The following is a 72,089-nucleotide window of genomic DNA, read 5'->3' as shown; positions in this document are numbered from 1 at the left end:
AACTCTGTTTTGTCATTTTCTCACGAACTATCTAACTTACAAAGCTGAAACTTTGCAAACATCTTCCCATGGTCTGTATCTAATAGTGCTGTGAATATCACTGCATTCCGTTGTCAAGTTTGGTTTCCATGGCAACCTGACGAAGAAAATCTTAAATCCAAGATGGCGGCCAAACGGCTGGAAATATCGATTTTGACGGCTGGATCGAAAATGATCGGTATCTCATGACGGTGTCACATGCAAAATAGGGTAGCTATTGGAGCAATTTTGGCGGAGATATATGCTGTTTTGTGCCGTTTTTATCACTTTTGGCATTTTCACGGCCTTTAATCCAATATGGACGCCAAATGACGCAACTTTTGACAAACAGCTAAGAACATGAAATGTTCAGCGTCTCATGCTTGTGCATTGTGGTTATTTGTAGCACTTTCTATCAAGAACTTTAGCAGCTACGTAGTTTGCAAAGTAAAAATATGAGAAGCTAGCAAAATCCAATATGGCCGCCACATCACGTGACTTTTGACATAAGAGCAAGAACAGATCTTGTTCAGCAACCAAAGCAAGACTCAACAGAAGTTGTTCAAATGCCTTACCTGATAAGTTTCCAATGCCAGAGCTAGCTAAAGATGTCCTCTCAAAAGTTTAAAAATAACTTTGAGCCGGAAGTTGGAGTCAATATGGCGGCCATTGAAGACATATCTGAGGATTTTTTCTTTGAAGTTGTTAGTATGGTACTTGGAGCCAAAGTGTGGAGAGTTTGGAAGCTTTTGAGCTGGTAGTTTGAGCTGAGGAGATTTTGGGAGTCAAGTACTGAGAAATTTGGTAAAAAACAGTGCCAAAACACTTAATCCAATATGGAGGCCAAACGAAGCAATTTGGCTACATTGGATGTGTAGAGATTTTGTTGGGCTTCTGATTCTGGATCTGTTCAGGAATTTTGGAAGTCTTTGGAGCTTTCGTGGCGGAGTTATGAGCTGTTGAAATTGGGATTTTTAGAGTTGTTTTGAGTTATCTGCCCTTAGTCTTGGAGTCTAGAGTCTTGAGATTTTTGTGGTATCTGCTTCAGGACCTGAGCTATCTTTGTGGAAATTTTGAAGAGATTCTGAGCAGTAGTTTTGGAGGTAGGATTGGAACAAAAAACGCCGGAATAATAATAATAATAATAATAATAAAGAATAATAATAATAATAAATATAGCTGCAAGCAGCGATGTCGGGCTCCCGCTTGGTAAGAATTGTGGAAGCGGATCCTGTTCTATTCATAGATGTACTTTTGTAAAATTGCACTTTGGTTATACAGAGTACTAAAAACCATTGAAACTGAGTTCTTAATAAAACTAATTGATTACCATTAATGCATTTTCTCCTGTTGTTATATAAAAGCATTCGGATAGGCGGAAGGATATGTGCTATACTGTGTACGAGTATAAGATGATCTGGATTATCAATAGGATATTTCACCGGTCCGTTTTGACCAAGAAAAAAATTCCCATTTTGACTCTGGGTCTGTTTAGGATGGAAGATACCAGCATGCAGGGGTGTTGGTGACTTGTTATTGTAATTGGCAGGACATGGAACTTGACATTTGACACGTGCTAAGGGATGAGATGGCTTGGGACATTATCTAACAGTAACAACACATGTCGGTGACCTCTTGTCATCTTCTTGTTGAAGCAATTCAAGCAATCAGCAAAGAAAACCCCAAGTCTTCCAAGCTTTTGTTATCAAAGTTTCAAAGAAAATTAGCTGTAAACGCAATAGAGATCATAACACTTAAGTAAGTAAAGAAAGGGACTGGTTTCTAAACGATAATGATATTGGTAATTAATATTAAGATATTAAGTTGGCATTATATCAGGGATGTCTCAAAAACAAAATGGAATTTTCAATAATGAACAGTTTCGCATTATAAAAAGGTAATTTGATAGTGCGGAAATCCGTTCTAAGAAACTTTGATACCAATGATACAAGGTCATGGTCATTCATAATTGGCGCCCTATGAAGCTTCAGAAGTGTGGACCTTCTAAAACAGGTCATTTTTCCTGTTTACTTACAAGTCACTACCGGTATCAGGAAGGATATGTGCATTACTGTGTATCATTATAATATAGCCTTTATTAACTATGTGACATGTAACTTGTCCGTTTTGACTGAGAAAAACAGTCCATTTTGGCACAGGTCCAGTTTGGCATTATTAAGGGTGGTAACTCTATTCGTCCCGTTGGCAACTGGAGCCTTCATTACCCGCCACTACAACAGTATCAACATCTGTAGCCGAGTATTATACTGCTCTCCTATCTTCTATTTTACCTAGTATCAGTGCCGGCCGAAAGAATAAGTGTTTGTGCGTTTAACACAATCTACCGGGAGCTTAATTAGCGCGTCCCGCAAAACGCTACCGTGGCTCACGCTCCAATATGCACTCGACTGACCCATCCTCGGTCAAGCTAACGCGCTGTGCGGTCAACAAACAGGCATTCCGCAATTCTGTGTTTCCTTAACTCTATTGACAGTGTGTATTGTGAATTCGCGCCAATGCAGATATGAGCTTCCACGTGGACCGCTAACGAACAAAAAATACGATGTTGATATAGATCCATCTGAAAACATTAATGCCCTCCATACATCATGTCGTACAAGGTGTCTGGTTCTGTTATGTGTTTTACACACATCTGGATTTATCGTCCATACGTGCATGTGCGCGAAACTGCGTGCTTCCCACTGGCAGAGAGTACAACATATAGCGCGAAGAAAATCCATACAGAAACAGACTATAGAAATCGCTACCGTCGAAACATGAAGTGAACCTGTCTGTTGTAGTTACAAAATTATGACAAGTACGTTTAAAAGATAGTACATTAATCGGAGAGTTCAGCGATATCAAACTTTCAATCACAAACCTACCGTAAATCTCATAGTCTGAACAGCATTTATGAAGGAGGTAACACCTCGGGCGGGATGTAGGTCATGTTTTGACTGAAGCACCCAACGCGCGGCTCTCGGACGACCCCGCTTGTAGCTGTCTCGCCATACCATTACCGTGCACGTGGGTTACGTTCCAATATGCAACCGACCGACCGACCAAGCCGCATGGGACTGAGGTACGCTGACACGCTGTGAGGCCAATATACATGTATGCGCAGTTCTTTGCTTAACTCTGTTGACAATGTGTATTGTGAATTCGCGCCAATTGATGCTGATATGAGCTTTCACATAACAAAACACACAATGTCGTTATTTACTCCAAGCTACACTGTTTTCTATGCAGAACCGTTGAACATACGAGCGCAAACGGAAATGTATTTCTATAGTCCGTTTCTGCTTGCGTTGTCCATCAGCTGTTTTAACACTGTATCTCATTGACCCTGATAACTGATTTCTGTAGTCCACAGCCGAAAACTATACACAAAGCTCACGTACTGCAGACTGTACTTTGGTATATAAATAAACCTATACCACTGGTCTATCAGCAATAATGTAGCGTATAGCGCAAAGAGGACACAGTATTGCTGGCGATTGAAGTGCAGTGAACGGGACTTATTTGTCATTTACTGCTGCTTCTTTCAGTGTCTTTTACTTTAAAAAATGTTTGAAGAGCTCGTAGAATACCCATGTCACCCCCACTAAATGACATTTCCAGAACATGTGAAATAAGAGTTTGATGTATGTAGGATTTGTGATTTGTGACTGCATTTCAATATCGATTTGCACATGTAAATACTAAAGATTGCCTAGTCTGCCAGTTATAGAATGATCTGGTTAGGAGCAATATGTTGAAAGATGTTGTTATACATAAATTATGCATAATTTCTCTCCCCGTCGTCTTATTTCCTATGTCGCTACAATTGGTCGTGAGAACAGACATCCCCACTCAATATACATATACAAAATCTGGTCGAAATCGGACGAGTAGTTTCGGAGTTACGGGTATTTCGAGTTCAGCTATTTGTCAAGTTAAGAGTTGTGCTATTTGGCAAGTTGATGGACCTGGGCCAAAGAGTGCCATTTTCGAAAGGCTGTAGCTCCGTTGTCCATTAAGCTACAGACAAACGGTTTGGTGTTCTGGAATCGTCAAGACGTAAGGTATCAGGAAAACATATCACATTTGACATAAATATATGTTTTCTTTGAAGTTGTTAGTATGGTACTTGGAGCCAAAGTGTGGAGAGTTTGGAAGCTTTTGAGCTGGTAGTTTGAGCTGAGGAGATTTGGGGAGTCAAGTACTGAGAAATCTGCTAAAAAACAGTGCCAAAACACTTAATCCAATATGGAGGCCAAACGAAGCAATTTGGCTACATTGGATGTGTAGAGATTTTGTTTGGCTTCTGATTCTGGATCTGTTCAGGAATTTTGGAAGTCTTTGGAGCTTTCGTGGCGGAGTTATGAGCTGTTGAAATTGGGATTTTTAGAGTTGTTTTGAGTTATCTGCCCTTAGTCTTGGAGTCTAGAGTCTTGAGATTTTTGTGGTATCTGCTTCAGGACCTGAGCTATCTTTGTGGAAATTTTGAAGAGATTCTGAGCAGTAGTTTTGGAGGTAGGATTGGAACAAAAATCGGCGGAATAATAATAAATAATAATAATAATAATAATAATAATAATAAATCGAACAATTACAATAGGGCTCTTGCCTTGTAGGCAGGAGCCCTAATAAGAAATCGTTATTTTTGCGATTTTGGCACTTTTGACCCCGGGATCGGGTAGCTGGACTAAAACCATTAAAAAAAATTCAAGGTCAGGGTCACGGGGTCAAGGTCATTTAGGTGGTCCGTAAAACGAAAATGTACTTTTTTTGGCGAGCTCTCACGCGACTGTTATTGCATGTATTGTGGAAGTGGTTGGTAATTATGCATTACCCCGACCAGTTCTAGCATATGTATAGGTAAATTTTGATGATATGCATGTCCGCCGTCCGTCCGCGCGTCTGTCCACCAAAACTCTGTTTTGTCATTTTCTCACGAACTATCTAAGTTACAGAGCTGAAACTTTGCAGACATCTTCCCATGATCTGTATCTAATAGTGCTGTGAATATCAATGCATTCCGTTGTCAAGTTTGGTTTCCATGGCAACCTGACGAAGAAAACCTTAAATCCAAGATGGCGGCCAAACGGCTGGAAATAGCCATTTTGACGGCTGGATCGAAAATGATCGGTATCTCATGACGGTGTCACATGCAAAATAGGGTAGCTATTGGAGCAATTTTGGCGGAGATATATGCTGTTTTGTGCCGTTTTTATCACTTTTGGCATTTTCACGGTCTTTAATCCAATATGGACTCCAAATGACGCAACTATTGACATACAGCTAAGAACATGAAATGTTCAGCGTCTGATGCTGGTGCATTGTGGTAATTTGTAGCACTTTCTATCAAGAACTTTAGCAACTACGTAGTTTGCAAAGTAAAAATATGAGAGGCTAGCAAAATCCAATATGGCCGCCACATCACGTGACTTTTGACATAAGAGCAAGAAGAGATCTTGTTCAGCAACCAAAGCAAGACTCAACAGAAGTTGTTCAAGTGCCTTACCTCATAAGTTCCTAATGCCAGAGCTTCGTAAAGATGTCCTCTCAAAGGTTTGAAAATGACTTTGAGCCGGAAGTTGCAGTCAATATGGCGGCCATTGAAGACATATCTGACGATTTTTTCTTCGAAGTTGTTAGTATGGTACTTGGAGCCAAAGTGTGGAGAGTTTGGAAGCTTTTGAGCTGGTAGTTTGAGCTGAGGAGATTTGGGGAGTCAAGTACTGAGAAATCTGCTAAAAAACAGTGCCAAAACACTTAATCCAATATGGAGGCCAAACGAAGCAATTTGGCTACATTGGATGTGTAGAGATTTTGTTTGGCTTCTGATTCTGGATCTGTTCAGGAATTTTGGAAGTCTTTGGAGCTTTCGTGGCGGAGTTATGAGCTGTTGAAATTGGGATTTTTAGAGTTGTTTTGAGTTATCTGCCCTTAGTCTTGGAGTCTAGAGTCTTGAGATTTTTGTGGTATCTGCTTCAGGACCTGAGCTATCTTTGTGGAAATTTTGAAGAGATTCTGAGCAGTAGTTTTGGAGGTAGGATTGGAACAAAAATCGGCGGAATAATAATAAATAATAATAATAATAATAATAATAATAATAAATCGAACAATTACAATAGGGCTCTTGCCTTGTAGGCAGGAGCCCTAATAAGAAATCGTTATTTTTGCGATTTTGGCACTTTTGACCCCGGGATCGGGTAGCTGGACTAAAACCATTAAAAAAAATTCAAGGTCAGGGTCACGGGGTCAAGGTCATTTAGGTGGTCCGTAAAACGAAAATGTACTTTTTTTGGCGAGCTCTCACGCGACTGTTATTGCATGTATTGTGGAAGTGGTTGGTAATTATGCATTACCCCGACCAGTTCTAGCATATGTATAGGTAAATTTTGATGATATGCATGTCCGCCGTCCGTCCGCGCGTCTGTCCACCAAAACTCTGTTTTGTCATTTTCTCACGAACTATCTAAGTTACAGAGCTGAAACTTTGCAGACATCTTCCCATGATCTGTATCTAATAGTGCTGTGAATATCAATGCATTCCGTTGTCAAGTTTGGTTTCCATGGCAACCTGACGAAGAAAACCTTAAATCCAAGATGGCGGCCAAACGGCTGGAAATAGCCATTTTGACGGCTGGATCGAAAATGATCGGTATCTCATGACGGTGTCACATGCAAAATAGGGTAGCTATTGGAGCAATTTTGGCGGAGATATATGCTGTTTTGTGCCGTTTTTATCACTTTTGGCATTTTCACGGTCTTTAATCCAATATGGACTCCAAATGACGCAACTATTGACATACAGCTAAGAACATGAAATGTTCAGCGTCTGATGCTGGTGCATTGTGGTAATTTGTAGCACTTTCTATCAAGAACTTTAGCAACTACGTAGTTTGCAAAGTAAAAATATGAGAGGCTAGCAAAATCCAATATGGCCGCCACATCACGTGACTTTTGACATAAGAGCAAGAAGAGATCTTGTTCAGCAACCAAAGCAAGACTCAACAGAAGTTGTTCAAGTGCCTTACCTCATAAGTTCCTAATGCCAGAGCTTCGTAAAGATGTCCTCTCAAAGGTTTGAAAATGACTTTGAGCCGGAAGTTGCAGTCAATATGGCGGCCATTGAAGACATATCTGACGATTTTTTCTTCGAAGTTGTTAGTATGGTACTTGGAGCCAAAGTGTGGAGAGTTTGGAAGCTTTTGAGCTGGTAGTTTGAGCTGAGGAGATTTGGGGAGTCAAGTACTGAGAAATCTGCTAAAAAACAGTGCCAAAACACTTAATCCAATATGGAGGCCAAACGAAGCAATTTGGCTACATTGGATGTGTAGAGATTTTGTTTGGCTTCTGATTCTGGATCTGTTCAGGAATTTTGGAAGTCTTTGGAGCTTTCGTGGCGGAGTTATGAGCTGTTGAAATTGGGATTTTTAGAGTTGTTTTGAGTTATCTGCCCTTAGTCTTGGAGTCTAGAGTCTTGAGATTTTTGTGGTATCTGCTTCAGGACCTGAGCTATCTTTGTGGAAATTTTGAAGAGATTCTGAGCAGTAGTTTTGGAGGTAGGATTGGAACAAAAATCGGCGGAATAATAATAAATAATAATAATAATAATAATAAATATAGCTGCAAGCAGCGATGTCGGGCTCCCGCTTGGTAAGAATTGTGGAAGCGGATCCTGTTCTATTCATAGATGTACTTTTGTAAAATTGCACTTTGGTTATACAGAGTACTAAAAACCATTGAAACTGAGTTCTTAATAAAACTAATTGATTACCATTAATGCATTTTCTCCTGTTGTTATATAAAAGCATTCGGATAGGCGGAAGGATATGTGCTATACTGTGTACGAGTATAAGATGATCTGGATTATCAATAGGATATTTCACCGGTCCGTTTTGAACAAGAAAAAAATTCCCATTTTGACTCTGGGTCTGTTTAGGATGGAAGATACCAGCATGCAGGGGTGTTGGTGACTTGTTATTGTAATTGGCAGGACATGGAACTTGACATTTGACACGTGCTAAGGGATGAGATGGCTTGGGACATTATCTAACAGTAACAACACATGTCGGTGACCTCTTGTCATCTTCTTGTTGAAGCAATTCAAGCAATCAGCAAATGGAATTTTCAATAATGAACAGTTTCGCATTATAAAAAGGTAATTTGATAGTGTGGAAATCCGTTCTAAGAAACCACGTGGTGTTACTTTGATACCAATGATACAAGGTCATGGTCATTCATAATTGGCGCCCTATGAAGCTTCAGAAGTGTGGACCTTCTAAAACAGGTCATTTTTCCTGTTTACTTACAAGTCACTACCGGTATCAGGAAGGATATGTGCATTACTGTGTATCATTATAATATAGCCTTTATTAACTATGTGACATGTAACTTGTCCGTTTTGACTGAGAAAAACAGTCCATTTTGGCACAGGTCCAGTTTGGCATTATTAAGGGTGGTAACTCTATTCGTCCCGTTGGCAACTGGAGCCTTCATTACCCGCCACTACAACAGTATCAACTTCTGTAGCCGAGTATTATACTGCTCTCCTATCTTCTATTTTACCTAGTATCAGTGCCGGCCGAAAGAATAAGTGTTTGTGCGTTTAACACAATCTACCGGGAGCTTAATTAGCGCGTCCCGCAAAACGCTACCGTGGCTCACGCTCCAATATGCACTCGACTGACCCATCCTCGGTCAAGCTAACGCGCTGTGCGGTCAATAAACATGCAATCCGCAATTCTGTGTTTCCTTAACTCTATTGACAGTGTGTATTGTGAATTCGCGCCAATGCAGATATGAGCTTCCACGTGGACCGCTAACGAACAAAAAATACGATGTTGATATAGATCCATCTGAAAACATTAATGCCCTCCATACATCATGTCGTACAAGGTGTCTGGTTCTGTTATGTGTTTTACACACATCTGGATTTATCGTCCATACGTGCATGTGCGCGAAACTGCGTGCTTCCCGCTGGCAGAGAGTACAACATATAGCGCGAAGAAAATCCATACAGAAACAGACTATAGAAATCGCTACCGTCGAAACATGAAGTGAACCTGTCTGTTGTAGTTACAAAATTATGACAAGTACGTTTAAAAGATAGTACATTAATCGGAGAGTTCAGCGATATCAAACTTTCAATCACAAACCTACCGTAAATCTCATAGTCTGAACAGCATTTATGAAGGAGGTAACACCTCGGGCGGGATGTAGGTCATGTTTTGACTGAAGCACCCAACGCGCGGCTCTCGGACGACCCCGCTTGTAGCTGTCTCGCCATACCATTACCGTGCACGTGGGTCACGTTCCAATATGCAACCGACCGACCGACCAAGCCGCATGGGACTGAGGTACGCTGACACGCTGTGAGGCCAATATACATGTATGCGCAGTTCTTTGCTTAACTCTGTTGACAATGTGTATTGTGAATTCGCGCCAATTGATGCTGATATGAGCTTTCACATAACAAAACACACAATGTCGTTATTTACTCCAAGCTACACTGTTTTCTATGCAGAACCGTTGAACATACGAGCGCAAACGGAAATGTATTTCTATAGTCCGTTTCTGCTTGCGTTGTCCATCAGCTGTTTTAACACTGTATCTCATTGACCCTGATAACTGATTTCTGTAGTCCACAGCCGAAAACTATACACAAAGCTCACGTACTGCAGACTGTACTTTGGTATATAAATAAACCTATACCACTGGTCTATCAGCAATAATGTAGCGTATAGCGCAAAGAGGACACAGTATTGCTGGCGATTGAAGTGCAGTGAACGGGACTTATTTGTCATTTACTGCTGCTTCTTTCAGTGTCTTTTACTTTAAAAAAATGTTTGAAGAGCTCGTAGAATACCCATGTCACCCCCACTAAATGACATTTCCAGAACATGTGAAATAAGAGTTTGATGTATGTAGGATTTGTGATTTGTGACTGCATTTCAATATCGATTTGCACATGTAAATACTAAAGATTGCCTAGTCTGCCAGTTATAGAATGATCTGGTTAGGAGCAATATGTTGAAAGATGTTGTTATACATAAATTATGCATAATTTCTCTCCCCGTCGTCTTATTTCCTATGTCGCTACAATTGGTCGTGAGAACAGACATCCCCACTCAATATACATATACAAAATCTGGTCGAAATCGGACGAGTACTTTCGGAGTTACGGGTATTTAGAGTTCAGCTACGGGTATTTAGAGTTGTGCTATTTGGCAAGTTTATGGACCTGGGCCAAAGAGTTCCATTTTTAACACTCTGTAGCTCCGTTGTCCGTTCAGCTACAGACAAACGGTTTAGTGTTCTGGAATCGCCAGGGAAAGGGCTATCAGGTCAACGTATCACATACGTATATTTTTCTTTGAAGTTGTTAGTATGGTACTTGGAGCCAAAGTCTGGAGAGTTTGGAAGCTTTTGAGCTGGTAGTTTGAGCTGAGGAGATTTTGGGAGTCAAGTACTGAGATATCTGGTAAAAAACAGTGCCAAAACACTTAATCCAATATGGAGGCCAAACGAAGCAATTTGGCTACATTGGATGTGTAGAGATTTTGTTGGGCTTCTGATTCTGGATCTGTTCAGGAATTTTGGAAGTCTTTGGAGCTTTCGTGGCGGAGTTATGAGCTGTTGAAATTGGGATTTTTAGAGTTGTTTTGAGTTATCTGCCCTTAGTCTTGGAGTCTAGAGTCTTGAGATTTTTGTGGTATCTGCTTCAGGACCTGAGCTATCTTTGTGGAAATTTTGAAGAGATTCTGAGCAGTAGTTTTGGAGGTAGGATTGGAACAAAAAACGCCGGAATAATAATAATAATAATAATAATAATAAAGAATAATAATAATAATAATAATAAATCGAACAATTACAATAGGGCTCTTGCCTTGTAGGCAGGGAGCCCTAATAAGAAATCCTTATTTTTGCGATTTTGGCACTTTTGACCCCGGGATCGGGTAGCTGGACTAAAACCATTTAAAAAAATTCAAGGTCACCAAGGTCACGGGGTCAAGGTCATTTAGGTGGTCCGTAAAACGAAAATGTCCTTTTTTTGGCGAGCTCTCACGCGACTGTTATTGCATGTATGGTGGAAGTGATTAGTAATTATGCATTACCCCGACCAGTTCTAGCATATGTATAGGTAAATTTTGATGATATGCATGTCCGCCGTCCGTCCGCGCGTCTGTCCACCAAAACTCTGTTTTGTCATTTTCTCACGAACTATCTAACTTACAAAGCTGAAACTTTGCAAACATCTTCCCATGGTCTGTATCTAATAGTGCTGTGAATATCACTGCATTCCGTTGTCAAGTTTGGTTTCCATGGCAACCTGACGAAGAAAATCTTAAATCCAAGATGGCGGCCAAACGGCTGGAAATATCGATTTTGACGGCTGGATCGAAAATGATCGGTATCTTATGACGGTGTCACATGCAAAATAGGGTAGCTATTGGAGCAATTTTGGCGGAGATATATGCTGTTTTGTGCCGTTTTATCACTTTTGGCATTTTCACGGCCTTTAATCCAATATGGACGCCAAATGACGCAACTTTTGACAAACAGCTAAGAACATGAAATGTTCAGCGTCTCATGCTTGTGCATTGTGGTTATTTGTAGCACTTTCTATCAAGAACTTTAGCAGCTACGTAGTTTGCAAAGTAAAAATATGAGAAGCTAGCAAAATCCAATATGGCCGCCACATCACGTGACTTTTGACATAAGAGCAAGAAGAGATCTTGTTCAGCAACCAAAGCAAGACTCAACAGAAGTTGTTCAAATGCCTTACCTCATAAGTTTCCAATGTCAGAGCTTGCTAAAGATGTCCTCTCAAAGGTTTGAAAATAACTTTGAGCCGGAAGTCGGAGTCAATATGGCGGCCATTGTAGACATATCTGAGGATTTTTTCTTTGAAGTTGTTAGTATGGTACTTGGAGCCAAAGTGTGGAGAGTTTGGAAGCTTTTGAGCTGGTAGTTTGAGCTGAGGAGATTTTGGGAGTCAAGTACTGAGATATCTGGTAAAAAACAGTGCCAAAACACTTAATCCAATATGGAGGCCAAACGAAGCAATTTGGCTACATTGGATGTGTAGAGATTTTGTTGGGCTTCTGATTCTGGATCTGTTCAGGAATTTTGGAAGTCTTTGGAGCTTTCGTGGCGGAGTTATGAGCTGTTGAAATTGGGATTTTTAGAGTTGTTTTGAGTTATCTGCCCTTAGTCTTGGAGTCTAGAGTCTTGAGATTTTTGTGGTATCTGCTTCAGGACCTGAGCTATCTTTGTGGAAATTTTGAAGAGATTCTGAGCAGTAGTTTTGGAGGTAGGATTGGAACAAAAAACGCCGGAATAATAATAATAATAATAATAAAGAATAATAATAATAATAATAATAAATCGAACAATTACAATAGGGCTCTTGCCTTGTAGGCAGGGAGCCCTAATAAGAAATCCTTATTTTTGCGATTTTGGCACTTTTGACCCCGGGATCGGGTAGCTGGACTAAAACCATTTAAAAAAATTCAAGGTCACCAAGGTCACGGGGTCAAGGTCATTTAGGTGGTCCGTAAAACGAAAATGTCCTTTTTTTGGCGAGCTCTCACGCGACTGTTATTGCATGTATGGTGGAAGTGATTAGTAATTATGCATTACCCCGACCAGTTCTAGCATATGTATAGGTAAATTTTGATGATATGCATGTCCGCCGTCCGTCCGCGCGTCTGTCCACCAAAACTCTGTTTTGTCATTTTCTCACGAACTATCTAACTTACAAAGCTGAAACTTTGCAAACATCTTCCCATGGTCTGTATCTAATAGTGCTGTGAATATCACTGCATTCCGTTGTCAAGTTTGGTTTCCATGGCAACCTGACGAAGAAAATCTTAAATCCAAGATGGCGGCCAAACGGCTGGAAATATCGATTTTGACGGCTGGATCGAAAATGATCGGTATCTTATGACGGTGTCACATGCAAAATAGGGTAGCTATTGGAGCAATTTTGGCGGAGATATATGCTGTTTTGTGCCGTTTTTATCACTTTTGGCATTTTCACGGCCTTTAATCCAATATGGACGCCAAATGACGCAACTTTTGACAAACAGCTAAGAACATGAAATGTTCAGCGTCTCATGCTTGTGCATTGTGGTTATTTGTAGCACTTTCTATCAAGAACTTTAGCAGCTACGTAGTTTGCAAAGTAAAAATATGAGAAGCTAGCAAAATCCAATATGGCCGCCACATCACGTGACTTTTGACATAAGAGCAAGAACAGATCTTGTTCAGCAACCAAAGCAAGACTCAACAGAAGTTGTTCAAATGCCTTACCTGATAAGTTTCCAATGCCAGAGCTAGCTAAAGATGTCCTCTCAAAAGTTTAAAAATAACTTTGAGCCGGAAGTTGGAGTCAATATGGCGGCCATTGAAGACATATCTGAGGATTTTTTCTTTGAAGTTGTTAGTATGGTACTTGGAGCCAAAGTGTGGAGAGTTTGGAAGCTTTTGAGCTGGTAGTTTGAGCTGAGGAGATTTTGGGAGTCAAGTACTGAGAAATTTGGTAAAAAACAGTGCCAAAACACTTAATCCAATATGGAGGCCAAACGAAGCAATTTGGCTACATTGGATGTGTAGAGATTTTGTTGGGCTTCTGATTCTGGATCTGTTCAGGAATTTTGGAAGTCTTTGGAGCTTTCGTGGCGGAGTTATGAGCTGTTGAAATTGGGATTTTTAGAGTTGTTTTGAGTTATCTGCCCTTAGTCTTGGAGTCTAGAGTCTTGAGATTTTTGTGGTATCTGCTTCAGGACCTGAGCTATCTTTGTGGAAATTTTGAAGAGATTCTGAGCAGTAGTTTTGGAGGTAGGATTGGAACAAAAAACGCCGGAATAATAATAATAATAATAATAAAGAATAATAATAATAATAATAATAAATCGAACAATTACAATAGGGCTCTTGCCTTGTAGGCAGGGAGCCCTAATAAGAAATCCTTATTTTTGCGATTTTGGCACTTTTGACCCCGGGATCGGGTAGCTGGACTAAAACCATTTAAAAAAATTCAAGGTCACCAAGGTCACGGGGTCAAGGTCATTTAGGTGGTCCGTAAAACGAAAATGTCCTTTTTTTGGCGAGCTCTCACGCGACTGTTATTGCATGTATGGTGGAAGTGATTAGTAATTATGCATTACCCCGACCAGTTCTAGCATATGTATAGGTAAATTTTGATGATATGCATGTCCGCCGTCCGTCCGCGCGTCTGTCCACCAAAACTCTGTTTTGTCATTTTCTCACGAACTATCTAACTTACAAAGCTGAAACTTTGCAAACATCTTCCCATGGTCTGTATCTAATAGTGCTGTGAATATCACTGCATTCCGTTGTCAAGTTTGGTTTCCATGGCAACCTGACGAAGAAAATCTTAAATCCAAGATGGCGGCCAAACGGCTGGAAATATCGATTTTGACGGCTGGATCGAAAATGATCGGTATCTTATGACGGTGTCACATGCAAAATAGGGTAGCTATTGGAGCAATTTTGGCGGAGATATATGCTGTTTTGTGCCGTTTTTATCACTTTTGGCATTTTCACGGCCTTTAATCCAATATGGACGCCAAATGACGCAACTTTTGACAAACAGCTAAGAACATGAAATGTTCAGCGTCTCATGCTTGTGCATTGTGGTTATTTGTAGCACTTTCTATCAAGAACTTTAGCAGCTACGTAGTTTGCAAAGTAAAAATATGAGAAGCTAGCAAAATCCAATATGGCCGCCACATCACGTGACTTTTGACATAAGAGCAAGAACAGATCTTGTTCAGCAACCAAAGCAAGACTCAACAGAAGTTGTTCAAATGCCTTACCTGATAAGTTTCCAATGCCAGAGCTAGCTAAAGATGTCCTCTCAAAAGTTTAAAAATAACTTTGAGCCGGAAGTTGGAGTCAATATGGCGGCCATTGAAGACATATCTGAGGATTTTTTCTTTGAAGTTGTTAGTATGGTACTTGGAGCCAAAGTGTGGAGAGTTTGGAAGCTTTTGAGCTGGTAGTTTGAGCTGAGGAGATTTTGGGAGTCAAGTACTGAGAAATTTGGTAAAAAACAGTGCCAAAACACTTAATCCAATATGGAGGCCAAACGAAGCAATTTGGCTACATTGGATGTGTAGAGATTTTGTTGGGCTTCTGATTCTGGATCTGTTCAGGAATTTTGGAAGTCTTTGGAGCTTTCGTGGCGGAGTTATGAGCTGTTGAAATTGGGATTTTTAGAGTTGTTTTGAGTTATCTGCCCTTAGTCTTGGAGTCTAGAGTCTTGAGATTTTTGTGGTATCTGCTTCAGGACCTGAGCTATCTTTGTGGAAATTTTGAAGAGATTCTGAGCAGTAGTTTTGGAGGTAGGATTGGAACAAAAAACGCCGGAATAATAATAATAATAATAATAAAGAATAATAATAATAATAATAATAAATCGAACAATTACAATAGGGCTCTTGCCTTGTAGGCAGGGAGCCCTAATAAGAAATCCTTATTTTTGCGATTTTGGCACTTTTGACCCCGGGATCGGGTAGCTGGACTAAAACCATTTAAAAAAATTCAAGGTCACCAAGGTCACGGGGTCAAGGTCATTTAGGTGGTCCGTAAAACGAAAATGTCCTTTTTTTGGCGAGCTCTCACGCGACTGTTATTGCATGTATGGTGGAAGTGATTAGTAATTATGCATTACCCCGACCAGTTCTAGCATATGTATAGGTAAATTTTGATGATATGCATGTCCGCCGTCCGTCCGCGCGTCTGTCCACCAAAACTCTGTTTTGTCATTTTCTCACGAACTATCTAACTTACAAAGCTGAAACTTTGCAAACATCTTCCCATGGTCTGTATCTAATAGTGCTGTGAATATCACTGCATTCCGTTGTCAAGTTTGGTTTCCATGGCAACCTGACGAAGAAAATCTTAAATCCAAGATGGCGGCCAAACGGCTGGAAATATCGATTTTGACGGCTGGATCGAAAATGATCGGTATCTTATGACGGTGTCACATGCAAAATAGGGTAGCTATTGGAGCAATTTTGGCGGAGATATATGCTGTTTTGTGCCGTTTTTATCACTTTTGGCATTTTCACGGCCTTTAATCCAATATGGACGCCAAATGACGCAACTTTTGACAAACAGCTAAGAACATGAAATGTTCAGCGTCTCATGCTTGTGCATTGTGGTTATTTGTAGCACTTTCTATCAAGAACTTTAGCAGCTACGTAGTTTGCAAAGTAAAAATATGAGAAGCTAGCAAAATCCAATATGGCCGCCACATCACGTGACTTTTGACATAAGAGCAAGAACAGATCTTGTTCAGCAACCAAAGCAAGACTCAACAGAAGTTGTTCAAATGCCTTACCTGATAAGTTTCCAATGCCAGAGCTAGCTAAAGATGTCCTCTCAAAAGTTTAAAAATAACTTTGAGCCGGAAGTTGGAGTCAATATGGCGGCCATTGAAGACATATCTGAGGATTTTTTCTTTGAAGTTGTTAGTATGGTACTTGGAGCCAAAGTGTGGAGAGTTTGGAAGCTTTTGAGCTGGTAGTTTGAGCTGAGGAGATTTTGGGAGTCAAGTACTGAGAAATTTGGTAAAAAACAGTGCCAAAACACTTAATCCAATATGGAGGCCAAACGAAGCAATTTGGCTACATTGGATGTGTAGAGATTTTGTTGGGCTTCTGATTCTGGATCTGTTCAGGAATTTTGGAAGTCTTTGGAGCTTTCGTGGCGGAGTTATGAGCTGTTGAAATTGGGATTTTTAGAGTTGTTTTGAGTTATCTGCCCTTAGTCTTGGAGTCTAGAGTCTTGAGATTTTTGTGGTATCTGCTTCAGGACCTGAGCTATCTTTGTGGAAATTTTGAAGAGATTCTGAGCAGTAGTTTTGGAGGTAGGATTGGAACAAAAAACGCCGGAATAATAATAATAATAATAATAAAGAATAATAATAATAATAATAATAAATCGAACAATTACAATAGGGCTCTTGCCTTGTAGGCAGGGAGCCCTAATAAGAAATCCTTATTTTTGCGATTTTGGCACTTTTGACCCCGGGATCGGGTAGCTGGACTAAAACCATTTAAAAAAATTCAAGGTCACCAAGGTCACGGGGTCAAGGTCATTTAGGTGGTCCGTAAAACGAAAATGTCCTTTTTTTGGCGAGCTCTCACGCGACTGTTATTGCATGTATGGTGGAAGTGATTAGTAATTATGCATTACCCCGACCAGTTCTAGCATATGTATAGGTAAATTTTGATGATATGCATGTCCGCCGTCCGTCCGCGCGTCTGTCCACCAAAACTCTGTTTTGTCATTTTCTCACGAACTATCTAACTTACAAAGCTGAAACTTTGCAAACATCTTCCCATGGTCTGTATCTAATAGTGCTGTGAATATCACTGCATTCCGTTGTCAAGTTTGGTTTCCATGGCAACCTGACGAAGAAAATCTTAAATCCAAGATGGCGGCCAAACGGCTGGAAATATCGATTTTGACGGCTGGATCGAAAATGATCGGTATCTTATGACGGTGTCACATGCAAAATAGGGTAGCTATTGGAGCAATTTTGGCGGAGATATATGCTGTTTTGTGCCGTTTTTATCACTTTTGGCATTTTCACGGCCTTTAATCCAATATGGACGCCAAATGACGCAACTTTTGACAAACAGCTAAGAACATGAAATGTTCAGCGTCTCATGCTTGTGCATTGTGGTTATTTGTAGCACTTTCTATCAAGAACTTTAGCAGCTACGTAGTTTGCAAAGTAAAAATATGAGAAGCTAGCAAAATCCAATATGGCCGCCACATCACGTGACTTTTGACATAAGAGCAAGAACAGATCTTGTTCAGCAACCAAAGCAAGACTCAACAGAAGTTGTTCAAATGCCTTACCTGATAAGTTTCCAATGCCAGAGCTAGCTAAAGATGTCCTCTCAAAAGTTTAAAAATAACTTTGAGCCGGAAGTTGGAGTCAATATGGCGGCCATTGAAGACATATCTGAGGATTTTTTCTTTGAAGTTGTTAGTATGGTACTTGGAGCCAAAGTGTGGAGAGTTTGGAAGCTTTTGAGCTGGTAGTTTGAGCTGAGGAGATTTTGGGAGTCAAGTACTGAGAAATTTGGTAAAAAACAGTGCCAAAACACTTAATCCAATATGGAGGCCAAACGAAGCAATTTGGCTACATTGGATGTGTAGAGATTTTGTTGGGCTTCTGATTCTGGATCTGTTCAGGAATTTTGGAAGTCTTTGGAGCTTTCGTGGCGGAGTTATGAGCTGTTGAAATTGGGATTTTTAGAGTTGTTTTGAGTTATCTGCCCTTAGTCTTGGAGTCTAGAGTCTTGAGATTTTTGTGGTATCTGCTTCAGGACCTGAGCTATCTTTGTGGAAATTTTGAAGAGATTCTGAGCAGTAGTTTTGGAGGTAGGATTGGAACAAAAAACGCCGGAATAATAATAATAATAATAATAAAGAATAATAATAATAATAATAATAAATCGAACAATTACAATAGGGCTCTTGCCTTGTAGGCAGGGAGCCCTAATAATAATAATAAATCGAACAATTACAATAGGGCTCTTGCCTTGTAGGCAGGGAGCCCTAATAAGAAATCGTTATTTTTGCGATTTTGGCGGTTTTGACCCCGGGATCGGGTAGCTGGACTAAAACCATTTAAAAAAATTCAAGGTCACCAAGGTCACGGGGTCAAGGTCATTTAGGTGGTCCGTTAAACGAAAATGTACTTTTTGGGGCGAGCTCTCACGCGACTGTTATTGCATGTATGGTGGAAGTGGTTGGTAATTATGCATTACCCCGACCAGTTCTAGCATATGTATAGGTAAATTTTGATGATATGCATGTCCGCCGTCCGTCCGCGCGTCTGTCCACCAAAACCTTGTTTTGCCATTTTCTCATGAACTATCTAACTTACAAAGCCGTAACTTTGCAGACATCTTCCCATGGTCTGTATCTAATAGTGCTGTGAATATCAATGCATTTCGTTGTGAAGTCTGGTTTCCATGGCAACCTGACGGAAAAAAACTTAAATCCAAGATGGCGGCCAAACGGCTGGAAATATCCATTTTGACGGCCCGATCGAAAATGATCGGTATCTCATGACGGTGTCACATGCAAAATATGGTAGCTATTGGAGCAATATTGGCGGAGATATATGCTGTTTTCTGCCGTTTTTATCACTTTTGGCATTTTGACGGTCTTCAATCCAATATGGACGCCAAATGACGCAACTTTTGACAAACAGCTAAGAACATGAAATGTTCAGCGTCTGATGCTGGTGCATTGTGGTCATTTGTAGCACTTTCTATCAAGAACTTTAGCAGCTACGTAGTTTGCAAAGTAAAAATATCAGAGGCTAGCAAAATCCAATATGGCCGCCACATCACGTGACTTTTGACATAAGAGCAAGAAGAGATCTTGTTCAGCAACCAAAGCAAGACTCAACAGAAGTTGTTCAAATGCCTTACCTGATAAGTTTCCAATGCCAGAGCTAGCTAAAGATGTCCTCTCAAAAGTTTAAAAATAACTTTGAGCCGGAAGTTGGAGTCAATATGGCGGCCATTGAAGACATATCTGAGGATTTTTTCTTTGAAGTTGTTAGTATGGTACTTGGAGCCAAAGTGTGGAGAGTTTGGAAGCTTTTGAGCTGGTAGTTTGAGCTGAGGAGATTTTGGGAGTCAAGTACTGAGATATCTGGTAAAAAACAGTGCCAAAACACTTAATCCAATATGGAGGCCAAACGAAGCAATTTCGCTACATTGGATGTGTAGAGATTTTGTTTGGCATCTGATTCCGGATCTGTTCAGGAATTTTGGATGTCTTTGGAGCTTTCGTGGCGGAGTTATGAGCTGTTGAAATTGCGATTTTTAAAGTTGTTTTGAGTTGTCTGCCCTTAGTCTTTGAGTCTAGAGTCTTGAGATTTTTGTGGTATCTGCTTCAGGATCTAAGGTATCTTTGTGGAAATTTTGAAGACATTCTGAGCAGTAGTTTTGGAGGTAGGATTGGAACAAAAAACGCCGGAATAATAATAATAATAATAATAATAATAATAAAGAATAATAATAATAATAAATCGAACAATTACAATAGGGCTCTTGCCTTGTAGGCAGGGAGCCCTAATAAGAAATCGTTATTTTTGCGATTTTGGCGGTTTTGACCCCGGGATCGGGTAGCTGGACTAAAACCATTTAAAAAAATTCAAGGTCACCAAGGTCACGGGGTCAAGGTCATTTAGGTGGTCCGTTAAACGAAAATGTACTTTTTGGGGCGAGCTCTCACGCGACTGTTATTGCATGTATGGTGGAAGTGGTTGGTAATTATGCATTACCCCGACCAGTTCTAGCATATGTATAGGTAAATTTTGATGATATGCATGTCCGCCGTCCGTCCGCGCGTCTGTCCACCAAAACCTTGTTTTGCCATTTTCTCATGAACTATCTAACTTACAAAGCCGTAACTTTGCAGACATCTTCCCATGGTCTGTATCTAATAGTGCTGTGAATATCAATGCATTTCGTTGTGAAGTCTGGTTTCCATGGCAACCTGACGGAAAAAAACTTAAATCCAAGATGGCGGCCAAACGGCTGGAAATATCCATTTTGACGGCCCGATCGAAAATGATCGGTATCTCATGACGGTGTCACATGCAAAATATGGTAGCTATTGGAGCAATATTGGCGGAGATATATGCTGTTTTCTGCCGTTTTTATCACTTTTGGCATTTTGACGGTCTTCAATCCAATATGGACGCCAAATGACGCAACTTTTGACAAACAGCTAAGAACATGAAATGTTCAGCGTCTGATGCTGGTGCATTGTGGTCATTTGTAGCACTTTCTATCAAGAACTTTAGCAGCTACGTAGTTTGCAAAGTAAAAATATCAGAGGCTAGCAAAATCCAATATGGCCGCCACATCACGTGACTTTTGACATAAGAGCAAGAAGAGATCTTGTTCAGCAACCAAAGCAAGACTCAACAGAAGTTGTTCAAATGCCTTACCTGATAAGTTTCCAATGCCAGAGCTAGCTAAAGATGTCCTCTCAAAAGTTTAAAAATAACTTTGAGCCGGAAGTTGGAGTCAATATGGCGGCCATTGAAGACATATCTGAGGATTTTTTCTTTGAAGTTGTTAGTATGGTACTTGGAGCCAAAGTGTGGAGAGTTTGGAAGCTTTTGAGCTGGTAGTTTGAGCTGAGGAGATTTTGGGAGTCAAGTACTGAGATATCTGGTAAAAAACAGTGCCAAAACACTTAATCCAATATGGAGGCCAAACGAAGCAATTTCGCTACATTGGATGTGTAGAGATTTTGTTTGGCATCTGATTCCGGATCTGTTCAGGAATTTTGGATGTCTTTGGAGCTTTCGTGGCGGAGTTATGAGCTGTTGAAATTGCGATTTTTAAAGTTGTTTTGAGTTGTCTGCCCTTAGTCTTTGAGTCTAGAGTCTTGAGATTTTTGTGGTATCTGCTTCAGGATCTAAGGTATCTTTGTGGAAATTTTGAAGACATTCTGAGCAGTAGTTTTGGAGGTAGGATTGGAACAAAAAACGCCGGAATAATAATAATAATAATAATAATAATAATAAAGAATAATAATAATAATAAATCGAACAATTACAATAGGGCTCTTGCCTTGTAGGCAGGGAGCCCTAATAAGAAATCGTTATTTTTGCGATTTTGGCGGTTTTGACCCCGGGATCGGGTAGCTGGACTAAAACCATTTAAAAAAATTCAAGGTCACCAAGGTCACGGGGTCAAGGTCATTTAGGTGGTCCGTTAAACGAAAATGTACTTTTTGGGGCGAGCTCTCACGCGACTGTTATTGCATGTATGGTGGAAGTGGTTGGTAATTATGCATTACCCCGACCAGTTCTAGCATATGTATAGGTAAATTTTGATGATATGCATGTCCGCCGTCCGTCCGCGCGTCTGTCCACCAAAACCTTGTTTTGCCATTTTCTCATGAACTATCTAACTTACAAAGCCGTAACTTTGCAGACATCTTCCCATGGTCTGTATCTAATAGTGCTGTGAATATCAATGCATTTCGTTGTGAAGTCTGGTTTCCATGGCAACCTGACGGAAAAAAACTTAAATCCAAGATGGCGGCCAAACGGCTGGAAATATCCATTTTGACGGCCCGATCGAAAATGATCGGTATCTCATGACGGTGTCACATGCAAAATATGGTAGCTATTGGAGCAATATTGGCGGAGATATATGCTGTTTTCTGCCGTTTTTATCACTTTTGGCATTTTGACGGTCTTCAATCCAATATGGACGCCAAATGACGCAACTTTTGACAAACAGCTAAGAACATGAAATGTTCAGCGTCTGATGCTGGTGCATTGTGGTCATTTGTAGCACTTTCTATCAAGAACTTTAGCAGCTACGTAGTTTGCAAAGTAAAAATATCAGAGGCTAGCAAAATCCAATATGGCCGCCACATCACGTGACTTTTGACATAAGAGCAAGAAGAGATCTTGTTCAGCAACCAAAGCAAGACTCAACAGAAGTTGTTCAAATGCCTTACCTGATAAGTTTCCAATGCCAGAGCTAGCTAAAGATGTCCTCTCAAAAGTTTAAAAATAACTTTGAGCCGGAAGTTGGAGTCAATATGGCGGCCATTGAAGACATATCTGAGGATTTTTTCTTTGAAGTTGTTAGTATGGTACTTGGAGCCAAAGTGTGGAGAGTTTGGAAGCTTTTGAGCTGGTAGTTTGAGCTGAGGAGATTTTGGGAGTCAAGTACTGAGATATCTGGTAAAAAACAGTGCCAAAACACTTAATCCAATATGGAGGCCAAACGAAGCAATTTCGCTACATTGGATGTGTAGAGATTTTGTTTGGCATCTGATTCCGGATCTGTTCAGGAATTTTGGATGTCTTTGGAGCTTTCGTGGCGGAGTTATGAGCTGTTGAAATTGCGATTTTTAAAGTTGTTTTGAGTTGTCTGCCCTTAGTCTTTGAGTCTAGAGTCTTGAGATTTTTGTGGTATCTGCTTCAGGATCTAAGGTATCTTTGTGGAAATTTTGAAGACATTCTGAGCAGTAGTTTTGGAGGTAGGATTGGAACAAAAAACGCCGGAATAATAATAATAATAATAATAATAATAATAAAGAATAATAATAATAATAAATCGAACAATTACAATAGGGCTCTTGCCTTGTAGGCAGGGAGCCCTAATAAGAAATCGTTATTTTTGCGATTTTGGCGGTTTTGACCCCGGGATCGGGTAGCTGGACTAAAACCATTTAAAAAAATTCAAGGTCACCAAGGTCACGGGGTCAAGGTCATTTAGGTGGTCCGTTAAACGAAAATGTACTTTTTGGGGCGAGCTCTCACGCGACTGTTATTGCATGTATGGTGGAAGTGGTTGGTAATTATGCATTACCCCGACCAGTTCTAGCATATGTATAGGTAAATTTTGATGATATGCATGTCCGCCGTCCGTCCGCGCGTCTGTCCACCAAAACCTTGTTTTGCCATTTTCTCATGAACTATCTAACTTACAAAGCCGTAACTTTGCAGACATCTTCCCATGGTCTGTATCTAATAGTGCTGTGAATATCAATGCATTTCGTTGTGAAGTCTGGTTTCCATGGCAACCTGACGGAAAAAAACTTAAATCCAAGATGGCGGCCAAACGGCTGGAAATATCCATTTTGACGGCCCGATCGAAAATGATCGGTATCTCATGACGGTGTCACATGCAAAATATGGTAGCTATTGGAGCAATATTGGCGGAGATATATGCTGTTTTCTGCCGTTTTTATCACTTTTGGCATTTTGACGGTCTTCAATCCAATATGGACGCCAAATGACGCAACTTTTGACAAACAGCTAAGAACATGAAATGTTCAGCGTCTGATGCTGGTGCATTGTGGTCATTTGTAGCACTTTCTATCAAGAACTTTAGCAGCTACGTAGTTTGCAAAGTAAAAATATCAGAGGCTAGCAAAATCCAATATGGCCGCCACATCACGTGACTTTTGACATAAGAGCAAGAAGAGATCTTGTTCAGCAACCAAAGCAAGACTCAACAGAAGTTGTTCAAATGCCTTACCTGATAAGTTTCCAATGCCAGAGCTAGCTAAAGATGTCCTCTCAAAAGTTTAAAAATAACTTTGAGCCGGAAGTTGGAGTCAATATGGCGGCCATTGAAGACATATCTGAGGATTTTTTCTTTGAAGTTGTTAGTATGGTACTTGGAGCCAAAGTGTGGAGAGTTTGGAAGCTTTTGAGCTGGTAGTTTGAGCTGAGGAGATTTTGGGAGTCAAGTACTGAGATATCTGGTAAAAAACAGTGCCAAAACACTTAATCCAATATGGAGGCCAAACGAAGCAATTTCGCTACATTGGATGTGTAGAGATTTTGTTTGGCATCTGATTCCGGATCTGTTCAGGAATTTTGGATGTCTTTGGAGCTTTCGTGGCGGAGTTATGAGCTGTTGAAATTGCGATTTTTAAAGTTGTTTTGAGTTGTCTGCCCTTAGTCTTTGAGTCTAGAGTCTTGAGATTTTTGTGGTATCTGCTTCAGGATCTAAGGTATCTTTGTGGAAATTTTGAAGACATTCTGAGCAGTAGTTTTGGAGGTAGGATTGGAACAAAAAACGCCGGAATAATAATAATAATAATAATAATAATAATAAAGAATAATAATAATAATAAATCGAACAATTACAATAGGGCTCTTGCCTTGTAGGCAGGGAGCCCTAATAATAAAGAATAATAATAATAAATATAGCTGCAAGCAGCGATGTCGGGCTCCCGCTTGGTAAGAATTGTGGAAGCGGATCCTGTTCTATTCATAGATGTACTTTTGTAAAATTGGACTTTGGTTATACAGAGTACTAAAAACCATTGAAACTGAGTTCTTAATAAAACTAATTGATTACCATTAAGGCATTTTCTCCTGTTGTTATATAAAAGCATTCGGATATGCGGAAGGATATGTGCTATACTGTGCACGACTATAATATGATCTGGATTATCAATAGGATATTTCACCTGTCCGTTTTGACCAAGAAAAAAATTCCCATTTTGGCCCTGTACCTGTTAAGTATGGAAGATACCAGCATGCAGAGGTGTTGGTGACTTGTTATTGTAATATGCAGGAAATGGATGTTGTCATTTGACCCGTGCTCAGGGATGAGATGGCTTAGACCATTATCTAACAGTAACAACACATGTCGGTCACCTCTTGTCATCTCCTTGTTGAAGCAATTCAACCAATCAGCTAAGAAAACCCCAAGTCTTCCAAGCGTTTGTGATCAAAGTTTAAAAGAAGATTAGCTGTAAACACAATGGAGATCAATGCACTTAAGTAGGTTGAGAAAGGGACTGGTTTCTAAACCATAATGATATGGGTAAATAATACTCCTTAAAGTTGGCATTATATCTGGGATCTTTCAGGAAAAAATGGAATTATCAAAAATGAACAGGTTCGTATTATTAAAAGCTAATTTGATAGTGCGGAAATCCGTTCCAAGGAAAATAAGGCATTTTATAAAAAGAAAACCAAACATGTTGTACAACGATCCTTTTAGACATGGAGCAACTGAATGGATCTAGTGTACAAGTACGGGAAACTGTGCACTTTCCACTGGCAGAATGTATTACAAACAGTGTGAAGAGAATCTATACAGAAACAGACTATAGAAGTCGCTACTATTGACACGAAGTGAAAATATAAATGGTCTGTTATTACTTGAAATTGTGGTAATACAATTAAGACAAGTACCAGTAAATTAAACGGAGAGTTCAGCGATATTAAACTTTCAATCACAAACGTACAAAATGCGTGCTTTCTGCTGGCAGAAACTACTGAAAACAGCGTGAAGAAAATCCATAATGAAACAGACTATAGAAATCGCTGCTATCCAAATATGAAGTCAACATATAACCCGTCGGTTACTATACTTGGTAGTTGCGGTAATACAATTATGACAAGTACTAGTAAATTAAACGGAGAGTTCAGCGATATTAAATCACAAACGTACAAAATGCGTGCTTTCTGCTAGCAGAGACTACTGAAAACAGCTTGAAGAAAATCCATAATGAAACAGACTATAGAAATCGCTACCGTCAAAACATGAAGTGAACCTGTCAGTTGTAGTAAGAAAATTATGACAAGTACGTTTAAAAGATAGTACATTAATCGGAGAGTTCAGCGATATCAAACTTTCAATCACAAACCTACCGTAAATCCCACAGTCTGAACAGCATTTATGAAGGAGGCAACACTTCGGGCGGGATGTAGGTCATGTTTTGCCTGAAGCACCCCACACGCGGCTCTCGGACGACCCCGCTATAGCTGTCTCACCATACCAATACCGTGCACGTGGATCACGTTCCAATATGCAACCGACCGACCGACCGACCGACCGACCCAGCCGCATGGGACTGAGGTACGCTGGCACGCTGTGAGGCCAATACACATGTATGCGCAGTTCTTTGCTTAAGTCTGTTGACAATGTGTATTGTGAATTCGCGCCAATTGATGCAGATATGAGCTTTCACATAACAAATCACACAATGTCGTTATTTACTCCAAGCTACACTGTTTTCTATGCAGAACCGTTGAACATTCGAGCGCAAACGTAAATCTATTTCTATAGTCCGTTTCTGCTTGCGTTATCCATCAGCTGTATAAACACTGTACCTCATTGACCCTGGTAACTGATTTCTGTAGTCCACAGCCGAAAACTATACACAAAGCTCACGTACTGCAGACTGTAGTTTGTTATATAAATAAACCTATACCACTGGTCTATCGACAATCATGTAGCGTATAGCGCAAAGAGGACACAGTATTGCTGTCGATTGAAGTGCAGTGAACGGGACTTATTTGTGATTCTATGGCTGCTTCTTTCAGTGTCTTTTACTTTAAAAAATGTTTGAAGAGTTCGTAAAGCACCCATGTCACCCCCACTAAATGACATTTTCAGAACATGTGAAATAAGAGTTTGATGTATTTTGGATTTGTGATTTGTGACTGCATTTCAATATCGAATTGCACATGTAAATACCAAAGAGTGCCTAGTCTGGCAGTTGTTGAATGATCTGGTTAGGAGCAAGATGCTGAAAGATGTTGTTATACATAAATTATGCATAATTTCTCTCTCCGTTGTTTTAATTCCTAAGTCACTACAATTGGTCGTGGTAGCAGACATCCCCACTCAATATACATATACAAAATCTGGTCGAAATCGGACGAGTAGTTTCGGAGTTACGGGTATTTAGAGTTCAGCTACGGATATTTAGAGTTGTGCTATTTGGCAAGTTTATGTACCTGGGCCAAAGAGTGCCATATTCAAAATGCTTTAGCTCCGTTGTCCATGGAGCTACAGACAAACGGTTTGGTGTTCTGGAATCTCCAGGAAAAGAGCTATCAGGTCAACATATGACATACGTATGTTTACTGCGAAGTTGTTAGTATGGTACTTGGAGCCAAAGTCTGGAGAGTTTGGAAGCTTTTGAGCTGGTAGTTTGAGCTGAGGAGATTTTGGGAGTCAAGTACTGAGAAATTTGGTAAAAAACAGTGCCAAAACACTTAATCCAATATGGAGGCCAAACGAAGCAATTTCGCTACATTGGATGTGTAGAGATTTTGTTTGGCATCTGATTCCGGATCTGTTCAGGAATTTTGGATGTCTTTGGAGCTTTCGTGGCGGAGTTATGAGCTGTTGAAATTGCGATTTTTAAAGTTGTTTTGAGTTGTCTGCCCTTAGTCTTTGAGTCTAGAGTCTTGGGATTTTTGTGGTATCTGCTTCAGGATCTAAGGTATCTTTGTGGAAATTTTGAAGACATTCTGAGCAGTAGTTTTGGAGGTAGGATTGGAACAAAAAACGCCGGAATAATAATAATAATAATAATAATAATAATAATAATAAAGAATAATAATAATAATAATAATAAATCGAACAATTACAATAGGGCTCTTGCCTTGTAGGCAGGGAGCCCTAATAAGATTTTCTTATTTTTGCGATTTTGGCACTTTTGACCCCGGGATCGGGTAGCTGGACTAAAACCATTTTAAAAAATTCAAGGTCACCAAGGTCACGGGGTCAAGGTCATTTAGGTGGTCCATAAAACGAAAATGTACTTTTTTTGGCGAGCTCTCACGCGACTGTTATTGCATGTATGGTGCAAGTGGTTGGTAATTATGCATTACCCCGACCAGTTCTAGCACATGTATAGGTAAATTTTGATGATATCATGTCCGCCGTCCGTCCGCGCGTCTGTCCACCAAAACTCTGTTTTGTCATTTTCTCACGAACTATCTAACTTACAAAGCTGAAACTTTGCAGACATCTTCCCATGGTCTGTATCTAATAGTGCTGTGAATATCACAGCATTCCGTTGTCAAGTTTGGTTTCCATGGCAACCTGACGACAAAAACCTTAAATCCAAGATGGCGGCCAAACGGCTGGAAATATCCATTTTTAGGCCTGGATCGAAAATGATCGGTATCTTATGACGGTGTCACATGCAAAATATGGTAGCTATTGGAGCAATATTGGCGGAGATATATGCTGTTTTCTGCCGTTTTTATCACTTTTGGCATTTTGACGGTCTTCAATCCAATATGGACGCCAAATGACGCAACTTTTGACAAACAGCTAAGAACATGAAATGTTCAGCGTCTGATGCTGGTGCATTGTGGTAATTTGTAGCACTTTCTATCAAGAACTTTAGCAGCTACGTAGTTTGCAAAGTAAAAATATCAGAGGCTAGCAAAATCCAATATGGCCGCCACATCACGTGACTTTTGACATAAGAGCAAGAAGAGATCTTGTTCAGCAACCAAAGCAAGACTCAACAGAAGTTGTTCAAATGCCTTACCTGATAAGTTTCCAATGCCAGAGCTAGCTAAAGATGTCCTCTCAAAAGTTTAAAAATAACTTTGAGCCGGAAGTTGGAGTCAATATGGCGGCCATTGAAGACATATCTGAGGATTTTTTCTTTGAAGTTGTTAGTATGGTACTTGGAGCCAAAGTGTGGAGAGTTTGGAAGCTTTTGAGCTGGTAGTTTGAGCTGAGGAGATTTTGGGAGTCAAGTACTGAGAAATTTGGTAAAAAACAGTGCCAAAACACTTAATCCAATATGGAGGCCAAACGAAGCAATTTGGCTACATTGGATGTGTAGAGATTTTGTTGGGCTTCTGATTCTGGATCTGTTCAGGAATTTTGGAAGTCTTTGGAGCTTTCGTGGCGGAGTTATGAGCTGTTGAAATTGGGATTTTTAGAGTTGTTTTGAGTTATCTGCCCTTAGTCTTGGAGTCTAGAGTCTTGAGATTTTTGTGGTATCTGCTTCAGGACCTGAGCTATCTTTGTGGAAATTTTGAAGAGATTCTGAGCAGTAGTTTTGGAGGTAGGATTGGAACAAAAAACGCCGGAATAATAATAATAATAATAATAAAGAATAATAATAATAATAATAATAAATCGAACAATTACAATAGGGCTCTTGCCTTGTAGGCAGGGAGCCCTAATAAGATTTTCTTATTTTTGCGATTTTGGCACTTTTGACCCCGGGATCGGGTAGCTGGACTAAAACCATTTTAAAAAATTCAAGGTCACCAAGGTCACGGGGTCAAGGTCATTTAGGTGGTCCATAAAACGAAAATGTACTTTTTTTGGCGAGCTCTCACGCGACTGTTATTGCATGTATGGTGCAAGTGGTTGGTAATTATGCATTACCCCGACCAGTTCTAGCACATGTATAGGTAAATTTTGATGATATCATGTCCGCCGTCCGTCCGCGCGTCTGTCCACCAAAACTCTGTTTTGTCATTTTCTCACGAACTATCTAACTTACAAAGCTGAAACTTTGCAGACATCTTCCCATGGTCTGTATCTAATAGTGCTGTGAATATCACAGCATTCCGTTGTCAAGTTTGGTTTCCATGGCAACCTGACGACAAAAACCTTAAATCCAAGATGGCGGCCAAACGGCTGGAAATATCCATTTTTAGGCCTGGATCGAAAATGATCGGTATCTTATGACGGTGTCACATGCAAAATATGGTAGCTATTGGAGCAATATTGGCGGAGATATATGCTGTTTTCTGCCGTTTTTATCACTTTTGGCATTTTGACGGTCTTCAATCCAATATGGACGCCAAATGACGCAACTTTTGACAAACAGCTAAGAACATGAAATGTTCAGCGTCTGATGCTGGTGCATTGTGGTAATTTGTAGCACTTTCTATCAAGAACTTTAGCAGCTACGTAGTTTGCAAAGTAAAAATATCAGAGGCTAGCAAAATCCAATATGGCCGCCACATCACGTGACTTTTGACATAAGAGCAAGAAGAGATCTTGTTCAGCAACCAAAGCAAGACTCAACAGAAGTTGTTCAAATGCCTTACCTGATAAGTTTCCAATGCCAGAGCTAGCTAAAGATGTCCTCTCAAAAGTTTAAAAATAACTTTGAGCCGGAAGTTGGAGTCAATATGGCGGCCATTGAAGACATATCTGAGGATTTTTTCTTTGAAGTTGTTAGTATGGTACTTGGAGCCAAAGTGTGGAGAGTTTGGAAGCTTTTGAGCTGGTAGTTTGAGCTGAGGAGATTTTGGGAGTCAAGTACTGAGATATCTGGTAAAAAACAGTGCCAAAACACTTAATCCAATATGGAGGCCAAACGAAGCAATTTCGCTACATTGGATGTGTAGAGATTTTGTTTGGCATCTGATTCCGGATCTGTTCAGGAATTTTGGATGTCTTTGGAGCTTTCGTGGCGGAGTTATGAGCTGTTGAAATTGCGATTTTTAAAGTTGTTTTGAGTTGTCTGCCCTTAGTCTTTGAGTCTAGAGTCTTGGGATTTTTGTGGTATCTGCTTCAGGATCTAAGGTATCTTTGTGGAAATTTTGAAGACATTCTGAGCAGTAGTTTTGGAGGTAGGATTGGAACAAAAAACGCCGGAATAATAATAATAATAATAATAATAATAATAATAATAAAGAATAATAATAATAATAATAATAAATCGAACAATTACAATAGGGCTCTTGCCTTGTAGGCAGGGAGCCCTAATAAGATTTTCTTATTTTTGCGATTTTGGCACTTTTGACCCCGGGATCGGGTAGCTGGACTAAAACCATTTTAAAAAATTCAAGGTCACCAAGGTCACGGGGTCAAGGTCATTTAGGTGGTCCATAAAACGAAAATGTACTTTTTTTGGCGAGCTCTCACGCGACTGTTATTGCATGTATGGTGCAAGTGGTTGGTAATTATGCATTACCCCGACCAGTTCTAGCACATGTATAGGTAAATTTTGATGATATCATGTCCGCCGTCCGTCCGCGCGTCTGTCCACCAAAACTCTGTTTTGTCATTTTCTCACGAACTATCTAACTTACAAAGCTGAAACTTTGCAGACATCTTCCCATGGTCTGTATCTAATAGTGCTGTGAATATCACAGCATTCCGTTGTCAAGTTTGGTTTCCATGGCAACCTGACGACAAAAACCTTAAATCCAAGATGGCGGCCAAACGGCTGGAAATATCCATTTTTAGGCCTGGATCGAAAATGATCGGTATCTTATGACGGTGTCACATGCAAAATATGGTAGCTATTGGAGCAATATTGGCGGAGATATATGCTGTTTTCTGCCGTTTTTATCACTTTTGGCATTTTGACGGTCTTCAATCCAATATGGACGCCAAATGACGCAACTTTTGACAAACAGCTAAGAACATGAAATGTTCAGCGTCTGATGCTGGTGCATTGTGGTAATTTGTAGCACTTTCTATCAAGAACTTTAGCAGCTACGTAGTTTGCAAAGTAAAAATATCAGAGGCTAGCAAAATCCAATATGGCCGCCACATCACGTGACTTTTGACATAAGAGCAAGAAGAGATCTTGTTCAGCAACCAAAGCAAGACTCAACAGAAGTTGTTCAAATGCCTTACCTGATAAGTTTCCAATGCCAGAGCTAGCTAAAGATGTCCTCTCAAAAGTTTAAAAATAACTTTGAGCCGGAAGTTGGAGTCAATATGGCGGCCATTGAAGACATATCTGAGGATTTTTTCTTTGAAGTTGTTAGTATGGTACTTGGAGCCAAAGTGTGGAGAGTTTGGAAGCTTTTGAGCTGGTAGTTTGAGCTGAGGAGATTTTGGGAGTCAAGTACTGAGATATCTGGTAAAAAACAGTGCCAAAACACTTAATCCAATATGGAGGCCAAACGAAGCAATTTCGCTACATTGGATGTGTAGAGATTTTGTTTGGCATCTGATTCCGGATCTGTTCAGGAATTTTGGATGTCTTTGGAGCTTTCGTGGCGGAGTTATGAGCTGTTGAAATTGCGATTTTTAAAGTTGTTTTGAGTTGTCTGCCCTTAGTCTTTGAGTCTAGAGTCTTGGGATTTTTGTGGTATCTGCTTCAGGATCTAAGGTATCTTTGTGGAAATTTTGAAGACATTCTGAGCAGTAGTTTTGGAGGTAGGATTGGAACAAAAAACGCCGGAATAATAATAATAATAATAATAATAATAATAATAAAGAATAATAATAATAATAATAATAAATCGAACAATTACAATAGGGCTCTTGCCTTGTAGGCAGGGAGCCCTAATAAGATTTTCTTATTTTTGCGATTTTGGCACTTTTGACCCCGGGATCGGGTAGCTGGACTAAAACCATTTTAAAAAATTCAAGGTCACCAAGGTCACGGGGTCAAGGTCATTTAGGTGGTCCATAAAACGAAAATGTACTTTTTTTGGCGAGCTCTCACGCGACTGTTATTGCATGTATGGTGCAAGTGGTTGGTAATTATGCATTACCCCGACCAGTTCTAGCACATGTATAGGTAAATTTTGATGATATCATGTCCGCCGTCCGTCCGCGCGTCTGTCCACCAAAACTCTGTTTTGTCATTTTCTCACGAACTATCTAACTTACAAAGCTGAAACTTTGCAGACATCTTCCCATGGTCTGTATCTAATAGTGCTGTGAATATCACAGCATTCCGTTGTCAAGTTTGGTTTCCATGGCAACCTGACGACAAAAACCTTAAATCCAAGATGGCGGCCAAACGGCTGGAAATATCCATTTTTAGGCCTGGATCGAAAATGATCGGTATCTTATGACGGTGTCACATGCAAAATATGGTAGCTATTGGAGCAATATTGGCGGAGATATATGCTGTTTTCTGCCGTTTTTATCACTTTTGGCATTTTGACGGTCTTCAATCCAATATGGACGCCAAATGACGCAACTTTTGACAAACAGCTAAGAACATGAAATGTTCAGCGTCTGATGCTGGTGCATTGTGGTAATTTGTAGCACTTTCTATCAAGAACTTTAGCAGCTACGTAGTTTGCAAAGTAAAAATATCAGAGGCTAGCAAAATCCAATATGGCCGCCACATCACGTGACTTTTGACATAAGAGCAAGAAGAGATCTTGTTCAGCAACCAAAGCAAGACTCAACAGAAGTTGTTCAAATGCCTTACCTGATAAGTTTCCAATGCCAGAGCTAGCTAAAGATGTCCTCTCAAAAGTTTAAAAATAACTTTGAGCCGGAAGTTGGAGTCAATATGGCGGCCATTGAAGACATATCTGAGGATTTTTTCTTTGAAGTTGTTAGTATGGTACTTGGAGCCAAAGTGTGGAGAGTTTGGAAGCTTTTGAGCTGGTAGTTTGAGCTGAGGAGATTTTGGGAGTCAAGTACTGAGATATCTGGTAAAAAACAGTGCCAAAACACTTAATCCAATATGGAGGCCAAACGAAGCAATTTCGCTACATTGGATGTGTAGAGATTTTGTTTGGCATCTGATTCCGGATCTGTTCAGGAATTTTGGATGTCTTTGGAGCTTTCGTGGCGGAGTTATGAGCTGTTGAAATTGCGATTTTTAAAGTTGTTTTGAGTTGTCTGCCCTTAGTCTTTGAGTCTAGAGTCTTGGGATTTTTGTGGTATCTGCTTCAGGATCTAAGGTATCTTTGTGGAAATTTTGAAGACATTCTGAGCAGTAGTTTTGGAGGTAGGATTGGAACAAAAAACGCCGGAATAATAATAATAATAATAATAATAATAATAATAAAGAATAATAATAATAATAATAATAAATCGAACAATTACAATAGGGCTCTTGCCTTGTAGGCAGGGAGCCCTAATAAGATTTTCTTATTTTTGCGATTTTGGCACTTTTGACCCCGGGATCGGGTAGCTGGACTAAAACCATTTTAAAAAATTCAAGGTCACCAAGGTCACGGGGTCAAGGTCATTTAGGTGGTCCATAAAACGAAAATGTACTTTTTTTGGCGAGCTCTCACGCGACTGTTATTGCATGTATGGTGCAAGTGGTTGGTAATTATGCATTACCCCGACCAGTTCTAGCACATGTATAGGTAAATTTTGATGATATCATGTCCGCCGTCCGTCCGCGCGTCTGTCCACCAAAACTCTGTTTTGTCATTTTCTCACGAACTATCTAACTTACAAAGCTGAAACTTTGCAGACATCTTCCCATGGTCTGTATCTAATAGTGCTGTGAATATCACAGCATTCCGTTGTCAAGTTTGGTTTCCATGGCAACCTGACGACAAAAACCTTAAATCCAAGATGGCGGCCAAACGGCTGGAAATATCCATTTTTAGGCCTGGATCGAAAATGATCGGTATCTTATGACGGTGTCACATGCAAAATATGGTAGCTATTGGAGCAATATTGGCGGAGATATATGCTGTTTTCTGCCGTTTTTATCACTTTTGGCATTTTGACGGTCTTCAATCCAATATGGACGCCAAATGACGCAACTTTTGACAAACAGCTAAGAACATGAAATGTTCAGCGTCTGATGCTGGTGCATTGTGGTAATTTGTAGCACTTTCTATCAAGAACTTTAGCAGCTACGTAGTTTGCAAAGTAAAAATATCAGAGGCTAGCAAAATCCAATATGGCCGCCACATCACGTGACTTTTGACATAAGAGCAAGAAGAGATCTTGTTCAGCAACCAAAGCAAGACTCAACAGAAGTTGTTCAAATGCCTTACCTGATAAGTTTCCAATGCCAGAGCTAGCTAAAGATGTCCTCTCAAAAGTTTAAAAATAACTTTGAGCCGGAAGTTGGAGTCAATATGGCGGCCATTGAAGACATATCTGAGGATTTTTTCTTTGAAGTTGTTAGTATGGTACTTGGAGCCAAAGTGTGGAGAGTTTGGAAGCTTTTGAGCTGGTAGTTTGAGCTGAGGAGATTTTGGGAGTCAAGTACTGAGATATCTGGTAAAAAACAGTGCCAAAACACTTAATCCAATATGGAGGCCAAACGAAGCAATTTCGCTACATTGGATGTGTAGAGATTTTGTTTGGCATCTGATTCCGGATCTGTTCAGGAATTTTGGATGTCTTTGGAGCTTTCGTGGCGGAGTTATGAGCTGTTGAAATTGCGATTTTTAAAGTTGTTTTGAGTTGTCTGCCCTTAGTCTTTGAGTCTAGAGTCTTGGGATTTTTGTGGTATCTGCTTCAGGATCTAAGGTATCTTTGTGGAAATTTTGAAGACATTCTGAGCAGTAGTTTTGGAGGTAGGATTGGAACAAAAAACGCCGGAATAATAATAATAATAATAATAATAATAATAATAAAGAATAATAATAATAATAATAATAAATCGAACAATTACAATAGGGCTCTTGCCTTGTAGGCAGGGAGCCCTAATAAGATTTTCTTATTTTTGCGATTTTGGCACTTTTGACCCCGGGATCGGGTAGCTGGACTAAAACCATTTTAAAAAATTCAAGGTCACCAAGGTCACGGGGTCAAGGTCATTTAGGTGGTCCATAAAACGAAAATGTACTTTTTTTGGCGAGCTCTCACGCGACTGTTATTGCATGTATGGTGCAAGTGGTTGGTAATTATGCATTACCCCGACCAGTTCTAGCACATGTATAGGTAAATTTTGATGATATCATGTCCGCCGTCCGTCCGCGCGTCTGTCCACCAAAACTCTGTTTTGTCATTTTCTCACGAACTATCTAACTTACAAAGCTGAAACTTTGCAGACATCTTCCCATGGTCTGTATCTAATAGTGCTGTGAATATCACAGCATTCCGTTGTCAAGTTTGGTTTCCATGGCAACCTGACGACAAAAACCTTAAATCCAAGATGGCGGCCAAACGGCTGGAAATATCCATTTTTAGGCCTGGATCGAAAATGATCGGTATCTTATGACGGTGTCACATGCAAAATATGGTAGCTATTGGAGCAATATTGGCGGAGATATATGCTGTTTTCTGCCGTTTTTATCACTTTTGGCATTTTGACGGTCTTCAATCCAATATGGACGCCAAATGACGCAACTTTTGACAAACAGCTAAGAACATGAAATGTTCAGCGTCTGATGCTGGTGCATTGTGGTAATTTGTAGCACTTTCTATCAAGAACTTTAGCAGCTACGTAGTTTGCAAAGTAAAAATATCAGAGGCTAGCAAAATCCAATATGGCCGCCACATCACGTGACTTTTGACATAAGAGCAAGAAGAGATCTTGTTCAGCAACCAAAGCAAGACTCAACAGAAGTTGTTCAAATGCCTTACCTGATAAGTTTCCAATGCCAGAGCTAGCTAAAGATGTCCTCTCAAAAGTTTAAAAATAACTTTGAGCCGGAAGTTGGAGTCAATATGGCGGCCATTGAAGACATATCTGAGGATTTTTTCTTTGAAGTTGTTAGTATGGTACTTGGAGCCAAAGTGTGGAGAGTTTGGAAGCTTTTGAGCTGGTAGTTTGAGCTGAGGAGATTTTGGGAGTCAAGTACTGAGATATCTGGTAAAAAACAGTGCCAAAACACTTAATCCAATATGGAGGCCAAACGAAGCAATTTCGCTACATTGGATGTGTAGAGATTTTGTTTGGCATCTGATTCCGGATCTGTTCAGGAATTTTGGATGTCTTTGGAGCTTTCGTGGCGGAGTTATGAGCTGTTGAAATTGCGATTTTTAAAGTTGTTTTGAGTTGTCTGCCCTTAGTCTTTGAGTCTAGAGTCTTGGGATTTTTGTGGTATCTGCTTCAGGATCTAAGGTATCTTTGTGGAAATTTTGAAGACATTCTGAGCAGTAGTTTTGGAGGTAGGATTGGAACAAAAAACGCCGGAATAATAATAATAATAATAATAATAATAATAATAAAGAATAATAATAATAATAATAATAAATCGAACAATTACAATAGGGCTCTTGCCTTGTAGGCAGGGAGCCCTAATAAATCGAACAATTACAATAGGGCTCTTGCCTTGTAGGCAGGGAGCCCTAATAAATCGAACAATTACAATAGGGCTCTTGCCTTGTAGGCAGGGAGCCCTAATAAGAAATTCTTATTTTTGCGATTTTGGCACTTTTGAACCCGGGATCGGGTAGCTGGACTAAAACCATTTAAAAAAATTCAAGGTCACCAAGGTCACGGGGTCAAGGTCATTTAGGTGGTCCGTTAAACGAAAATGTACTTTTTTTGGCGAGCTCTCACGCGACTGTTATTGCATCTATGGTGGAAGTGGTTGGTAATTATGCATTACCCCGACCAGTTGTAGCATATGTATAGGTAAATTTTGATGATATGCATGTCCGCCGTCCGTCCGCGCGTCTGTCCACCTAAACTCTGTTTTGTCATTTTCTCACGAACTATCTAACTTACAAAGCTGAAACTTTGCAGACATCTTCCCATGGTCTGTATCTAATAGTGCTGTGAATATCAATGCATTCCGTTGTCAAGTTTGGTTTCCATGGCAACCTGACGACAAAAACCTTAAATCCAAGATGGCGGCCAAACGGCTGGAAATATCCATTTTTAGGCCTGGATCGAAAATGATCGGTATCTTATGACGGTGTCACATGCAAAATATGGTAGCTATTGGAGCAATTTTGGCGGAGATATATGCTGTTTTCTGCCGTTTTTATCACTTTTGGCATTTTCACGGTCTTTAATCCAATATGGACGCTAAATGACGCAACTTTTGACAAACAGCTAAGAACAGGAAATGTTCAGCGTCTGATGCTGGTGCATTGTGGTAATTTGTAGCACTTTCTATCAAGAAATTTAGCAGCTACGTAGTTTGCAAAGTAAAAATATGAGAGGCTAGCAAAATCCAATATGGCCGCCACATCACGTGACTTTTGACATAAGAGCAAGAAGAGATCTTGTTCAGCAACCAAAGCAAGACTCAACAGAAGTTGTTCAAATGCCTTACCTGATAAGTTTCCAATGCCAGAGCTTGCTAAAGATGTCCTATAAAAAGTTTGAAAATATCTTTCAGCCGGAAGTTGCAGTCAATATGGCGGCCATTGAAGACATATCTGAGGATTTTTTCATTGAATTTGTTAGTATGGTACTTGGAGCCAAAGTCTGGAGAGTTTGGAAGCTTTTGAGCTGTTAGTTTGAGCTGAGGAGATTTTGGGAGTCAAGTACTGAGAAATCTGCTAAAAAACAGTGCAAAAACTCTTAATCCGATATGGAGGCCAAGCGAAGCAATTTCGCTACATTAGATGTGTAGAGATTTTGTTTGGCATCTGATTCTGGATCTGTTCAAGAATTTTGGAAGTCTTTGGAGCTTTCGTGGCGGAGATTTTAGCTGTTGAAATTGCGATTTTTAAAGTTGTTTTGAGTTATCTGCCCTTAGATCTTGAGTCTAGAGTCTTGAGATTTTTGTGGTATCTGCTTCAGGATCTAAGGTATCTTTGTGGAAATTTTGAAGACATTCTGAGCAGTAGTTTTGGAGTTAGGATTGGAACAAAAAACGCCGGAATAATAATAATAATAATAAATAAATATAGCTGCAAGCAGCGATGTCGGGCTCCCGCTTGCTAAGAATTGTGGAAGCGGATCCTGTTCTATTCATAGATGTACTTTTGTAAAATTGCACTTTGGTTATACAGGGTACTAAAAACCATTGAAACTGAGTTCTTAATAAAACTAATTGATTACCATTAAGGCATTTTCTCCTGTTGTTATATAAAAGCATTCGGATATGCGGAAGGATATGTGCTATACTGTGCACGACTATAATATGATCTGGATTATAAATAGGATATTTCACCTGTCCGTTTTGACCAAGAAAAAAATTCCCATTTTGGCCCTGTACCTGTTAAGTATGGAAGATACCAGCATGCAGAGGTGTTGGTGACTTGTTATTGTAATATGCAGGAAATGGATGTTGTCATTTGACCCGTGCTCAGGGATGAGATGGCTTAGACCATTATCTAACAGTAACAACACATGTCGGTCACTTCTTGGCATCTCCTTGTTGAAGCAATTCAACCAATCAGCTAAGAAAACCCCAAGCCTTCCAAGCGTTTGTGATCAAAGTTTAAAAGAAGATTAGCTGTAAACACAATGGAGATCAATGCACTTAAGTAGGTTGAGAACGGGACTGGTTTCTAATCCATAATGTGTTGGTAAATAATACTCCTTAAAGTCGGCATTATATCTGGGATCTTTCAGAAAAAAAATGGAATTATCAATAATGAACAGGTTCAGATCATAAAGGGGTAGTTTGATAGTGCGGAAATCCGTTCCAAGGAAAAACAAGGCATTTTATAAAAAGAAAACCAAACATGTTCTACAACGATCCTTTAGACAGGGAGCAACTGAATGGATATAGTGTACAAGTACGGGAAACTGTGCACTTTCCACTGGCAGAATGCATTACAAACAGCGTGAAGAGAATCTATACAGAAACAGACTATATAAGTCGCTACTATTGAAACGAAGTGAACATATAAATGGTCTGTTATTACTTGAAATTGTGTTAATATAATTAAGACAAGAACCAGTACAATAAACGGAGAGTTCAGCGATATTAAACTTTCAATCACAAACGTACAAAATGCGTGCTTTCTGCTGGCAGAGACTACTGAAAACAGCGTGAAGAAAATCCATAATGAAACAGACTATAGAAATCGCCGCTATCGAAACATGAAGTCAACATATAACCCGTCTGTTACTATACTTGAAGTTGTGGTAATACAATTATGACAAGTACCAGTAAATTAATCGGAGAGTTCAGGAACATAAAACTTTGAATCACAAACCTACCGTAAATCCCACAGTCCGATAAAGATTTATGAAGGAGGTGTCCTCGGGGGGTCCTGTTTTGACCGGAGGAGCCCACACGTGGCTCTCAGATGACCCCGCTGACAGCAGCTTATGTAATCCGCTATCGCGCTATCACTGCCTCGCGCTACCATTACCGTGCACGTGGATCACGTTCCAATATGCAACCGACCGACCCAGCCGCATGGGACTGAGGTAAGCTGACACGCTGTGAAGCCAATAAACATGTATGCGCAGTTCTTTGCTTGGCAATGTGTATTGTGAATTCGCGCCAATTGATGCAGATATGAGCTTAGACATAACAAAGCATGCGATGTTGATATTTACACCAAGTTTCTATACAGAACCGTTGAAGGTACGAGCGGAAACGTAAATGTATTTCTATAGTCCGTTTCTGCTTGCGTTGTCCATCAGCTGTCTTAACACTGTATCTCATTGACCCTGATAACTGATTTCTGTGGTCCATAGCCTAAAACTATACACAAAGCTCACGTACTACAGACTGTAGTTTGTTATATAAATAAACCTATACCGACAATAGTGTAGCGTATAGCGCCAAGAGAACGGAATCGTATGCACGAGTATTGCTGGCGATTGAAGTGCAGTGAACGGGACTTATTTGTCATTCTATGGCTGCTTCTTTCAGTGTCTTTTACTTTAAAAAATGTTTGAAGCGTTCGTAAAGCACCCATGTCATCCCCACTAAATGACATTTCCAGAACATGTGAAATAAGAGTTTGATGTATGTAGGATTTGTGATTTGTGACTGCATTTCAATATCGAATTGCACATGTAAATACTAAAGATTGCCTAGTCTTCCAGTTTTAGAATGATCTGGTTAGGAGCAAGATGTTGAAAGATGTTGTTATACATAAATTATGCATAATTTCTCTCTCCGTTGTTTTAATTCCTAAGTCACTACAATTGGTCGTGGTAGCAGACATCCCCACTCAATATACATATACAAAATCTGGTCGAAATCGGACGAGTAGTTTCGGAGTTACGGGTATTTAGAGTTGTGCTATTTGGCAAGTTTGAAGTTTATGGACCTGGGCCAAAGAGTGCCGTTTTCAAAAGGGTGTAGCTCCGTTGTCCATTGAGCTACAGACAAACCGTTTGGTGCTCTGGAATCGCCAGAACAAGGGCTATCAGGTCAACATATCACATACGTATGTTTACTGCGAAGTTGTTAGTATGGTACTTGGAGCCAAAGTGTGGAGAGTTTGGAAGCTTTTGAGCTGGTAGTTTGAGCTGAGCAGATTTTGGGAGTCAAGTACTGAGATATCTGCTAAAAAACAGTGCAAAAACACTTAATCCGATCTGGAGGCCAAACGAAGCAATTTCGCTACATTGGATGTGTAGAGAATTTGTTGGCCATCTGAATGCGCACTAGCTCAAGAATTTTGGATGTCTTTGGAGCTTTCGTGGCGGAGTTATTAGCTGTTGAAATTGCGATTTTTAAAGTTGGTTTGAGTTATCTGCCCTTAGTCTTTGAGTCTAGAGTCTTGAGATTTTTGTGGGCATAACTTCAGTAGCTAAGCTATCTTTGTGGAAATTTTGAAGAGATTCTGAGCAGTAGTTTTGGAGGTAGGATTGGAACAAAATCGGCCGGAATAATAATAATAATAATAATAATAAAGAATAATAATAATAAATCTAACAATTACAATAGGGCTCTTGCCAGGATGGCAGGGAGCCCTAATAAGATTTTCTTATTTTTGCGATTTTGGCACTTTTGACCCCGGGATCGGGTAGCTGGACTAAAACCATTTTAAAAAATTCAAGGTCACCAAGGTCACGGGGTCAAGGTCATTTAGGTGGTCCATAAAACGAAAATGTACTTTTTTTGGCGAGCTCTCACGCGACTGTTATTGCATGTATGGTGGAAGTGGTTGGTAATTATGCATTACCCCGACCAGTTCTAGCACATGTATAGGTAAATTTTGATGATATGCATGTCCGCCGTCCGTCCGCGCGTCTGTCCACCAAAACTCTGTTTTGTCATTTTCTCACGAACTATCTAACTTACAAAGCTGAAACTTTGCAGACATCTTCCCATGGTCTGTATCTAATAGTGCTGTGAATATCACTGCATTCCGTTGTCAAGTTTGGTTTCCATGGCAACCTGACGACAAAAACCTTAAATCCAAGATGGCGGCCAAACGGCTGGAAATATCCATTTTTAGGCCTGGATCGAAAATGATCGCTATCTTATGACGGTGTCACATGCAAAAGATGGTAGCTATTGGAGCGATTTTGGCGGAGATATATGCTGTTTTGTGCCGTTTTTATCACTTTTGGCATTTTCACGGTCTTTAATCCAATATGGACGCTAAATGACGCAACTTTTGACAAACAGCTAAGAACATGAAATGTCCAGCGTCTGATGCTGGTGCATTGTGGTCATTTGTAGCACTTTCTATCAAGAACTTTAGCAGCTACGTAGTTTGCAAAGTAAAAATATGAGAAGCTAGCAAAATCCAATATGGCCGCCACATCACGTGACTTTTGACATAAGAGCAAGAAGAGATCTTGTTTAGCAACCAAAGCAACACTCAACAGAAGTTGTTCAAATGCCTTACCTGATAAGTTTCCAATGCCAGAGCTTGCTAAAGATGTCCTATAAAAAGTTTGAAAATATCTTTCAGCCGGAAGTTGGAGTCAATATGGCGGCCATTGAAGACATATCTGAGGATTTTTTCTTTGAATATGTTAGTATGGTACTTGGAGCCAAAGTGTGGAGAGTTTGGAAGCTTTTGAGCTGGTAGTTTGAGCTGAGCAGATTTTGGGAGTCAAGTACTGAGATATCTGCTAAAAAACAGTGCAAAAACACTTAATCCGATCTGGAGGCCAAACGAAGCAATTTCGCTACATTGGATGTGTAGAGAATTTGTTGGCCATCTGAATGCGCACTAGCTCAAGAATTTTGGATGTCTTTGGAGCTTTCGTGGCGGAGTTATTAGCTGTTGAAATTGCGATTTTTAAAGTTGGTTTGAGTTATCTGCCCTTAGTCTTTGAGTCTAGAGTCTTGAGATTTTTGTGGGCATAACTTCAGTAGCTAAGCTATCTTTGTGGAAATTTTGAAGAGATTCTGAGCAGTAGTTTTGGAGGTAGGATTGGAACAAAATCGGCCGGAATAATAATAATAATAATAATAATAAAGAATAATAATAATAAATCTAACAATTACAATAGGGCTCTTGCCAGGATGGCAGGGAGCCCTAATAAGATTTTCTTATTTTTGCGATTTTGGCACTTTTGACCCCGGGATCGGGTAGCTGGACTAAAACCATTTTAAAAAATTCAAGGTCACCAAGGTCACGGGGTCAAGGTCATTTAGGTGGTCCATAAAACGAAAATGTACTTTTTTTGGCGAGCTCTCACGCGACTGTTATTGCATGTATGGTGGAAGTGGTTGGTAATTATGCATTACCCCGACCAGTTCTAGCACATGTATAGGTAAATTTTGATGATATGCATGTCCGCCGTCCGTCCGCGCGTCTGTCCACCAAAACTCTGTTTTGTCATTTTCTCACGAACTATCTAACTTACAAAGCTGAAACTTTGCAGACATCTTCCCATGGTCTGTATCTAATAGTGCTGTGAATATCACTGCATTCCGTTGTCAAGTTTGGTTTCCATGGCAACCTGACGACAAAAACCTTAAATCCAAGATGGCGGCCAAACGGCTGGAAATATCCATTTTTAGGCCTGGATCGAAAATGATCGCTATCTTATGACGGTGTCACATGCAAAAGATGGTAGCTATTGGAGCGATTTTGGCGGAGATATATGCTGTTTTGTGCCGTTTTTATCACTTTTGGCATTTTCACGGTCTTTAATCCAATATGGACGCTAAATGACGCAACTTTTGACAAACAGCTAAGAACATGAAATGTCCAGCGTCTGATGCTGGTGCATTGTGGTCATTTGTAGCACTTTCTATCAAGAACTTTAGCAGCTACGTAGTTTGCAAAGTAAAAATATGAGAAGCTAGCAAAATCCAATATGGCCGCCACATCACGTGACTTTTGACATAAGAGCAAGAAGAGATCTTGTTTAGCAACCAAAGCAACACTCAACAGAAGTTGTTCAAATGCCTTACCTGATAAGTTTCCAATGCCAGAGCTTGCTAAAGATGTCCTATAAAAAGTTTGAAAATATCTTTCAGCCGGAAGTTGGAGTCAATATGGCGGCCATTGAAGACATATCTGAGGATTTTTTCTTTGAATATGTTAGTATGGTACTTGGAGCCAAAGTGTGGAGAGTTTGGAAGCTTTTGAGCTGGTAGTTTGAGCTGAGCAGATTTTGGGAGTCAAGTACTGAGATATCTGCTAAAAAACAGTGCAAAAACACTTAATCCGATCTGGAGGCCAAACGAAGCAATTTCGCTACATTGGATGTGTAGAGAATTTGTTGGCCATCTGAATGCGCACTAGCTCAAGAATTTTGGATGTCTTTGGAGCTTTCGTGGCGGAGTTATTAGCTGTTGAAATTGCGATTTTTAAAGTTGGTTTGAGTTATCTGCCCTTAGTCTTTGAGTCTAGAGTCTTGAGATTTTTGTGGGCATAACTTCAGTAGCTAAGCTATCTTTGTGGAAATTTTGAAGAGATTCTGAGCAGTAGTTTTGGAGGTAGGATTGGAACAAAATCGGCCGGAATAATAATAATAATAATAATAATAAAGAATAATAATAATAAATCTAACAATTACAATAGGGCTCTTGCCAGGATGGCAGGGAGCCCTAATAATAAATCGAACAATTACAATAGGGCTCTTGCCTTGTAGGCAGGGAGCCCTAATAAGAAATTCTTATTTTTGCGATTTTGGCACTTTTGAACCCGGGATCGGGTAGCTGGACTAAAACCATTTAAAAAAATTCAAGGTCACCAAGGTCACGGGGTCAAGGTCATTTAGGTGGTCCGTTAAACGAAAATGTACTTTTTTTGGCGAGCTCTCACGCGACTGTTATTGCATCTATGGTGGAAGTGGTTGGTAATTATGCATTACCCCGACCAGTTGTAGCATATGTATAGGTAAATTTTGATGATATGCATGTCCGCCGTCCGTCCGCGCGTCTGTCCACCTAAACTCTGTTTTGTCATTTTCTCACGAACTATCTAACTTACAAAGCTGAAACTTTGCAGACATCTTCCCATGGTCTGTATCTAATAGTGCTGTGAATATCAATGCATTCCGTTGTCAAGTTTGGTTTCCATGGCAACCTGACGACAAAAACCTTAAATCCAAGATGGCGGCCAAACGGCTGGAAATATCCATTTTTAGGCCTGGATCGAAAATGATCGGTATCTTATGACGGTGTCACATGCAAAATATGGTAGCTATTGGAGCAATTTTGGCGGAGATATATGCTGTTTTCTGCCGTTTTTATCACTTTTGGCATTTTCACGGTCTTTAATCCAATATGGACGCTAAATGACGCAACTTTTGACAAACAGCTAAGAACAGGAAATGTTCAGCGTCTGATGCTGGTGCATTGTGGTAATTTGTAGCACTTTCTATCAAGAAATTTAGCAGCTACGTAGTTTGCAAAGTAAAAATATGAGAGGCTAGCAAAATCCAATATGGCCGCCACATCACGTGACTTTTGACATAAGAGCAAGAAGAGATCTTGTTCAGCAACCAAAGCAAGACTCAACAGAAGTTGTTCAAATGCCTTACCTGATAAGTTTCCAATGCCAGAGCTTGCTAAAGATGTCCTATAAAAAGTTTGAAAATATCTTTCAGCCGGAAGTTGCAGTCAATATGGCGGCCATTGAAGACATATCTGAGGATTTTTTCATTGAATTTGTTAGTATGGTACTTGGAGCCAAAGTCTGGAGAGTTTGGAAGCTTTTGAGCTGTTAGTTTGAGCTGAGGAGATTTTGGGAGTCAAGTACTGAGAAATCTGCTAAAAAACAGTGCAAAAACTCTTAATCCGATATGGAGGCCAAGCGAAGCAATTTCGCTACATTAGATGTGTAGAGATTTTGTTTGGCATCTGATTCTGGATCTGTTCAAGAATTTTGGAAGTCTTTGGAGCTTTCGTGGCGGAGATTTTAGCTGTTGAAATTGCGATTTTTAAAGTTGTTTTGAGTTATCTGCCCTTAGATCTTGAGTCTAGAGTCTTGAGATTTTTGTGGTATCTGCTTCAGGATCTAAGGTATCTTTGTGGAAATTTTGAAGACATTCTGAGCAGTAGTTTTGGAGTTAGGATTGGAACAAAAAACGCCGGAATAATAATAATAATAATTAAAGTTGTTTTGAGTTATCTGCCCTTAGATCTTGAGTCTAGAGTCTTGAGATTTTTGTGGTATCTGCTTCAGGATCTAAGGTATCTTTGTGGAAATTTTGAAGACATTCTGAGCAGTAGTTTTGGAGTTAGGATTGGAACAAAAAACGCCGGAATAATAATAATAATAATAAATAATAATAAATCGAACAATTACAATAGGGCTCTTGCCTTGTAGGCAGGGAGCCCTAATAAATAATAATAAATCGAACAATTACAATAGGGCTCTTGCCTTGTAGGCAGGGAGCCCTAATAAGAAATTCTTATTTTTGCGATTTTGGCACTTTTGAACCCGGGATCGGGTAGCTGGACTAAAACCATTTAAAAAAATTCAAGGTCACCAAGGTCACGGGGTCAAGGTCATTTAGGTGGTCCGTTAAACGAAAATGTACTTTTTTTGGCGAGCTCTCACGCGACTGTTATTGCATCTATGGTGGAAGTGGTTGGTAATTATGCATTACCCCGACCAGTTGTAGCATATGTATAGGTAAATTTTGATGATATGCATGTCCGCCGTCCGTCCGCGCGTCTGTCCACCTAAACTCTGTTTTGTCATTTTCTCACGAACTATCTAACTTACAAAGCTGAAACTTTGCAGACATCTTCCCATGGTCTGTATCTAATAGTGCTGTGAATATCAATGCATTCCGTTGTCAAGTTTGGTTTCCATGGCAACCTGACGACAAAAACCTTAAATCCAAGATGGCGGCCAAACGGCTGGAAATATCCATTTTTAGGCCTGGATCGAAAATGATCGGTATCTTATGACGGTGTCACATGCAAAATATGGTAGCTATTGGAGCAATTTTGGCGGAGATATATGCTGTTTTCTGCCGTTTTTATCACTTTTGGCATTTTCACGGTCTTTAATCCAATATGGACGCTAAATGACGCAACTTTTGACAAACAGCTAAGAACAGGAAATGTTCAGCGTCTGATGCTGGTGCATTGTGGTAATTTGTAGCACTTTCTATCAAGAAATTTAGCAGCTACGTAGTTTGCAAAGTAAAAATATGAGAGGCTAGCAAAATCCAATATGGCCGCCACATCACGTGACTTTTGACATAAGAGCAAGAAGAGATCTTGTTCAGCAACCAAAGCAAGACTCAACAGAAGTTGTTCAAATGCCTTACCTGATAAGTTTCCAATGCCAGAGCTTGCTAAAGATGTCCTATAAAAAGTTTGAAAATATCTTTCAGCCGGAAGTTGCAGTCAATATGGCGGCCATTGAAGACATATCTGAGGATTTTTTCATTGAATTTGTTAGTATGGTACTTGGAGCCAAAGTCTGGAGAGTTTGGAAGCTTTTGAGCTGTTAGTTTGAGCTGAGGAGATTTTGGGAGTCAAGTACTGAGAAATCTGCTAAAAAACAGTGCAAAAACTCTTAATCCGATATGGAGGCCAAGCGAAGCAATTTCGCTACATTAGATGTGTAGAGATTTTGTTTGGCATCTGATTCTGGATCTGTTCAAGAATTTTGGAAGTCTTTGGAGCTTTCGTGGCGGAGATTTTAGCTGTTGAAATTGCGATTTTTAAAGTTGTTTTGAGTTATCTGCCCTTAGATCTTGAGTCTAGAGTCTTGAGATTTTTGTGGTATCTGCTTCAGGATCTAAGGTATCTTTGTGGAAATTTTGAAGACATTCTGAGCAGTAGTTTTGGAGTTAGGATTGGAACAAAAAACGCCGGAATAATAATAATAATAATAAATAATAAATATAGCTGCAAGCAGCGATGTCGGGCTCCCGCTGGTTAGGAATTGTAGAAGCGGATCCTGTTCTATTCATAGAAGTACTTTTGCAAAATTGCACTTTGGTTATACAAAGTACTAAAAACCATTGAAACTGAGTTCTTAATTAAACTAATTTATTACTTTAGGCATTTTCTCCTGTTGTTATATAAAAGCATTCGGATATGCTGAAGGATATGTGCTATACTGTGTACGACTATAATATGATCTGGATTATCAATAGGATATTTCACCTGTCCGTTTTGACCAAGAAAAAAATCCCATTTTGGCCCTGTACCTGTTAAGTATGGAAGATACCAGCATGCAGAGGTGTTGGTGACTTGTTATTGTAATATGCAGGAAATGGATCTTGTAATTTGACCCGTGCTCAGGGATGAGATGGCTTGGGACATTATCTAGCAGTAACAACACATGTCGGTCACCTCTTGTCATCTCCTTGTTGAAGCAATTCAACCAATCAGCTAAGAAAACAACAAGTCTTCCAAGCGTTTGTGATCAAAGTTTAAAAGAAGATTAGCTGTAAACACAATGGAGATCAATGCACTTAAGTAGTTTGAGAACGGGACTGGTTTCTTAACCATAATGAAATGGGTAAATAATACTCCTTAAAGTTGGCATTATATCTGGGATCTTTCAGGAAAAAATGGAATTATCAAAAATGAACAGGTTGGTATTATTAAAAGCTAATTTGATAGTGCGGAAATCCGTTCCAAGGAAAATAAGGCATTTTATAAGAAGAATACCAAACATGTTGTACAACGATCCCTTTAGACAGGGAGCAACTGAATGGATCTAGTGTACAAGTACGGGAAACTGTGCACTTTCCACTGGCAGAATGTATTACAAACAGCGTGAAGAGAATCTATACAGAAACAGACTAGAAGTCGCTACTATTGAAACGAAGTGAACATATAAATGGTCTGTTATTATTTGAAATTGTGGTAATACAATTAAGACAAGTACCAGTAAATTAAACGGAGAGTTCAGCGATATTAAACTTTCAATCACAAACGTACAAAATGCGTGCTTTCTGCTGGCAGAGACTACTGAAAACAGCGTGAAGAAAATCCATAATGAAACAGACTATAGAAATCGCTGCTATCGAAACATGAAGTTAACATATAACCCGTCGGTTACTGTACTTGGAAGTTGCGGTAATACAATTAAGACAAGAACCAGTACATTAAACGGGGAGTTCAGCGATATTAAACTTTCAATCACAAACGTACAAAATGCGTGCTTTCTGCTGGCAGAGAGTACTGCATACAGTGTGAAGAAAATACATGCAGAAAAAGACTATAGAAATTGCTACCATTTTTACTTGAAGTTGTGATAATTGAATAATGACAAGTACTTGAAAAGATAGTAAATGCGATTTTAAACTTTCAATCATAAACCTACCGTAAATCCCAGTTTGAGAGGGATTTATGAAGGAGGTGTTCTGGGGCATGATGTACGTTTTGACTAAAGCACCCGGGATCAGGCTAAAACGGCACCGATTTCTCTGGCGAAAATGGCTTCTGTGTGACGGGCGAAAACGGCACCTCTATTTATAATAACGATTTATGTAGTACTATATATATTCATGTTATTTGTTATATATTATTTGATGTGTTTTACATGTTATTTACCGTTTCCCAGTTGTTCACAGATAACTACATACATTCACATATATACAGTTCTTCATCTTCATCAATGTTTACAATATCGGCCCATGTAGCACCAAGCATTATTATAGTTGGTGACTCAGGGGGCTAATTTCCAATGTAAACTTGTTATAAGTTTTCACCATTATTGGTGTTTGTAGTAGACGATGTGACGATATAAAAGCATATAATGTTTTCACAATAAGTTAGTTGTGCCTCCCAATCAGAGGTGCCGTTTTCGCCAGGTGCCGTTTTTAGCTATAACCCAAGCACCCCACACGCGGCTCTCGGATGAATCTGCTGTACCATTACCGTAGCTCATGTTCCAATATGCACTTGACTGACAGGTGGTCAGGGGTGCGATGGCTTGGGGCATTACCTAACAGTAACAACACATGTCAGTCACCTCTTGTCATCTCCTTGTTAAAACCTTTCACCCAATTAGGAAAGAAAACCCCAGTCTTCCAAACTTGTGTGTTCTAAGAGGATTAGCTGTCAACACAATGAAGGGAAAGGGAAAGGGACTGGTTTCTAAAAGGTGAACGCCAATGATATAAATGGAATTATCAGTAATGAACAGGTTCGTATAATACAAAAGGTAATTGATAGTGAGGAAATCTGTTGCAAGAAAAAGCAATTAAAAAAAACACATGTTGTACTGTAAATAAAACGCAGCAATATCATTTGATACTGATTTAGATGTCAGGAAGCAACAATGTACATTAAGAAAATGTAATGACAAGCGGGGGATATCATATTTAAAGTAGTTTTAATTTGTATCCACTTCATGAATACTTTAATTATAATTAAATGATGGTCTTTATTAACAATCTGATATTTCACTGGTTCATTTAGGCTTAAGATTGTCAGTTCGGGCGTTGGTCCCTTTCGAATGGTATCTATCCAGCCTTCCAAACTGACACGGCCAGTTTGTTGCTACGGTAGGTAACTCTAACGGCCCAATGTCATTTGCTAGGTGGCGCGCGCGCTCGTTTCCGGCCTCTACGACCGCCATTGTCAACAGGTGAGGACATTTTTTGTGTGTGCGAGAGATAGAACTGGACATAATACGTTTTATATAATGCTTTCATTGTTTTCCTATATATATGTTAACAGACAGTTATTGTGGGTTACACTTTCAATGTCTTTGATGTTCATACTGATGAATTTTAGGGTAAATTTACCTTTTGAAAAGTACGTGCATCTCTTACTGCTGTATGATCACGTGGGCGGGAGTTGGTGGGATTTACAACAATGGTATCGTCCTTCTAATTTGTTAACGGTGATATACGAACAGACTGTAATGAATTTAGGGTCGTGGAAAATGGGTGTTGGATCGTCAAGGGTTGTTAGCTGGGTGTGAGCCAAAGTAACGGTATAGCGAGACAGCAACAGCGCTATAAATGCAATAATTGAACTGTTGGTAGCTGGCGAATCTGCGCCTGACGAACTGGGTCCGATTGTTTATATTGAGGATGGGAATGAGATGAATTTGGTACAATCAATGAAGCAGTTGTTAAGCTTAATTTTGTTTTGAGTAATTTACTGCATGTGTTAAGAGAAATTTATATATTTTAGTGTTATTGAAGGGTCTGTGTCTCTATGTCACCTGGAGATCATGGAAGACAGGGTATATTAACATGATAGTTAGCCAAATGGGCGATCTTTTTCAATTTATCTTCCCTTCACTAACCCGCTAGGTGCGCTGACGCGGACGGTCCAACCTTAAACTGACGGCGCATGTGGTATGCGCAATACGGGCACTACATGTTACTATGGCGTCTATAGACAGTTAACTAGTACAACCTTCACCCCTGTCGGCAACGGTCACACTTGTGTGCGGACAGTATATCTTTTCGCCTAAACAATTATTTATCTATTGCCATGTCCGGAAATATATGTTCCTTGATATAATTATACATGAGGGACGACCACGACTGATTATATTGTATAGTTAACCACTAGATAGGCGTTCGAAGCGATGCGGTGAAATCAGCTGATCGTTCCTCCCGGGTCGCTTTGTTGACGTTTTGCAATCGGTACTGAAAGTGTTGCCCTTGATGTATGATTATGAAAATTAAGTAGATTTTGTATACGTTCCTATATCTATGTTATTATGTTAAACTGTGAGGCGATACGTTAAGCGAAATGTGAGGGTTTCATGCAACGTTGCCCGTAGGCTCAATGTTGTGAATATTGACAGCAACACATGTAAGTATTTGTCAGATATATAACTGAGAGCAATGAGAAATGTTCTCAAGAAATTGTAAGAGTAACAGGTACTGTAAAATTACGTCATCAACTAGATATCATGATACAATCTTCAAAATAAAAGAAATGGAAATCACTGAAATCTGTTTTGATATTTAAGGGTTAAATGGTGCATGTTGTATACAAGGATTTTATGTATATGAATGGTAGCTGTTTGTTGCCAAATACTACCATGATTATATTTCAATATGATCAATCAAAGATATATATTATTTTGGCCTTTTTTTTAATTTTACAAAGCAGAAAAAAACCAATTCAGACACAGGGGACACTATAAATTAGTTAAAATACATATTCAAGAGTATTTGTACCAGCTACAATTTTTATAAAATAAAACAATATATTCATACTAATTGCCAATCTCTATAATGTTGTTTGTGTATTAACAATGCAGTGTCTACATCCAGTTTGCATTGACAATAATCATATCATTGTGACACAGATAAAGCTGATTCTTAACTTCATTAGGCCTTGCTTTTTATGTTTCCTTGTTCTAAACTGATGTTTCAAATTCCAACAAACAAATTATTAATGTTTTTCTTTTTTCACTTCACACCAAATGATATCTGCATTGCACAATGACTCTTATTATTTTATTTAATATCTTGGCACACTTGTGCATGTGTACTAGTATTGGGACTCTGGTATTCTTTCAGGTTTGGAGAATCAATCAATTCATTGTGAAAACATTTTTAATTTCTTACATAAGTTACTTTGATCTTGATAAGATCAAACTAGATCCAAATTAATTTGAGAAGATTAAATTATGCAGTCTATACATTTCAGCCAGTCTGTCTAAAATCTGGTCCTATTTTTAGTCAATAATAAATGAATGAAAATTTAAGAAAAAATATACCTTACCTGAGTGAATCAGTCAAAATACATATTGGGCCTGATTATAGACACTGACTGTAAAATATGTAAGTATAATCTGTTATATGCAAAAACAAATAACATAAATAAATCCATTTATCTGCATGGAATGACTGTGGGGTTCAATTTCCATTTATTTAACTATCAGAAGATTTGATGATAAACTTTCATATTCATATTTTCATAAAGCATTCATATTTGCTATATGATAATAATAACTACAAAATATACTTTAAAATACAGGTGTCTTGAAGTACTGTTGAATGAAAATCAGGATACTTAGATACAGCAGGATAGTGTGTGGGTTTGTATGGGAAATTTGTCAACATTAAATAAAATATAATGTTACTAAAACAAGAAGATAAAACTTTGATTTAGATCTATTTATGCATCATACACATTTTGTGGGGTATTCAGTATGATTTGTTGTTTGTTGGGACACATCTCTGTAATTAACTACTATTTTAAGAGCATGAGTATCAGAATTCTGTAAGAAATGATGGATCAATGAATTAACACCTGTGATGAATCAGAGCACTTAATGGTGGGACACATGTTATAAGGGGCAGAATAATATGGGTAAATCTCTTATTTCAAAGTATGATGACTAGTATGCATATTGCAACTGAGTAACTGAGTGCTTAATAACTGCATGGTAGATGTTCATTAGGCCTATTTCTACAAAAATAATATAAATATTCAGATGCAACTTTAACTTTGATATAAAAAAAGTAACATTTAAAATCAGTTGTTTTATTATTTTGAACATTATTTCTTCTTAAAATATTTGTAAAGGCACAGATGTATACTTACTATATATAGATCATTGGTAAAGGCCTGTCAAAGATATCTGTGTCCTGCAAATGTTGGCGTATCACTAATTTTATTAAATTGAAGTTCGTGGTAGTATTTGTTGAGATTTGAATGCATGAATTGTTGTAGGAAATAACACAAAGGCCGATAAATAAAATGAGTTTGTATTATTTTATCGATGCAATATGTTAGCCCAGACTGATAGAATGCCTCGCTGTTTTCTGACGTAGGAAATACCGTGACAATATACCATTTTTCATGACGTTTTCCCCGCTATATTCCAAAGTGACAATTCGTCTTGTAGTTGAAGACTCAACAAATGTTGATAATATAAACTAATAATCACTACAAAATATGTGCTAGTTAAAAATATTCAGTTGTAAACAACCGTTTTTGAACGAAGGTGCAACAGGATAACTCTTTAGCTTGGTTCCGTCTCTACATGTCAGTCGTTGTCGCAGCGCGCATTGATCCGGGAACCAGACTAGAAGCGACAGGTTGGACCGTCGCTTATATCATTTCAAAATGAGAGTTGTTGCCCTTTGGAACAAAAAGATCGCCCATTGTCATAAAAAATGAAATATTTGTTTGAATGAATGTGACAAAATCCTTTCCAGTAACATTGAAAAGCGTAATACTTCAGACGGTGATACATACCAAATGTGAATAATTAAGAAAGAAATATGATATATTTCAATATGAATGTTATTCACTTTTACAGAATAAGATAGTTTAGACTGTACTGTTCAGGGAATATTTGCAGCAGATAATGTTATAAATTACATCTCTGTGATAATTAGTTCCTTAACATTGATTAAATTGTTGTATGAATGGGGGAGGAGGTTATATTTTGAACAAATTAATTTATGTTTACCGGTCTTTGAAAATTTATGATGAATGTTGCATAGGAACAAAGTATTTGATAAAATGAAAGAGAATGAGCAAAAATATATATTAGACAACTGTACATGTGGTCGATTTCAGGTAAGATTTTAATAAGTGTTACATTGGGGCATATTTTGTTCTTATATCACAACAGTTTTACACTTTGGTTAGGTTTGAGTTCATAGCAGATAATTTTGACTATTAAATTTATATTTTCCTAATTTTCCTAATTTTTGACATTAATGTGAGATCCCATGATGATATAATAACAACAAAAACTGGGATTGGTTGGTTTGCTGCTACAGCTGTAGTTAGGCATTTTTTGTTTGTTATGATGTTGGGAAATATTTTGCGTTGAGACCATCAGTTTGTGACTTGAGCCACTTGTCTAAAGACACAAGTGAAATTCGTGTGTTAGGTCTGGTAGGGTTAGCTTATATTTTTCACAATTGCAATCTAGCTCTAGGAAAACATATACCACATGTTTCTTCAACGTCAATTTGTATATTTCATTGCATTTACCTGACTACACAGATTACAAAAAGCTGGAGTTGTAAGTTAGAATTTTTTTTTGATCTATCAATTTCAGGTTTTTCATGGGTTGTATGTTCATAAAGTACCATTCAGTATGCTTGTACCTAACTATGGTAATGAAATGAATGAGCTATTTTGTTGAATATTATTAGCTGGACATTTTGGTTTTTGTTATACATTCTTCACAATTAACATCTATGTTGCAATTTGACTCATTGCTGATGTCATGATATAAATCTGAATTGAAGGCTACAGTAGAATTCAGTGCAATCAAATATAAATAGCAGATAAAACTAATATCAAAACACAATAAACACAATAGCTGTCATTATTGTCCCTGCAATCTAGACTTAGCTAATTCACCTGCAACTTTGAATTTAAAAATTGACAGGAACAGATGAATTGAATGCACACTTAAAATACATAACAGAATTAAATCAAGTAGTTCATTGTCAATATATCAAACATTTCAACATTTAATTATAACTAAAATGTTGGCAATAGTCAAGCTATATATGGCAGGGACCCATGTTGAGATTTGAAACCATGTCTTCCACATTACAAGCAAAGGCTTTATCCATTATGCTATCCAACTGCATCTGCATACTGAACTGCATATGCACACTCTCAAATGCACTATAACAGGATGAATTTTACCGCTTTTAGCAATATTCCGGCATTATCACAGCGGGGTAGATCAAAAACGGGTTTCACACATTGGACATGTGGAAATTCAAGCGAGTGAATATTGTTTAACTCCGCTTTTAGCAATATTCTGGCAATATCACAGCGGGGGAGATCAGAAACAGGTTTCACTCATTGGACCCATGTGGAGATTCGAACCCATGTCTTCGACTCTACAAGCAAACGCTTTAATCACCAGGCTAAGTAACCACATATCCACACTCTAAAATACACAATATCAGAATGAAATAAATGTTTACTTTCAAGTGAGTGAGTATTGTTTAACTCCGCTTTTAGCAATATTCTAGCAATATCACAGCGGGGGAGATCAGAAACAGGTTTCACACATTGGTCCCCTTACGTTCAAGTGAGTGAATATTGTTTAATTCTGCTTTTAGCAATATTCTAGCAATATCACAGCGGAGGAGATCAGAACGGGTTTCACAAATTGGAACCATGTTGGGATTCAATCCTTCAACATTACAAGCAAATGCTTTATCTGGGCTATCCAACAGCATCTGCAAACTTTCAAATACTCAAGAACAAATTGAAATACTTTCAAGTGTGTGTGTGAGTAAGTATTGTTTTACCCCACTTTAAGCAATATTCCAGTAATATTCACCACAGTGGACACCAGATATGGGCTTCACATATTTGCCTATGGGGGGCAATTAACCCCAAGGGTGTAAATCGTTGCTCACAGATGTCAATCTCTGGACTGTCTGGTGACTATTATTTACAGGGAGCTGTCTGTGGCACTATTGCGGTCTGTTGTATCATACAATATACAAACAAACAAAAACATGACAACTTCTGAACCAGTATACAAAGATGACATCTCACTGTGACCAGCTGCTTTCCAAGGGAAATTTGGAGTCATAGGAGCTGTTGAAGAGGACGTGATTTGGACGCAATTAATGAGTAAGTATAGCATGTATATTGAAATATTAGAAACATATTGATTGTGTACTGGATTGTCTTGGCCAGATTTAATAGTTACTAGCTGTCATTACATGGCTGCAATAGCACCGAGTGTGTCAATGAAACAATACAGCAACCTGTACCTGAGCAACCTGGTTTGAACAACAATTATTTACGTATTGTCACTCAGCAATGCTTCATATTAATGTGCAATATTGCTGAGTTGTTGACAATACAATACTAATCTGTATGCCAAATTTGAATATTTACCGGCTCTGCAACATAATACAACAACAATGAAACAGCAAACATAACTTCTTATCATACCTGAATGAATGATATGGATTGATGGGCAAGTCCAGATTATTCACATCATATAGCTGCAACATTGCTGAGTAGCACTTAACATCAATGAATCTATGGATTTTGCCTGGGATTGTTGTTTATAAAACCTGGCACTGGTCCAACCTGCAACATTGCTGAGTGTGACAACTGACATTATTTAGTACATATATGTACAGACTGCCATCATCTACTTGCAATATTGCAGAGTATGGCATTAAAACAGGATGCTGATGTGAATTGTTGTTCATAATACCAATCACTGAATTGCAGACTGCAATCATATAGCTGCAACATTGCTGATTGTGGCATCAAAACACTGATACCAAACACTGTATTGTCTGGTCCTGTTCAGATTATTTTTAGACTGCCATATATAGCCGCAACATTGCTGTGTGGCATTAAACAACCATGACCTACCATGCACAACACCAATCACTGGATTGCTTTGTCCAACTTGCAACATTGCTGAGTGACATCCAATCATGTGGATTGTCTGGTGCAGTCCAGATTATTTGCAAACTGTCATCATAGAGCTGCAACATTGCTGATTTATGGCATCAAAAAGATGCTGATGTTTTTTCACAATGCCAAACACTGTATTGTCTGGTTCTGTTCAGATTATTTGCAGACTGCCATATATAGCCGCAACATTGCTGTGTAGTATTAAACAGATTGTCATGCACAACACCAATCACTGGATTGTTTTGTCCAACATGCAAACTGCCATAGAGCTGCAACATTGCAACACTATTTAGTTCTTATGAAATAATAAAAAAGAAAAAGACAATGAGTGTCAATTTCTACATTTTGAATATCTAATGCTACCATCTAGCTGCAATATAGCTGAATTTCATAAGAGCAGGATGCTGGTCCTGTCCATATTATTTGGAGACTGCCATCATATAGCTGCAATATGCTGAGTGACATAAAACAAAGATGCAAGAGGATGTGGATTGTAGTTAACAATACCAATCACTGGATTGTCTATATGCAGACTGCCTTCATATAGCTGCAACATTGCTGAGTGGCATCAAACAACGATGAATCGCCAAGACCTACCGTCGAGAGCTACCATGAAAAAAGATGTGGATTGTTAATCAACGATTGTCTGGTCCAATTTATATGCCGACTGCCATCATATAGCTGCAACATTGCTGAGTGTGGCATTATTTAGTTCTTATGAAATAATAAAGGTAGAGAAAACAATGTGTTGTGTCAATTTTGAATATTTATATGCTACCATCTAGCTGCAATATAGCTGAATTTCATAAGAACAGGATGCTGGTCCAATTTATATGCAGACTGCCATCATATAGCTGCAACATTGCTGAGTGTGGCATTATTTAGTTCTTATGAAATAATGAAGGTAGAGAAAACAATGTGTTGTGTCAAATTCTACATTTTGAATATCTATATGCTACCATCTAGCTGCAATATAGCTGAATTTCATAAGAACATCATATAGCTGCAACATTGCCGAGTGGCATGAAACAACGATGAATCGTCAAGACCTACCAAGCAAGAGGATGTGGATTGTTGTTAACAATACCAATCACTGGATTGTCTGGTCCAGTTTATATGCAGACTGCCTTCATATAGCTGCAACATTGCTGAGTGGCATCAAACAACGATGAATCGTCAAGACCTACCAAGCAAGAGGATGTGGATTGTTGTTAACAATACCAATCACTGGATTGTCTGGTCCAGTTTATATGCAGACTGCCTTCATATAGCTGCAACATTGCTGAGTGGCATTAAACAACGATGAATCGTCAAGACCTACCATGCAAGAGGATGTGGATTGTTGTTAACATTACCAATCACTGGATTGTCTGGTCCAATATAGCTGCAACATTGCTGAGGGTGGCATTATTTAGTTCTTATGAAATATAAAGGTAGAGAAAACAATGTGTTGTGTCAATTTCTACATTTTGAATATTTATATGCTACCATCTAGCTGCAATATCGCTGAATTATTTGGAGACTGCCATCATATAGCTGCAACATTGCTGAGTGGCATGAATCAACGATGAATCGTCAAGACCTACCATGCAAGAGGATGTGGATTGTTGTTAACAATACCAATCACTGGATTATCTGGTCCAGTTTATATACAGACAGCCTTCATATAGCTGCAACATTGCTGAGTGGCATGAATCAACGATGAATCGTCAAGACCTACCATGCAAGAGGATGTGGATTGTTTGTTAACAATACCAATCACTGGATTGCCTGGTCATATAGCTGCAACATTGCTGAATGCTAACTACAATGAATCAAAGGCTGAATTGATGGAAGATCTGACCTATTTCGTAAGATTGTCACAGTAAAGACTTACGTAAACAGTGTTATGTCATTTTTGTACCATTGATGTGATGTGGAGTGAGTTTGGTTTAACACTGCTTTTAACAGTATTCCAGTTATATCACGGCGTGTCAGCTAAATGTGGGAGGAAAGCCTGAAGTGATGCAGGTCTTTACTGTTTAACACTTCGGTGAAACCCACGAACCGGGATTCGAACTTAATTATAGGTTTCTGGCATGCCAAAGGATGCAACTCTACACAGCGAATCACGGAAATTATTGTTGGGACTCATACACGATCTAAAAACACAATCTAAAAACACAATAAATAAAATAAAATGCGTTCACCGTCGACAGAGTGAGAATGACTTTCTGCTGCTTTTTCAATATTCCAGGAATAGCAGAGCAGTGCTCAGAATTGGGCTACATACATTGACATCGGCTTCTATAATAACAAAAATAATTTTGTCCAATTCTGTACTTGTAATGCAACAAAAATAACATTGAAAAACAACCCTTAAACCTTACCAATATTCATTTATTTGATATGTGAATAAATTAATATATTATACTGACTTTATGTGGTCTGTTGACATCCTGATATACAATGAGATAAAATTCTTGGATTGAAAAGGTAATTGTCTCAAACTCCTGCTTTATGCTGCTGTCTGCCAGTGATACCCTCAAAAAGACATTTGATTTTACCAGAATTAACTGATCATAATAGATATATATGAGTTGACCATACCAGACAAAAATAAATTTTGACGCTTGGCCAAGTCACAGATTGTTGAAAATGGGGGTTGAGGAATGTTGACATTTTGAATCAATCAGTTCCTAGTAATCATACTTTGAGTCAACACTAAGGCTGATGTGATCATTGCAATCTGGTTGGTTAGCTGGGTGTAAAACTAATTGTGGTGAGGTAGAGGTTCAGTATTGTATAATTATTTTCAGTTCACTTGAGTTCACTACTAGTCAAATGTAGTCATTCAATGTTTGAACGTAGCCGGAAACAAATTATAACTTTACTATTTATAATGTTTAGTGTGATGGTCACTTTCCATGGCATATCAAATTTTGGTATCTGAGGTTAAGTAATACTTTCCTTTTGTTGATGAGATTTTAAAAGAAATGTTCCATCATATTTTATGAATGCTTCCACCATTATTGGAAATGAAGAGTTCTTTTTCAACTAAGGTACAGTATATTTTGGGGGTGTGGGAGATATGTACATTAAGTTCATAAATATACTTTCAGGAGTCTGTTCCAGTATATACAGGGATAATTTTAGGGTGGGGGCCTAGAGCTAAAAGCTCGTAAATCTGAAAACAAACCCTACATTTGTACCTCTGGAATAATTGAAACCTTGGACATGTATTGTGTAATTTGGCCCTTTGCTTATAATGAGTGAAAGTCCTGTGTGAAGTTATATTTTATGTAAGATTCAACAGTCGTAAACTAAGTTCTGAACAAAAGAAGTATTTATATCTTTGGATTTTATATGAAAAGATATAATCTATGAGTTTTTAAGTTTAGGGAAGATTTTGCAGTATGAAACTATTAAAGGGATGGGTCTTAACTTTATTTTGGGGGGGGGGGGGGGGGGATATTTATTAAGAGGGGGGGTAATTATTTTATCCCTCTTTTTTTTCTGTTTCAGAGATGCCACCGAAGAAGATGCTGCAACAGATGGAGGGGTATCACCTCCCTAAAAATGATACCGAGGAAGCAGGCCTCGTTAATAAATGTGCAACAGAACAAAACCCGAACAAAACATGCGCTGAAAGCTCATACAATAGTGCTACACAAAATTGCCTTACACAAAATGCTACATATGATGCCGATGCCTCAAATGCCAATGACTCAAATGCCAATGCCTCAAATGCCAATGCCTCCTATGCCAATGCCTCCTATGCCAATGCCTCCTATGCCAATGCCTCCTATCCCAATGCCTCCAATGCCAATGCCTCATATGCCAATGCCTCCTATCCCAATGCCTCATATGCCAATGCCTCCTATCCCAATGCCTCCTATGCCAATGCAAATGCCAATGCCAATGCCTCATATGCCAATGCCAATGCCTCATATGCCAATGCCTTAAATGCCAAATATGCCAATGCCAATGCCTCATATGCCAATGCCTCAAATGCCAATGCCTCATATGCCAATGCCTCATATGCCAATGCCTTAAATGCCAATGCCTCAAATGCCAATGCCTCATATGCCAATGCCTCGTATGCCAATGCCAATGCCAATGCCTCATATGCCAATGCCTTAAATGCCAATGCCTCAAATGCCAATGCTCAAAAAGATCAAAATGCTCAAAAAGACCCATATGCCAATGAGAACAATGTCAGTGATAACAATGATCCTGAAAGCTATGACCCTGATACTGACATCAATGATCCAGAGAGTTATGATCAAGATTTTGTTACCAATGACCATCATACTGATACAAATGAGACTGTACATGGTTCTTTCAATCAAGGTCACACTAGATTTGGAAAAAACAGTGGCAGACAGTGTGTAGCTAACAGTGCAATGGCAATGATGTACAATCAAATTAAGGACATTTCCACATGGGACAGCTATGATCTTGACACAGTTCTTTGTAGAGGAAACAAACTTTATGAAGATTCTATAAACCAGAGACAATCAACTAGTCGTAGTGCATACCTTCTTGTGTCAGATATTTGTCCAACAGTAGACTTCTTTGGCAAAGAATATAGATTTGTGTCTGGCGATTCTCTGAGTGGCTTTGTGATGAAAGATACTGAAGAAATTGTTGATATTCCACAACAAATGTGTCTCGATGCTGCACTTCAAACAATATTTTCACAACATGATGCTACTTTTATGACATTTGGAGGATCAACATTTGCTGTGATAGAAAGAAATAACAAATACCACGTGTTTGATTCCCATTCTCGGAACACTGAAGGATTACAAGTCACTAATGGCACTAGCATACTTATCCAATACACAAGTCTGCTTCAGGTCTATGAACACTGTTTGAATCTTGCTCGGTCAATGAACTTAAATGCAAATTCACAATTTGAAATGACAGGTATGAGAATTACCACTGGTGTAGAGCCACATGACAACCGGTCTGACAATGCGAGTGATACCAATGACAATGATGATGTAGTGCATATTGATGAACTCGAAGAGAACTCACAGGATGTAGAGCCACATGACAACCGGTCTGACAATGCGAGTGATACCAATGACAATGATGATGTAGTGCATATTGATGAACTCGAAGAGAACTCACAGGATGTAGAGCCACATGACAACCGGTCTGACAATGCGAGTGATACAAATGAGAATGATGAAGTAGTGCATATTGATGAACTCGAAGACAACTCACAGGATGTAGAGCCACATGACAATCAGTCTGACAGTGCGAGTGATACCAATGAGAATGATGATGTAGTACATATTGATGAACTCGAAGACAACTCACAGGATGGTAGTGTGGAAATGATTGATATTGACACAAATGTGACTGTACATGGTTCTTTCAATCAAGGTCACACTAGATTTGGAAAAAACAGTGGCAGACAGTGTGTAGCTAACAGTGCAATGGCAATGATGTACAATCAAATTAAGGACATTTCCACATGGGACAGCTATGATCTTGACACAGTTCTTTGTAGAGGAAACAAACTTTATGAAGATTCTATAAACCAGAGACAATCAACTAGTCGTAGTGCATACCTTCTTGTGTCAGATATTTGTCCAACAGTAGACTTCTTTGGCAAAGAATATAGATTTCTGTCTGGCGATTCTCTGATTGGCTTTGTGATGAAAGATACTGAAGAAATTGTTGATATTCCACAACAAATGTGTCTCGATGCTGCACTTCAAACAATATTTTCACAACATGATGCTACTTTTATGACATTTGGAGGATCAACATTTGCTGTGATAGAAAGAAATAACAAATACCACGTGTTTGATTCCCATTCCCGGAACACTGAAGGATTACAAGTCACTAATGGCACTAGCATACTTATCCAATACACAAGTCTGCTTCAGGTCTATGAACACTGTTTGAATCTTGCTCGGTCAATGAACTTAAATGCATTCTCACAATTTGAAATGACAGGCATGAAAATTAGCACTGATATACAGCCACATGACAATCAGTCTGAAAATGCAAGTGATACCAATGACAATGATGATGTAGTGCATATTGCTGAGGATGGTAGACTAGATATGATTGAGATTGACCAAAGTGATGATACGGCATGTGAAACAAATGAGAATGATCAAGATGAGATGATGCATATTGATGAATGTGACGACAACTCACAAGATGGTAGTTTGAAAGAAACTGGAACTGACCAACATGCAATGCTATTCTGCCCTGTATCATCAAATGTATGTGAACAGTTATGCAAGAAGCTTGATATTCAACACCAATGTGTAGCAAAGTCTCAAGATCATGAATTTGGTGTAGAAATTGATGTACCATGCAGAACAGTATCCATTGAAGGTGATGGCAATTGCTTCTTTAGAAGTCTTTCATATGCAATCTCGGGCAAAGAAAACAACCACAGGAAAATCAGACTGGCTATTGTGACACATCTAAAAGAACATGCTCAAAGTTTCCATCACTTCTTAAGACCAGGTTACGAGTCAGTTGAACAGTACATTTCTCAATCCAGAATGTGGTATGTTGGAACATGGGCTACAGAACTTGAAATACTTGCAGCTGCAAATCTACTGGGCACTGACATATGCACATACTCTGATAACAGATGGCTGAGATATTCAAGCAGGCAGTTAAACTCAGACACAGTGAACACAGGAACTGGCATATATCTAAATCATGTTGGTGGATCACATTATGAAGTGGTTGTTTGTGTGAACACAGTAGATGCTTTGAGAAACTCATGTACAGACAAATATTGTCAGAGACATATGAATATCAAGAGAAATGCTGACCAGCTATCTGCAGATTTGCTGAATGACAGAAAGTCAGTCTTGAAAAAACAAAAATGTTCTGATTCTAAAGAAAAGAGACCTGATCACAGACCAACTAAAAAACCAAAAGGAAAGTATGCACAGGCAAAAGCTAAAAGAGAATATATGAGAGCCAAAAGAGAATTAGAGAAAGATAATTCTGAAACATTGAATTTGAATGTGAAACAGAGAAGACTTGCAAAAGAGAATGAAAAGTACAACACTGACCTAGATTTCAAGAACAGAAAGAAACTGCAAAGTTCAAATAAATACAAAGATGATGAAGCACACAGGGAATTTGTCAAAAAATACAGTACTAACAAATATGCTACTGTCTCTGAACACAAGGAAACAGTAAAAGCTTACAGCAGTCAGAAATATGCCACAGATTCAAAACACAGGGAAGATGTTAAAACGTACAGCAGTCAGAAATATGCCACTGATTCAAAACACAAGGAAGATATAAAATCTTACAGCAGTCAGCAGTATCGAAAAGATGCAAAGCACAAGGAGGCTCTAAAAAATCTCAGTTCAGAGAAATATGCAAAGGACGAAAAGCACAGAGAAAATAAAAAGAACAACAGTATCGAGAAATATGCAAACGATGAAAAGCACAGAGAAAGTGTAAAAACCAACAGTACAGAGAAATATGCAAACGATGAAAAGCACAGAGAAAATGTAAAAACCAACAGTACAGAGAAATATGCAAACGATGAAAAGCACAGAGAAAGTGTAAAAACCAACAGTACAGAGAAATATGCAAACGATGAAAAGCACAGAGAAAGTGTAAAAACCAACAGTACAGAGAAATATGCAAAGGATGAAAAGCACAGAGAAAATGTAAAAACTAACAGTATCAAGAAATATGCAAAAGATGCAAAGCACAGGGAATCTGTTAAATCAGCAAGCATTGCCAAATACAAAGCTAGTGGTGAACACAGAACTAATTTGAAAGAGAGACAATCTGCCAGGGTTCTGCAAATAACCAAAGAAAGGAAAATAATGGAAAATGTTACACAATCCTTTGCCAAAAACATATCTGAAGGTCCAGAATTTGTGTGCTCAGTGTGTCATCGAAGACTTTTCAAAAAACAGGTTGTACAATGTAAAAGAACAGTGTATGAAAACAAAGGAAGTAATATTGCCACTGTTGCTGAGAGATGCATCACAGAAAATTACCTACACAGGTGCTCAGACAGTTGTGATGACCAATGTTCATTTGTCGATAGTCCAGAAGGCACATTATGGATTTGCTATACTTGTCATAGGAAACTTTTGTCTGGTAAAATGCCTGGAGAAGCTGTTGTTAACAACCTTGAACTGACCCCTGTTCCTATGCAACTGCAATGTCTCAATGAACTAGAGCAGCACTTGATTGCCTTGAATATTCCTTTCATGAAAATGATGGCATTACCAAAAGGTGGACAACATGGCGTACACGGACCTGTAGTATGTGTTCCCTCTAACATTCAGAAAAGCACAAGTATGTTACCGAGAAGTGATATAGATGATCAGATGATTAGAGTGAAACTGAAAAGGAAGATTACTTACAAAGGCCATTATCAATACCAGTTTGTCAACAAGGCTCATGTTAAAAATGCTTTGGAATATCTTCAAACAACTAACAAATGGTACAGTGATGTGAATTTTAATACAGATTGGGTCAATCCCTTGCCAGTTATTGATGAGGAAGATGAAATTATTGATTCTGATACTGAAACATTACCTGAGGTTGAAAAGGATAGCTCAAACACACAAACTAATGAAAATGAAGAGTCTGAGAAAGATCATGGATTACTCATGAATACATGTCTACAACCGCTTGATATTGGCCAAGAAGTTATGGATCAATATTTTGAAAAGATAACTTGTATTGCACCTGCTGAAGAAAATAATCCTGTTCGACTACTGACAGACAAAAGCAATGAAGCAAGGTCATTTCCAGTTCTGTTCCCATCAGGGTCCCCTACATTCCATGATGATCGTGAAGAGAGAATTACAATTGCACGTTATCTACATACACGCCTCATGAATGCTGATAGCAGATTTGCTCAAAACACTGACTACATATTTTATGCACAGTATCTTTCTGAAATTGATCAAGTTATGTCAAATGTTTCCATTGCAATGCGAAAAGGATCACAGTCACATGGTAAAAATGTTACATCTGAAAATCTTACAGATTCTGATTCTCTGAGAGAGATATTAAAATGTGATGAAGGCTACAAGTTCTTGAAACCTATCAGAGGAACTCCACCATACTGGCAGTCTGCTCAGAAAGATTTATTTGCTATGATAAGACAACTCGGCATTCCAACTTGGTTTTGTTCATTTTCATCAGCTGATATGAGATGGCCAGAAATGATTGAAACGATACTCAGAGAAGCAGGTGATACACGGAAAGCCACTGAACTTGACTGGTCTGAAAAATGTTCTATACTAAGGAAAAATCCAGTGACAGCAGCACGAATGTTTGACCAAAGGTTCCATTGCTTCTTGAAAGAGGTTATCATGTCACCAGCTGAACCAATTGGAAAGATAAAAGATTACTTCTATCGTGTAGAATTCCAGCACCGTGGTTCCCCTCACACTCACTGCCTTTTCTGGGTTGAGAATGCTCCAAAGGTTGATGACGATAATGATGAGTCAGTAACATCTTTCATTGATAAATATGTCACATGTGATATGCCTTCAGTTGAGAATGATGAAGAATTGTTTGATATTGTCAACAGTGTACAAAAACATAGTAAAAGACATTCAAAGACATGCAAAAAAAATGGCACAACCTGCAGATTCAATTTTCCACGTCCTCCAAGCAATGAAACTTTCATATCACGAGCAGGAGGTCTTGACAATAAACCAAAAGATGTTGTGCCCAAAACCTTGAAACAGTGCTGTGAAGATCTTTTCAATATGAAATTTATGTCCATACCAGATGCTCAAAGAATTTTGAAACTGATTTGGCAAGGATTAACAAATGATGAGCAAACATTTGAGTCAGTTGATGCATTGTTCTCTGCCATTGGTATTTCGCAAGACATATTTCAACTAGCATGTGATACTCTATCCAAAAAGACAAATGTTGTGATGAAACGCAATCCCAATGATGTATGGGTCAATCAGTACAATGCAGATCTGCTCAGATGTTGGAATGCGAACATGGATATTCAGTACATAGTTGATGCCTACTCTTGTGTTGTCTACATCATTTCATATATCTCAAAGGCAGAAAGAGAAATGGGATTACTGTTGAATCATGCACAAACAGAAGCAAACAAGAATAACTCTGATGCAAAATCTGCTCTCAAGAAACTTGGTGCTGTATACCTACACAATAGAGAAGTGAGTGCTCAGGAAGCTGTCTTTCGAGTTTGCAATTTGAGATTGAAGGAAGGATCACGTAAAGTACAGTTCATTCCAACCGTAGACCCTGTCAGAATGAGTTTGCCTCTTAAAACACTGCAGAACAAACGAAAGAGTGGTGAACTAGATGAAGATGAAATGTGGATGACAAGCATTGTTGATCGATACAAGAGCAGACCCAAAGGTGACGAGTTTGATAACATGTGTCTTGCAAAGTTTTGCTCAGAATACAGAGTGCTACCAAAATCTGAAGTATCAAATGTTTCTGATGACAAACGCCGTAGTCCAGTAGTAACATTACAAAATGGCCTTGGTCATGTGAAAAAACGTACTCGGACTGATGCAGCAGTTATCAGATATGCCAGATTTTCACGTACAAAGAATCCAGAAAAACACTATCACAGTATATTGCAGTTATTCTTGCCATACACATTTGATGCACAATTAAAACCACCCGCATTCAATTCGTATGAAGAGTTCTATGAAACTGGTGCTGTTCAGATTGAGAACTGTCCTTTGGAAACTGTGAAAGAGATTGTTGACAGAAACAAAGCAATGTTTGAGAAAGATGGTGATGTTATTGATGAAGCAGAGGAATTGTTTGACAAAACAGGTCAATTGGAAGATGCTTGGGCTCAAATCTGTCCAGAAACTGAATCTGAAAGAATAGCATGTGAAGTTGAACACACTTGTACGACCGATGAGGAAAGTGAAAGTGAAACTGCTAAGAACATGCCTGATTTGCTACTGAAGGATAACACGTTATCAAAAACAGAGGTACTTCAGAGTACAATGTCAAAACAAGAGGCAGAAACTATTCTGAGATCAATGAATGAAGAACAAGCTGAAGTTTTCTATAAAATAAGACAGTGGTGTTTGGATAAAAGGAATGGCAAAAATCCTGATGCATTTAATCTATTTCTGACTGGTGGAGCTGGTACTGGAAAGAGCCATTTGATCAAGGCAATTTGCTATGAATGCACTAGACTGCTAGCCCCAATGCAAAATAATCCAGATGATAACTCTGTGCTTTTGGTAGCTCCAACCGGTATTGCAGCATTTAACATACATGCTTCCACGATACACAGTGCACTCTCAATTGGAATTGATGCAAAACTGCCATACCAGCCACTTGGTGAGGAAAAGATCAATAGTCTGCGAGCAAAGCTGCAAAGTATCCACATACTAATCATAGATGAAATATCAATGGTTGATCACAAGCTGTTATCATACATTCATGGTAGATTGAGACAGATCAAACAAACTGCTGATTATTCACCATTTGGAAATGTATCTGTAATTGCTGTTGGAGACTTTTATCAGTTATCACCCGTTAAAGGAACACCATTGCATGTTGCCAAAAATGGATATGACCTGTGGAATGATAATTTTTCTATTGCAGAATTGACAGAGATCATGAGACAAAAGGACCCTGCATTTGCACAACTTCTGAATCGGTTACGAACACGAAAAAAGTCAGACCCTCTTGACACAAGAGATATACATATGCTCAAACAACAAGAAACTGGTGAAGATGATCCAGAAAGCATTCACATTTTTGCAACAAATGCTCAGGTTGATGAATACAATATTGCTGCTCTTCATTCTAAATGCTCAGATCCAATTTGTATTGACGCTCAAGATTTCTCACGAAATGCAAAAACAGGGAAACTTGAAAAGAGAGAAATACCTCATGGAAAAGTTCATAACTCAGTCTTACAAAAAAGTCTCAATGTTGCAATTGGTGCGCGTGTGATGATCACAAAGAATATTGATACATCAGATGGTCTTGTGAATGGAGTCTTTGGAACTATAAGCCACATATCTTTGACTGATGGTGAAAGATTTCCTTCAAAAATACATATTGTGTTTGACAAAATTGATGTTGGTCAGAAATTACGAAGAATGGAAGGCACTGCATCTGAATTAGATCCTAACAGTACTCCTATTAAGCCACAAGAAGAAACTGTTTCAAACAATGGAGGCATTAGACGACAATTTCCACTGAAACTAGCCTGGGCTTGCACCATACACAAAGTACAAGGGATAACTGTTAACAAAGCTGTTGTTTCATTACACAAGGTATTTGCAGCAGGACAAGCTTATGTAGCACTAAGTCGTGTATCTTCTCTTGATGGTCTTATTATTCAGAATTTCAAAGAATCAGTCATATACAGCAGTGTAAAGGTTGAAGCAGCAGTGTCTAGTATGCCAAAGTTCATGACAAGAAATCAGAGAATCTATGATGGTCATCCAACATGCACGCTAATTATGCAAAACATTGAGGGCCTTCAATCACATATTAAAGATCTGCAGAATGACAAGAGGTTTTTAGAGTCTGATTTCATTTGCTTGACAGAAACATGGTTATCTGATTCACATCCAGCTGATGAACCAAAACTTGATGGATTTACGTTACATCATAAACCCAGATCAAAGTGTTATGAATCATCTGAACCAATACTGATGCAACTGAAAAATCAAAGACATGGTGGTGTTGGAGTTTATTCTAGTGAAGTCAAAACATGTGAATTTACTCAGTTACCAGTATCTAATTTAGAGTATCTGTGTATGTACGTCATGGAACTACAAGCTCATGTTGTTGTTATCTACAGGCCAAGCTCATACACAGTTGATATTTTCAGAAAGCATATGCTTCAACTTGTTCAGGAACTTGATAACCGTTCTGGTCGATCAATCATCATGGGTGATTTCAATGAAAATATCTTGTCATCATCTTCAATACAGACTATGATGGAATCAAATGGATTTACACAGATGGTTTCAGAACCTACTACTGAAGGTGGAACGCTTCTTGACCATGTATATGTGAAAGGACTTGAGAATGTATCTGTTCAGATTCTTCCTACATACTTTGGGTATCATGAAGCTATTGAAATCAAATTATGAATATAGCTGTGAATATAACAGTGATGAAAAACAATCTTTACCATGTCATCATTTGAAAAGTGCCTATTTTATCAAATTTGTAAATCTCGTTTATCAAATTTGTAAATCTCGTTTCAACAAAAGACACTGGCCTGGTATTGCACCTATCTGATTTTAAGCATGAATTGTACAAACCCCTGAAGAAGTGACTACCTGGATCGGGTGGTCAGGCTCGCCGATGGGTGAGTATCACAGTTGGGTGGATCAACGCTCATGATGTCAATCACTGGATTGTCTGGTCCAGACTTGGTTATTTATAGACTGCCATCATATAGCTGAAACATTGCTGAGTGCTGCGTTAAACAATAATCAAACACATGAACTGTACATGTATTATCATAATTAGACCTGTTTTAATCTTTGTGACTTTTGTTGTAAAAGCATCTTGTACAAAATATGAATGGACTCTACTTGAATTATCATGAATGTGGACCTGAGACCAACTTCTTATTTTACAAGGAATATAATTGTTGAAAATTACATTGATTCTACTTGATGAAATGGTATGTTATTGCACCTATCAGACTTTTATTGTGAAAGTAGCAACTTTCACAAAATGAGCATGAATTGTACAAACCCCTAAAGAAGTGACTACCGGGATCGGGTGGTCAGGCTCGCCAATGGTTGATGCATGTCATCGTTTCACAATTGGGTGGATAAAGGCTCATGATGTCAATCACTGGTTTGTTTGGTCCAGACTTGGTTATTTATAGACTGCCATCTTATAGCTGAAACATTGCTGAGTGCTGCGTTAAACAATAAACAAACACATGAATTGTACCTGTATTATCATAATTAGACCTGTATTTATCTTTGTTACTTTTGTTGTAAAAGCTTCTTCTACAAAATATGAATAGATTATCATGAATATGGATCTGAGGTTAACTTCTTATTTTACAAGGAATATAATTGTTGAAAATAACATTGATCCTACTTGATGAAATGATGGGCAATGGATGTCATTTTATAGATTGAAAAAGTCACTGATATTTATAATTTAGTTCATGTCAAGTTGTTGCACATGCTCAATTATCTTGTGTATAATATCATATGTACATGAGGTCACTGTACATATTATGTATATATTTTGAAAAACATTAACATGTATCTGAAAAGTGCTAATTTAAATCAATTTGTAAATCTTGTGAAATGAAAGACACTGACATATTATTATCATCTGTATTTATAAATAATGAATTTTGTTGCAAAAGCAGTTTCTACAAAACATGAAAGACTTGTTCTTTATTATCATAATTATAGGCCTTAGTCCGACATACAAAATACCAAATTGTTATTTTGTTGAGTGAGTGTGTGTGTGTTTTGTATACTGTTAATATATATTTTTTTTTCTGTGTATATGTTATTTCTATGTATAGATTTTAGCATGTATATACTTTAGCTGATCTAAAAGAAAA

General features: G+C 38.8%; 1 protein-coding gene across 1 annotated transcript; it reads left to right on the top strand.

Moving 5' to 3' along the window:
- The first annotated feature begins 61,053 nt into the window (after window positions 1-61,053).
- LOC124129054 lies at window positions 61,054-69,133 on the top strand. Its single transcript, XM_048381159.1, has 4 exons — window positions 61,054-63,715; window positions 64,415-65,334; window positions 68,227-68,502; window positions 69,128-69,133. Exons 1-4 carry the CDS (start codon window positions 61,054-61,056, stop codon window positions 69,131-69,133), a joined length of 3,864 nt encoding a protein of 1,287 aa, XP_048237116.1.
- Window positions 69,134-72,089: the final 2,956 nt, after the last annotated feature.

This window comes from Haliotis rufescens, unplaced genomic scaffold (assembly GCF_023055435.1).
Source record: "Haliotis rufescens isolate VD_foot unplaced genomic scaffold, xgHalRufe1.0.p SCAF_36, whole genome shotgun sequence".
NCBI classification, from domain to species: Eukaryota; Metazoa; Mollusca; class Gastropoda; order Lepetellida; family Haliotidae; genus Haliotis; species Haliotis rufescens.
The sequence above is the reverse complement of the archived record's forward strand: the minus strand, read 5'-3'. Positions and strand labels throughout refer to the sequence as shown.

Excerpts from the sequence above, each read along its gene's own strand:
- LOC124129054 (XM_048381159.1), top strand. The coding sequence starts at position 61,054 with ATGCCACCGAAGAAGATGCTGCAACAGATGGAGGGGTATCACCTCCCT. Across the intron at positions 63,716-64,414 it reads TGACGACAACTCACAAGATG|AAAAGAGACCTGATCACAGA; the intron begins GTAGTTTGAAAG and ends CTGATTCTAAAG. Across the intron at positions 65,335-68,226 it reads AAGAGAGACAATCTGCCAGG|ATTGAGAACTGTCCTTTGGA; the intron begins GTTCTGCAAATA and ends GGTGCTGTTCAG.